At 49.2% G+C, this 71,296-nt stretch overlaps 2 protein-coding genes across 2 annotated transcripts; one reads left to right on the top strand and one right to left on the bottom strand.

The window, feature by feature from the left end:
* The first annotated feature begins 17,219 nt into the window (after nt 1-17,219).
* Nucleotides 17,220-31,275, top strand: fam131c (family with sequence similarity 131 member C). The gene is made up of 7 exons (XM_055659138.1): nt 17,220-17,953; nt 22,248-22,372; nt 25,544-25,582; nt 26,980-27,073; nt 29,290-29,472; nt 30,599-30,709; nt 30,830-31,275. The coding sequence occupies exons 1-7, from the start codon at nt 17,614-17,616 to the stop codon at nt 31,159-31,161; spliced, it is 1,224 nt and encodes a 407-aa protein (XP_055515113.1). The 5' UTR covers nt 17,220-17,613; the 3' UTR covers nt 31,162-31,275.
* A 5,281-nt stretch (nt 31,276-36,556) lies between these two features.
* clcnk (chloride channel K) lies at nt 36,557-70,805 on the bottom strand. Its single transcript, XM_055659137.1, has 19 exons — nt 70,417-70,805; nt 66,358-66,486; nt 63,511-63,639; nt 59,956-60,095; nt 57,089-57,166; nt 56,601-56,679; nt 54,701-54,826; nt 52,576-52,660; nt 52,251-52,352; nt 49,092-49,176; nt 48,096-48,269; nt 47,204-47,273; nt 45,794-45,904; nt 44,866-45,079; nt 43,671-43,804; nt 42,435-42,532; nt 41,123-41,209; nt 39,166-39,252; nt 36,557-36,945 (listed from the first exon to the last, which is right to left on the bottom strand). Exons 1-19 carry the CDS (start codon nt 70,520-70,522, stop codon nt 36,892-36,894), a joined length of 2,088 nt encoding a protein of 695 aa, XP_055515112.1. The 5' UTR covers nt 70,523-70,805; the 3' UTR covers nt 36,557-36,891.
* Between the last annotated feature and the right edge of the window lie 491 nt (nt 70,806-71,296).

The following is a 71,296-nucleotide window of genomic DNA, read 5'->3' as shown; positions in this document are numbered from 1 at the left end:
TCGAAGGTAGACAAAAATGCTGGAGAAACTCAGCAGGACAGGCAGCATCTATGGAGCTCAGGAATAGGTGACGTTTCGGGTCGAGACCCTTCTTCAGACTGATGTGGAAGTGGGGGGGGGGGGGAAGAAGAAAGGAAGAGGCGGAGACAGTGGGCTGTGGGGGAGCTGGGAAGGGGAGGGGAAGGAGGGAGAAAGCAGGGACTACCTGAAATTGGAGAATTCAATGTTCAAACCGCTGGGGTGTAAACTGCCCAAGCGAAATATGAGGTGCTGCTCCTCCAATTTGCGGTGGGACTCACTCTGGCCACGGAGGAGGCCCAGGACAGAAAGGTCGGATTCAGAATGGGAGGGGGGAGATTCTATGTTTCTTTAGGTGGAGCATTTCCCTTGCCGTCACCTTTTGTTTCTTGCTGAACAAAATACTTGTTAAACCTGTAATTAAATTGTGACTGATGTTGATGTCCCAGCCTCTATTCCAATACAAGTTAACAATTAAATACAGTAGCGACTTATGCAACTCACAGATTAAGTCGACGTGTTTGTAAAATTAACCATTTCGCCAAGGTGACTCCTCAGTGTCAGATATCAACAAGGATTGAATTACAAACGCAGAATAAAGTCAGATAAAAATCTGATGCTCAAATAGGGCGGACATGTTTGCGAGGACTTAATCTCCCAGAGAGAGTCTTTCCCGTTGGAGGAAGTTGTCCAAACAGCAACCGTCACCATGGAAAGGGGAAGAAGGTCTTTGTGTTCACGACTTTTCATCAGAAGTGGATGAAGGTCATGAGGGATAGGAGCAGAATTGGGCCATTCGGCCCATCAAGTCCACTCCGCCATTCAATCATGGCTGATCTACCTCTCCCCCCCAACCCCATAGTCCTGCCTTCCCCCCTGATGCCCGCGCTAATCAAGAATCTGACAATCTCCGCTTCAAAAATATGTTAATCACTGTATAACCATATAACCATATAACAATTACAGCACGGAAACAGGCCATCTCGGCCCTACAAGTCCGTGCCGAACAACTTTTTTTCCCCATAGTCCCACCTGCCTGCACTCATACCATAACCCTCCATTCCCTTCTCATCCATTGCCTATCCAATTTATTTTTAAATGATACCAATGAACCTGCCTCCACCACTTCCACTGGAAGCTCATTCCACACCGCTACCACTCTCTGAGTAAAGAAGTTCCCCCTCATATTACCCCTAAACTTCTGTCCCTTAATGTTGTGTTGTCACATGCGGGCGGAGCGCCAAGGCAAATTCCTTGTATGTGATAACTTGGCCAATAAACTTATTCATTCATTCATCCATTCATGACTTGGCCTCCGTGGCAACAAATTCCACGGAATCACCAAAGAAATTCCTCCTCCTCCCCTTCGAAGGGCCAAATGGCCAGCTCCTGCACCTGGTCTATTGTCTATTGTCTAAAGGAATGTCCTTTTATTCTGAGGCTGCGCCCTCTGGTCCTAGACTCTCCCACTAGTGGAAACATCCTCTCCACGTCCACTCTATCCAAGCCAAGTCGGGGTGAAGTTGGGGGAGCTGCACAGTTTTTGTGGACACTTGCGGACAGAATAAATCGTGGGGTAAAATGACCGCTGTGAGGGAGGGGAAGGATGCTAGGGGACCCGGCGTGGGGGGGTGGGGGGGAGAGACCACCATGAGGGGGTGAGAGGCAAGAGGGGGGAGAACAAAGGAGGAGCCAGCGCGGGATACTTTGGAACAGTGTCAGCGCCCTTTATGTAGCCACTGTTTGTATACCTTGGGCAGTCAAGCAAAGAATCTCACTCTGCCTGGTCACATATGGCAACAAAGTAATCCGTGCCAAGCGGTGGATGGGTGGACGGGGAACCAAATCATCAGTGTGTAGAAGGAGTGGCTGAATGACAAACATCTATCCGGAATGTTTTATCCTGAAAGGTCAGTATGAGAATGGGAAGTGGAGTTAATAGACAATAGACAATCGACAATAGGTGCAGGAGTAGGCCATTCGGTCCTTTGAGCCAGCACCACCATTCCCAATCAGTACCCCGTTCCTGCCTTCTCCCCATATCCCCCGACTCCGCTATCTTTAAGAGCCCTATCTAGCTCTCTCTTGAAAGCATCCAGAGAACCCGCCTCCACCGCCCTCTGTGAGGCAGAGAATTCCACAGACTCACAACTCTCTGTGAGAAAAAGTGTTTCTCCGAACGCTGTAACTCCAAACTAAACAAAAACGAAGTCCCCTGATGGATGTCCCACTCTGCTGAGATGCAAACTCTTTAGGCAAAACTCGGGGGGGGGGGGGGGGGGGGGGGTCAGTCTGTGGGTGTAAAACATCAGCTGGTGTTACTTCAAGAAACACACAAAGCTACTCTTAAAAGAGCCTCTGCCATTGTCCTCCACATGATCCACCTTGCACTCAACACTTCAAAAGCACCACCTGATAATTCATTAAGCTGCATCCTGATCATTAAAGGTTGCTATACAATTGCAAATTTGTGTTCTTTGTCGAAGGTATCACACTGAGCAAGGGAAGGGGGGGGTGTTGATTACTTACAGCTTTAGCATATTTTACTGTTCCCGAAGGTAGACACAGAATGCTGGAGTAACTCAGCGGGACAGACAGTATCTCCGGGGAGAAGGAATCCCTTCTCTCCGGAGATGCTGAGTTACTCCAGCACTTTGTGCCTCCCTTCAATTTAAACCAGCACTTGCAGTTCTTTCTTACACGTGCGTATCCCATCTATGTGGACAGCTTGCAAAGCAAAGCAGAACACTTTTTCTCACAGAGAGTGGTGTCTGTGGAATTCTCTGCCCCAGAGGCCGGTTCTCTGCATGCTTTCAAGAGAGAGCTAGATAGGGCTCTTAAAAACAGCGGGAGTCAGGGGATATGGGGAGAAGGCAGGAACGGGGTACTGATTGGGGATGATCACATTGAATGGCGGTGCTGGCTCGAAGGGCCGAATGGCCTCCTCCTGCACCTATTGTCTATTGTCTATTGTCCAGCAGCAGAAGTTCAGATCATATAACCATATAACCATATAACAATTACAGCACGGAAACAGACCATCTCGGCCCTACAAGTCCGTGCCGAACAACTTTTTTCCCTTAGTCCCACCTGCCTGCACTCATACCATAACCCTCCATTCCCTTCTCATCCATATGCTTATCCAATTTATTTGTAAATGATACCAACGAACCTGCCTCCACCACTTCCACTGGAAGCTCATTCCACACAGCCACCACTCTCCGAGTAAAGAAGTTCCCCCTCATATTACCCCTAAACTTCTGTCCCTTAATTCTGAAGTCATGTCCTCTTGTTTGAATCTTCCCTATTCTCAAAGGGAAAAGCTGATCCACATCAACTCTGTCTATCCCTCTCATCATTTCAAAGACCTCTATCAAGTCCCCCCCTTAACCTTCTGCGCTCCAGAGAATAAAGACCTAACTTATTCAACCTTTCTCTGTAACTTAGTTGTTGAAACCCAGGCAACATTCTAGTAAATCTCCTCTGTACTCTCTCTATCAGTCTGAGAAAGGGGACTGGACCTGAAAAACGTCACCCATTCCTTCTCTCCAGAGATGCTGCCTGTCCCGCTGAGTTACTCCAGCATTTTGTGACTATCCCTCGGTGTAAACTGGCATCTGCGGTTCCTTCCTGTCAAATGTACTGTCCTGCCTCCCTCTAGCTCTGCCCACCTACGTACTGCGCTGATGAATTGAATGAAACACCCCCTCAAGCAGGAAGGTAGGTGGCTCAAAGGTTCTCAAAAGGAATAACTAAGGAGGCCTTTGACAATGGGAATGTCCCCTGTTGCTTAACTTGTTCACACTCCATAACAAAGAGGCGCAGGCTGTTAGGCTGAACAAAAGGTGGGAAGGCAGGGGAACAAGGGACCGCACCAGGAAATCATCCGTGACCCTTCGTCAAACGTCCAGTTGCCGGAGCAGTGGGATCATATTCTGCTGAAGACAAAGACGCAAACAAGCTGGAGGAACTCAGCGGGACAGGCACCATCTCTGGAGAGAAGGAATGGGTGACGTTTCGGGTCGAGACCCAATTTTCAGACTGAAACGTCACCCATTCCTTCTCTCCATAGATGGTGGTAGACAGAAATTGCTGGAGGAACTCAGCGGGTGAGGCAGCATCTATGTGGAGCGAAGGAAATAGGCAACGTTTCGGGCCGAAACCCTTCCGGGTTTCGGCCCGAAACGTTACCTATTTCCTATAGTGGAGATTGTTCAACTCTTTGCATGGAGCGAAGGAAACTTACAAAATTCTTAAGGGGTTGGACAGGCTAGATGCAGGAAGATTGTTCCCGATGTTGGGAAAGTCCAGGACAAGGGGTCACCCATAAGGATAAGGGGGAAATCTTTTGGGACCGAGATGAGGAAAGCATTTTTCACACAGAGAGTGGTGAATCTCTGGAATTCTCTGCCACAGAAGGTAGTTGAGGCCACACAGTTCATTGGCTATATTTAAGAGGGAGTCTGCTGGAGAAACTCAGCGGGTGAGGCAGCATCTATGGAGCAGTCTGAAGAAGGGTTTTAGAAACATAGAAAATAGGTGCAGGAGTAGAGGCCATTCGGCCCTTCGAGCCTGCACCGCCATTCAATATGATCATGGCTGATCATCCAACTCAGTATCCTGTACCTGCCATCTCTCCATACCCTCTGATCCCTTTAGCCACAAGGGCCACATCTAACTCCCTCTTAAATATAGCCAATGAACTGTGGCCTCCACTACCATCAGTTGCAGAGAATGCCACAGATTCACCACTCTCTGTGTAAAAAATTATTTTCTCATCTCGGTCCTAAAAGACTTCCCTCTAAAGGGGAGGCCATTTAAGACCGAGGTGAGAAAAAACTTTTCCACCCAAAGAGTTGTGAATTTGTGGAATTCCCTGCCACAGAGGGCACTGGATGGATTTAAGAGAGAGTTAGATAGAGCTCTAGGGGCTGGTGGAGTCAAGGGATACGGGGAGAAGGCAGGCACGGGTTATTGATTTGGGACGATCAGCCATGATTACAATGAATGGCGGTGCTGGCTCGAAGGGCCGAATGGCCTCCTCCACTACCTATTGTCTATGTTTCTATTCACTGTGGCCCAGTACACGCAATAATATTGAACCTAAACCAGGTCCACATGAAGCAATGCTTGTGGCAACCAAATATTGGCACAGAAACTGCTCTTTTATCTTCTCAGTTCTTTCCTCCAAGCTGTGCAAGTTGACATGGCAGTGATAAATACTTATAACAAGCTAATTGTTAAATGTTTCATCTCCCTGCGCCGTGTTCCATTGGTCAACAGCGCTCACAACTCTGGGTGTGGATTCACTAGAATCTTCTCCCCAATTAAATTTGATACAATTTTATAAAGTCCCAATTATGCCGGAGGCTTCAGTTCGGGCACTCCCTAACATAAATGTATTCTTCAAATTGTTTTTCTCTTAATTATTAACCAACCCATAGTCTGCCTATATTCTATGGTTTGTTAGATTAAATATATCAGGTGAGGTGAGTTCTTGGGTATAACTGCACTTACCAAAGCTTCAGGGCTTTATATCCATGCTAATAGCCCTGTCCCACTGTACGAGTTCATTCCAAGAGCTCTCCCTGATTCGAGTTTGCCCTGATTCGAACTCAGTGATTTAGGGTAACGGCCACTCGTCGGTACTCGGGGCTCTCGTGGACATTTTTTATCGTGTTGAAAAATCTTCACGAGTCTTCCCGTGCTCACCTGCCGTTAGCGAGTCTTCCCGAGTGCCTGCCGTTAGCGTTACGAGCCGTTAAGAGACGTCCCCGAGCTCCGACGTACCCGCTACGTTCATTCTCCGTGCTTACCACGAGTTTGACTTTTTTTTTTAGCCCTAGCGGCTCGTAACGCTAACGGCAGGTACTCGGGAAGACTCGCTAACGGCAGGTAAAGCACGGGAAGACTAGTGAAGACTTTTCAACATGTTGAAAAATATCCACGAGAGCCCAGAGCACCGACGGGCGGCCATTACCGTAAATCTCCGAGTTCGAATCAGGGCAAACTCAGGAGAGCTCTTGGAATGAACTCGTACAGTGGGACGCAGTGGGACGTAGATCGGAGCGCATGAGCTCCACTGAGTGGCACGGTGGCGTAGCGGTAGAGTTGTTGCTTCACAGCGCTCACAGCGCCAGAGACCCGGGTTCGATCCTGACTACGGGTGCTGTCTGTGCGGAGTTTGCACGTTCTCCCCGTGACCACGTGGGTTTTCTCCGGGTGCTCCGGTTTCCTCCCACACTCCAAAGGCGCGCAGGTTTGCAGGTTAATTGGCTTCGGTAAAATTGTCCTTAGTGTTTCGGAGTTTGACTTAGTTAAACTCAGCTTAGCTTAGCTCAGCTCAGCTTAGTTTAGAGATACAGGCATGGAAACACCGAGCGAGGTGTACGGGGCGATCGCTGATCAGCGTGGACTCCCCGGGCTGAAGGCCCCGTTTCCACGTCTGCATCTCTAAAGCCAAAACTAAAATAAGGAAACAATAAAACTGAAAAACCAAAACATGTCTCTCCTGGTGCCCTCCTGCCATCAGAGGGCAGAGTGCTTGTTGGAGGTTGGCAGGAAATGAAGAGCTTCCAAAATTGCCCACGCATTTTGTAGAGTCATTAATATCTCTGATGGTTATGAAACACTAATAGTGGAAGACCGAGAACGAGATGACTGACGGAATAGATGTCTACGCACGAACAAGCTCGCAATGAGCCCCGAGGCATATTTTGGCATTTTAGGAAATTGATTCAAAGCCAATGAAGTGAAGACATTGAAGAAATTTGAGACTTTATTCCAATCAAAGTGTGTAGTTGACATAACATCGAACGGTCCACAATGCAGACAGACACCAAATGCTGGGGTAACTCAACGGGACAGGCGGCATCTCTGGAGAGAAGGAATGGGTGACGTTTCGGGTCCAGTTACCCGTCTTCAGACCGAGAGTCAGGGGCGAGAGGGAAGGGCAAGGTGTGAAAAGGACTGATCAAAGTGGACACCGATCGAGTCAAATGTAGAACGGTCGGCTGACGTTTCGGGTCGGGACCTTTCTTCAGACGAATGGGGGGGGGGGGGGGGGGTGGGGGGAGTGGGGGAGAAAACTGGTAGAGATGTGGGGCTGGGACAAAGTCTAACGAGCGATAGGTGGATACAGGTGAGGGGGGAGGGGGTTGGTTGGACATTTGCAAAGATGAGAAGATGAAAAGTGTGAGATAAGGAGATAATGAAGGGGCGAGAAAAGTGAAGCCAGAGGAAGGACTGTCGGTGACAGGGGAATGGGGAAAAATGGGTGCACATGCAGGTGGAGCGCAGGACAGAGAGAGGGGGGGGGTGGGAAGGTGGAGGGGAGATGGGGAGTGTCGTTTGTAGGTTCATTACCTAACATTGTAGAAGAGAATGTTCATACACGGGGTGGTTTGAACTTGAGTTTAGTTTATTGTCACGTGTACCGAGGTTTTGTTGCATGCTATCCAGTCAGCGGAGAGAGAATACATTGATTACAATCGAGCCGTCCACAGTGTACAGATACATGATAAAGACAATGCATGGACTAGTGTAAACGGGCCATCGATGGTTGGCATGGACTCAATATTCACTAGACAATAGGTGCAGGAATAGGCCATTCAGCCCTTCAAGCCAGCACTGCCATTCAATGTGATCATCCCCAATCAGTACCCCGTTCCTGCCTTCTCCCCATATCCCCGCTATATTTTTAAGAGTCCTATCTAGCTCTCTCTTGAAAGCATCCAGAGAACCTGCCTCCACCGCCCTCTGAGATTCAGATTCAGATTCAATTTTAATTGTCATTGTCAGTGTACAGAGGCAGAGAATTCCACAGACTCACCACTCTCTGTGAGAAAAAGTGTTTCCTCGTCTCCGTTCTAAATGGCGTACTCCTTATTCTTAAACTGTGTGTGTGTGGCCCCTCGTTCTGGACTCGGTGGGCTGAAGGGCCTGTTTCCATGCAGACTCTAACAACAACAAAAAAAGCTAAATATCAGGGATGCAGTCACTGAGGCCCTGGGTGGATCTGAACGCGTTGAAATATTAATAAACCTGAGGAAGGGAAGAGGCAGCAACTTTAAGGATCGCAGGAAGAAAATGAGAGTTTGGAGTTCCCCCTTGAGAATTGTCTGACAGTAATGTACAATGAATGTGTACATGTCCTGACTGGCGATCTCTTCCCCACGCGAGCTGGTCTGATGCAGTGGGTGACAGGCCGTGAATCATAGCAGTGGGGCCAAACTCAGCGGCAAACTAGTTAACAGAGCTGAACACATCCTCGCAGTTTGGTTGGGCCTTTGGGAACTGCAGCGCCTCGTCTGGGTTCCTGGTGAACCTGTTCTTCCTCAGTCTATGCACTGGGCCATTTGCCCCTAGACGAGGTTATGCCCAGACCAGCATGACCCAGAATGCTTCCATCTCCTCACAATGGCCACCAGGGACTCAGTCGTAGAGCGATACAGTGTGGAACAGGCCCTTTGGCCCATCTTGCCCACACCGACCAAAACATGTCCCAGCTACACTAGTCCCACGTTTGGTCCATATCAATCCAAATCTGTCCTATCCATGTACCTGTCTAACTGGTCCTACCTCAACTACCTCCTCTGGCAGCTCGTTCCATACACCCACCACCCTTTGTGTGAAAAAGTTACCCCTCAGATTCCTATTAAATCTTTCCCCCCCCCCCCCCCCCTCACCTTAAACTTATGTCCTCTGTTTCTCGATTTGCCTACTCTGGGCACGAGACTCTGTGCGTCTAACTGCTGCAGGACTTGTATTAGATCATTTACAATCTTTTTAAAATATCCTGGCTTGGCAAGATTTTTTTTAATGATTTCTTTTTTATTAGTTTGATTTTTTTTAATATGTTCTGAATATGCCCGAGTGCTTTTGATTGTTAAAGACTCACATTCATTCATGGAGCTTTGACAGGTTTGACAGCTGGGTGTAGCCAGAGGCAAAGCTTAGCAGACTGTCAAAGTCACCCTCAACATATCTATGGGCGAGGCGGATTTAGTTACATTTGATGAGGGGGTTAGTGTTGGTGATCATGGAGACTAATGTGTAGCATGGGTAGCACCTTGCTCAGATCCGGAATCAAGAAACAGGTTCATCACAGTTTATGTGTAGCCAGGACCCTTCTTCACACCCGAAACGTCACCTATCCACGCTCCCCATTCATTTAGGCAATAGACAATAGGTGCAGGAGTAGGCCAATCGGCCCTTCGAGCCAGCACCGCCATTCAACGTGATCATGGCTGATCATCCCCAATCAGTATCCCGTTCCTGCCTTCTCCCCATATCCCCTGACTCCGCTATCTTTAAGAGCCATCTTAAGATATCTCCGCTATCTTAAGGGCCATCCCCTGCCTCCGCTATCTTTAACAAAATCATGAGAGACCCCTTCCACCCCTGCAACGGACTGTTCCAGCTGCTACGGTCAGGCAAATGCCTCCGTTGCCATGCAGTGAGAACGGAGAGGTTGAGAAGGAGTTTCTTCCCAGAGGCAATTCGGACTGTAAACGCCTATCTCAGCAGGGACTAACTCTACAGAACGTTTTTCCTTCTATTATTTATTATGTAAAAGAATATGTGTGTTATGATTGTGTTTATAATTTGTTTGGTTGTTTTGTTGTTTGTCTTTTGCACAAAAGTCCGCGAGCATTGCCACTTTCATTTCACTGCACATCTCGTATGTGTATGTGACAAATAAACTTGACTTGACTTGACTTGAGCCCTATCTAGCTCTCTCTGGAAAGTATCCAGAGAACCTGCCTCCACCGACCTCTGAGGCAGAGAATTCCACAGACTCTCTGTGTGAAAAAGTGTTTCCTCAACTCCGTTCTAAATGGCTTACTCCTTATTCTTAAACTGTGTGTGGCCCCTGGTTCTGGACTCCCCCAACATCGGGAACATGTTTCCTGCCTCTAGGATGTGTTCTATATCTCTCAACATCACCGCCTCTATCTCCCGTTTCCCTTCCCCCCCCCCGACTCTCAGAACCGAAACGTCACCTAATCCTATTCTCCTCTAGCCCGCTGAGTTACTTACTCCAGCTTTAGATGTTGATCTTCATGTTCTCTACAGAGACAAAATGCTGGGGATAACTCAGCGGGTCAGGCTGCACATCCGGAGAGAATGGACAGGTGACGTTTCGGGGCAAAAGAGGGTCCCGACCCAATATGTCACCTGTCCATTCCCACCATAGATGCTGCCTGGCCCGCTGAGTTATTCCAGCACTTTGTATTGGTCCTTGTCTTTCCTGCATCCTCTCACCAGTCTCTGACCCCCCTCTAGGGGCCACTGCATTAATAACAGTCCACTCAAAGATAACCCCTCGCTGGTTTACCCCTAGATGCCCTTTCGCCCACCCCCTATTCTAAAACTGTGGCCCCTGGTTCTGGATTCCCCCAACATCGGGAACATGTTTCCTGCCTCTAGCGTGTCCAATCCCTTAATAACCTTCTATGTTTCAATGAGATTCCTTCTTATCCTTCTAAACTCCAGAGTGTACAAGCCCAGCTGCTCCGTCAACTTCAAGTTCAAGTTCAAGTGAGTTTATTGTCATGTGTCCCTGTATAGGACAATGAAATTCTTGCTTTGCTTCAGCACACAGAACATAGTAGGCATTGACTACAAAACAGATCAGTGTGTCCATATACCATGATATAAATATATACACACATGGATAAATAAACTGGTAAAGTGCAAATAACAGATAATGGGTTATTAATGTTCAGAGTTTTGTCCGAGCCAGGTTTAATAGCCTGATGGCTGTGGGGAAGTAGCTATTCCTGAACCTGGTCGTTGCAGTCTTCAGGCTCCTGTACCTTCTACCTGAAGGTAGCAGGGAGATGAGTGTGTGGCCAGGATGGTGTGTGGGTCTTTGATGATACTGCCAGCCTTTTTGAGGCAGCGACTGCGATAAATCCCCTCGATGGAAGGGAGGTCAGAGCCGATGATGGACTGGGCAGTGTTTACTACTTTTTGTAGTCTTTTCCGCTCCAGCATGCTCTCGACTGTGCACCTGTAGAAGTTAGAGAGCGTCCTCCTTGACAAACCGACTCTCCGTAATCTTCTCAGGAAGTAGAGGCGCTGATGAGCTTTTTTGATAATTGCTTTAGTGTTCTCGGACCGGGAAAGAACTTCAGAGATGTGCACGCCCAGGAATTTGAAGCTCTTGACCCTTTCAACCATCGACCCGTTGATATAAACGGGCCTGTGGGTCCCCCTCCTACTCCTTCCAAAGTCCACAATCAGTTCCTTGGTTTTGCTGGTGTTGAGGGCCAGGTTATTGCGCTGGCACCATATGGGCAGTTGCTCGATCTCTCTTCTATACCCTGACTCATCCCCATCAGTGATACGCCCCACAACAGTGGTGTCATCAGCGAACTTGATGATGGAGTTGGCACTGTGACTGGCTACGCAGCCATGAGTATAGAGTGAGTACAGCAGGGGGCTGAGCACGCAGCCTTGAGGTGCTCCCGTGCTGATTGTTGATTGCCCTCTCAACATATGCCTTGAAAAGACAGCCAGCATCAACAGAGACCCTGGCCACTCACCATTGCCATCGGGAAGAAGGTACAGGAGCCTGAAAACTGTATCGACCAAGTTCAGGAATAGCTGCTTCCCCACAGCCATCAGGCTATTAAACATGATAACAAATAAGCTCTGAACTACAACAGTCTATTATTAATATTATTATTGTTATTATTGCACTATATTTGTTTATTTATTGAGTATGTGTGCATGTGTATATAGACAATAGACAATAGGCGCAGGACTAAGCCATTCGGCCCTTCGAGCCAGCACCACCATTCAATGTGATAACACACTGAACTTTTTTTTTCTCCCGTTGTGTAATATGTTTACATACTCTGTTGTGCTGCAGCAAGTAAGAATTTCATTGTCCTATCTGGGACACATGACAATAAAACAAACTTGTCATTTTGATCCAGCGATTAGTTTTTGTGGTCAGGAGAGATCATTGCAATGTTCCACTCCTCCTGAGGATGGCAGCGTTGGGTAACAAATGATCATTCTGAGCTATACAAAAAAGCTGGAGAAACTCAGCGGGTGCAGCAGCATCTATGGAGCGAGGGAAATAGGCAACGTGTCGGGCTGAACCTCTTCTTCAGACCTTCAGACCCTTCTGAGCTACAGTGAAAAGCTTTAGTCCCGCGCTAACCAGTCAGCGGAAAGACAATACATGATTACAATCAGGCCATTCGCAGTGTACACGCACATAGAAACATAGAAAACAGGTGCAGGAGTAGAGGCCATGCGTTGCCCTTCGAGCCTGCACCACCATCTAGGGGTATTAGTACATGATCATGGTTGTATCATGCCAAGCAATCAGGAAGGCCAATGGAGTTTTCCTGCTAGGGGGATTCCTCTCCATACGGAGGTCCTGCAGCTGATACACCCTAGTAGACCACAAGGGCCACTGTGTACAGTTCTGGGGTCCCTCTTAAATAGGAGCCAATAGAACTGGTGGCCTGCAGCTACCTTCTGTGGCAGAGGGAATTCATATGAGATTCTGGAACTCTACTCTCTGTGTGAAAAAAGTCTCATTCCATATAAGTCGTGAGGGGTCCTGGAAAAGATTTCCCCCTTATCGGGGAAACTTGAACTGGACTTGCAGAATAGGGGGGGCCTTTTAAAACATCGGGAACAATCTTCCTGCATCTAGAATTCACTGTCCCAGGAACCCCTTGGAAGCAGAAACCCTAAATATGATAAGACTAAAATAGATGTTTTTTTTAGTGCAAGGTAAGGGGCTAAGAGGGCCAGCAAATACTGATGGTTCCTAGGGACCTGTCAGGACTGTGGACAAGTGTCGATCGAAGATTGGGGTCGGAAGACTGGATATTGGACTGGGTTTTATACCGGTTTTTTCTCTAGAATTTACGAGGTTCTTGGGATTGAGAGGGGGGATAGTTATAAAGAAACTGTACTGTGTCTTGTTCTACTAAGGGGTAAGTGTGACTGTTTAGGTTCTAGATGAGGAATGGCGGTTCCGGCTCGATGTTAGGGCTCTCGCAGTCCAGGACTAGGTTTCTATGTTTCAGACCCTTCTAAGCTACATGAAAAGCTTTAGGGTTAAATCAGCGGAAAGACAATACATGAGACAAGAGGCATTTTTTCACACAGAGACACAGGTGAAAATAGGTGCAGGAGTAGGCCATTCGGCCCTCTCTGCCACCAGAAGGATATGGTGATCATCCAACTCAGTATCCTGTTGCCTCCTCGCCATATTTAAGAGGGAGTTAGATATGGCCAATTGTGGCCTCAACTACCTTCTGTGGGGAGTATGGAGAGATTCACCACTACTGTGGGAAAAATGTTTTTTCATCTCGGTCCTAAATGATCATCCTTGAATGGTGGTGTTCAGGCTCGACATCGGGATCTTCTGGCATCTACTCCTGCACCTAACCCTTTGATATGTTTCTATGTTAGTCAAAAGCCAGCAAATCAAGGATAGTCACCAAAGAGGTAGCTAGTAGTTCAGCGCTGCTCTCTGGTTGTGGTGGGATGATTCAGTTGCCTGATAACAGCTGGGAAGAAACAGTCCCCGAATAACTTTGTTCAAGAAGGGAACTGTGCAGATGCTGGAAAATCGAACGTAGACAAAATTGCTGGAGAAACTCAGCGGGTGCAGCAGCATCTATGTGGAGCGAAGGAAATAGGCAACGTTTCGGGACGAAACCCGGAAGGGTTTCGGCCCGAAACGTGACCTATTTCCTATAGTGGAGATTGTTCAACTCTTTGCATGGAGCGAAGGAAATATGCAACGTTGCCTATCTCCTTCGCTCCATAGATGCTGCTGCACCCGCTGAGTTTCTCCAGCAATTTTGTCTACCCTGAATAACTTTGCTGGTTTAAGGGACCAGTCCCACTTCCACAACCTAATTCACGACCTTTTTTTACTCGTGGACATTTTTCATTGAGAGAGAATTCAGTCTATAAGATTATATGTGTGTCATCAGTAGGAAAAAAACCAAAAATGCTTGTTCTGCAGAAAAATAACCTTCTCATATAACCATACTAGACTAAGTGGGACCCGTTGGGTCTCATGTTCACACGTTTGGGCTGGTCCCCCAACGCAATATTCCACCTCTACCACCAATACCAATATTGGTAGCCAGTGGGGGGGGGGGCTTTCTGGAGCACTAGTAAGGGTGTTGTGGGCCGAAGAGACTAGTATTGACATTGTGGGCCAAAGAGACTAGTATAAACATTGCCAGAGGCCTAGTATGGACATTGTGGGCTGAATGGATTCTTGGGCTGGCAGCTCAGTCACTCAGAGCTGGTGGGCTCACACGGCTATTCCATGAAATTCCACTTCAAGCAGAGTGCGGCTATTCCATGAAATTCCACTTCAAGCAGAGTGCAGGCCACCAAATTCAAATTCATAGCATTTCAAGCAGAGTGCAGGCCACCAAATTCAATTTCATAGCATTTCAAGCAGAGTGCAGGCCACCAAATTCAATTTCATAGCATTTCAAGCAGAGTGCAGGCCACCAAATTCAATTTCATAGCATTTCAAGCAGAGTGCAGGCCACCAAATTCAATTTCATAGCATTTCAAGCAGAGTGCAGGTCACCAAATTGCCAAACAACTCATTGCATTGTCCTTAAGGGCTAACAAATATTGCAAGTACATTACAGACTCACAGTTCAGTTGGTTCACTGCTTAGAATCACAGTTGTGGACTCTCCCTCGCGGTCTTCCAGAGTGACTGACTCTCGTCCAGGCATCTGGGGTTTTATAGTCCTGCCCCCCCCTCCCCCCACACCCCCAGAAGGGGCGTTACCTTCATCATGGTGATTGACAGGCGAGAGGACCAATCGGCTGATCTCAAGATTTTTTTAAACACTCATAACTTTCTTATTTTTCATCGACCGTAAAAATCCTCGGGGCTGCCTCAGCAGAGGACTGTAAGATGGCCAAAAATCATAGCGATATACGGTAGGATTTTTCTAAAATCAATATACAGCGCAGACAGGAAGTGGTCAAGATGAGACTTTTAGTTATATAGATATGGCTAACCCTTCCTCTGTCAGAAGAACCTGTCAATCTTCTGATGCTGTCAATCTTAAGGATATGTCAAACTTAAGAAGCAAGAGGCTGTCCTAAGCTTTATAGATAACGTATTGCTGAATTGGTGGTTATTGGAGTATATAAATGTAATCAGATCACTGCCACTTTGTGTGGGGATGAGAACTCTGTATAGTCAGTAATCTGCATACTGTAAAGTGTTTCACCACACCCGCCTGGCGAAATAAAGAGTGTACTGCTTGATCACTGATTTCATTCGTGTTTCTGTCTGTTTAAAAATACTGAACTACAACAGAGTAGGCCACTCGGCCCTTCGCTCCAGCACCGCCATTCAATATGACCACGGCTGATCATCCAGAATCAGTATCCCGTTCCTGCTTTCTCCCCATATCCCTTGATTCCCTTAGCCATAACTCTCTCGAAAACATCCAGTAAATTGGCCTCGACTGCCTTCAGTGGCAGTGAATTCCACAGACTGAGAGAACTGAGTAGATCCGACACGTCACCCAATTCTTCTCTCCAGAGATGCTGCCTGTTACTCCAGCACTTTGTGTCTATCTTGGGTGTAAACCAGCACCTGCAGTTCCTTCCTGTACAGTGTCGTGGCATTGATGGGCAAATCACAGCTTGGCTCGTCCCATTTTTCGTCAATGATGAAAAGGGAATTATTTTTTCCTCTCTGCGAGGGGTCAGGGTGTTGTCCGAGACACATCTTGGTCCCTTCTCCCCATTGTCTCTCCTGGTGACAATTGCCTTTTATAAAAGGGTAAGACTTGAGAACTAAGCACGAGTCAAAAGCAAAGATCACATTAGAGAGCCATTGTCTTTCTTCCTCCAATTATGTTTGTGCTTGCTGGCTTCCGAGTTCATGCCTGGTTAGCTTAATGTGCATCAACGTAATGAGTTGATATAATGTCCATAATTAGCTGATGTGATAACCAGTAGAATGTATTTTGTGACAACAAACCATTGTGGAGTAAATAACACTTATAGTCACAGAGTGATACAGTGTGGAAACAGGCCCTTATACCCAACTTGCCCACGCCCACCAACATGCCCCATCTACACTAGTCCCACCTGCCTGCATAACAAGCAGGAGAATTGCTGCCTCACTGCGCCAGAGACCCGGGTTCGATCCCGACTACGGGTGCTGTCTGTACGGAGTTTGCACGTTCTCCCTGTGACCTGCATGAGTTTTGGTCTCCTAATCTGAGGAAAGACATTCTTACCATAGAGGGAGTACAGAGAAGGTTCACCAGACTGATTCCTGGGATGTCAGGACTTTCATATGAAGAAAGACTGGATAGACTCGGCTTGTACTCACTAGAATTTAGAAGATTGAGGGGGGATCTTATAGAAACTTACAAAATTCTTAAGGGGTTGGACAGGCTAGATGCAGGAAGATTGTTCCCGATGTTGGGGAAGTCCAGAACAAGGGGTCACAGTTTAAGGATAAGGGGGAAATCTTTTAGGACCGAGATGAGAAAAACATTTTTCACACAGAGAGTGGTGAATCTGTCGAATTCTCTGCCACAAAAGGTAGTTGAGGCCACACAGTTCATTGGCTATATTTAAGAGGGAGTTAGATGTGGCCCTTGTGGCTGAAGGGATCAGGGGGTATGGAGAGAAGGCAGGTACGGGATACTGAGTTGGATGATCAGCCAAAAACTCAGCGGGTGCAGCAGCATCTATGGAGCGAAGGAAATAGGCAACGTTTCGTCCCGAAACCCTTCGGGTTTCGACCCGAAACGTTGCCTATTTCCTTTGGGTTTCGGCCCTATTTGAAGCCAGTTGAGGCCACAGTTCATTGGCTATATTTAAGAGGGAGTTAGATGTGGCCCTTGTGGCTAAAGGGATCGGGGGTATGGAGAGAAGGCAGGGATGGCGGTATTGAATGGCGGTGCAGGCTCGAAGGGCCGAATGGCCTACTCCTGCACCTATTTTCTATGTTTCTATAAAGCCCTCGCTCAGAGGACGTCACGAAAGGCTTGGGAGTAGAGATGAGTTTTAAGTCTCGACTTAAAGGAGTCAATGGAGGGGGCAGTTCTGATGGGAAGAGGGGATGCTGTTCCACATCTGCAGCATCTGTTCCACATCTGCAGCATCTGTGGATGCTGTTCCACATCTGCAGCATCTGTGGTTGCTTGAAGATGCTGTTCCACATCTGCAGCATCTGCAGCTCTTTCCCACGTAGATCAGTTGGCATTTTGTCTTTTCAATCTGTGACTGTTGCACAAAGTCACCTGTTGGGCAAGGTGACAGATGTCTGGCACCGAGTGAGGGGTGTGAGCGGTGGGCGCTCAGTAGGAGGAACAGAACAAAGACTGTGTTTAAGAGGGAACTGTAGATGCTGGAGAATCGAAGGTTACACAAAAAAGCTGGAGAAACTCAGCGGGTGCAGCAGCATCTATGGAGCGAAGGAAATAGGCAACGCTTCGGGCCGAAACCCTTCTTCAGACTTCAGAACAAAGACTGTTGCTGGCGGCAGTGAATGTGTTAAGGGGGTGTGCTGAGCGGCGGAGAGTGAAGGGCCTGTCCCACTTGCATGCGTTTGGCGCGCCCAAACGGAAGCGGAGTTCGTGCCTGTGGCTGTGTGTGTGTGTGTGTGAATCTGTGCGTGTCTGTCTGTCTGTCTGGTCTCAGCGCGGCCACAAAGTGCATCCTCGGGACCCTGAGACTGCTGACGCCACCACGACCAGTTGCCTGCGCTGGTGCTGGTGCACAGACTGCGATCTCTGTGTCTCTCTCTGTCTCTCTGTCTCTCTCTCTCACACACACACACAGGAGAAAACAAAGATATGGTGCGCCCTTCCAACGAGAGCGGAAAATAGTCTTTGCTTTGTCCCCGAGCTACCTACCGATGATGGGCTGCTGCATCTCTAGAGGTGAGTGAGTGAGTGAGTGAGTGAGTTCGCTTCCCACAACCAGCCAGAGAGTCTTTGCCTCTCCCTGCACCCGGACCAAACCCTCTCTGCCTCTGCTGCTGCTGCTGCTGCTGTTACTGCTGCCAGTTCCATTCCAGACAAAGGCCAAGATGCCCAGCACTGCTACACTCAGTGTAGGGCGGTGGAACCTTCCAGAAATGCACGGCTGCAAATGATTTCTGCGACTGCCTTTGATACTTGTGTGTGTGTGTGTTGGCCGTGTGGCCGGGGGAATGTGATCGCCTCTCCGGGCCGGGCGCATTGCAGCGCCTTGCACTAGGCAGGCTGGCCACCCTGGTACACATATGGTGCCCGCTGGAGACAGTGCTTGTCCAAGCTACCCCACACGCGTAGAAACATAGAAAATAGGTGCAGGAGTAGGCCATTCGGCCCTTCGAGCCTGCCACAGAAGGTAGTTGAGGCCACAGTTCATTGGCTATATTTAAGAGGGAGTTAGTTAGATGTGGCCCTTGTGGCTAAAGGGATCAGGGGGTATGGAGAGATGGCAGGTTCTCATCTGGTTCCTCAAAGATTTCCCCCTTATCCTTAAACTGTGGCCCCTTGTTCTGGACTTCCCCAACATCGGGAACAATCTTCCTGTATCTAGCCTGTCCAACCCCTCAAGAATTTTGTAAGTTTCTATAAGATCCCCCCTTCAATCTTCTAAATTCTAGCGAGTACAAGCCAAAAGTGGTGCTAGGCTGCATTGAGTTCAGCTCTTGGTAAGAAAGAACTGCAGATGCTGGTCAAATCGAAGGTAGACACCAAATGCTGGAGTTTCTCAGGGGCTCAGGCAGCATCTCTGGGTGGAAGGAATGGGCGACGTTTCGGGTCGAGACCCTTCCTCAGACTGATGCCAGGGGAGTGAGAGGTATATAGACAAGGAAGTGTAAGGTGTGAAAACAGGACAAAGGGGGGTGGAGATCAAGGGAATTGTGGAATAGATCACATTGTTAGTTGGGAGAAGGGAACATCAAAGTAAACAGATACATTGTCGTCGGAGACAGTAAGACTGGTGGGAGAACTGGGAATGGGGATGGGATGGAGAGAGAGGGAAAGCAAGGGGCTACTTGAAGTTAGATAAGTCAATGTTCATATCATAGAAACACAGAAAATAGGTGCAGGAGTTGGCTGTTTGGCCTTTCGAGCTAGCAATGCCATTCAATATGATCATGGCTGATCATCCAAAATCAGTACCCCGTTCTGGCTTTTTCCCCAGACCCGATGCTGTCTTTGCGGAGTTTGTACGTTCTATCTGTGACCGTGTGGGTTTTCTCCAGGTGCTCAGGTCTTCTCCCAAACTCCAAAGACGTGCAGGTTTGTAGGTCAATTGGCTTGGTATAAATTGTATGTGTAGGATGGTGTTAGTGTGCGGGGAGCGCTGGTCGGCACGGACTCGGTGGGCCGAAGGGCCTGTTTCTGCGCTGTATATGTATCTCTAAACTAAACCAATCATCACGGAGGCTGTGCAGCAAGTCCCTTGTTTAGTTTTTAGTTTAATTTGGCTTATCGTTACAGCGCAGTAACAGGCCCTTAGGCCCACCGAGCCCACACAGACCACGCTCACACGATCGTACACACACTAGGGACAATTTTACATTTATCACAACCCAATTAACCTACAAACCTGCACGATTTTTGAGTTTGGGAGGAAACCGAAGATCTCGGAGAAAACCCACGCGGGTCACAGGGAGAACGTGCAAACTCTGTACAGACAGCACCCGTAGTCGGGATCGAACACGGGTCTCTGGTGCAGTCAGGCAGCGACTCTACTGCTTGTATTCGAGATGGAAAGAGAGCAGAAGTTATGTTTCAGCAACTTTGCCGTCAGTACCATGGACAGCACCAGCTCTATGTTGTAGCTGAGATGTGGCCATAATATACATGGACCTCTGACCACAAGGAGTTACACAAACAAGGGTTCGAATCCAGGGAGTTCAGAAGCGAAGGGGGGTATTTTAGTGTGGAGATACTGTGCGGCTACAGGCCCTTCGGCCCACTGAGTTCCTGCTGAACAGCGACCCCCCCCCACACTAACACTACCTGAACTTGCCTTCTCTGTGTTACGTACCGATTCTCGTGACGTGTGGGGTGAGGGTGACGTGTGGTTTCGAATCTCACGACTGCTGCATGTGAAATTAGTTGTGTTCCCAATGTTGGGAGGGGGAGGAGGGGACAGAATCAGGGTGTCACACACAGTTTAAGAATAAGGGGTCGGCCATTTAGGACTGAGATGAGGAAAAACTTTTTCACCCAGAGAGTTGTGAATCTGCGGAATTCTCTGCCACAGAAGGCAGTGGAGGCCAATTCACTGGATGTTTTCAAGAGAGTTAGATTTGGCTCTTAGGGCTAACGGAATCAAGGGATATGGGGAGAAGGCAGGAATGGGATACAGATTGGGGATGATCAGCCATGATCATATTGAATGTGGAATTCTCTGCCTCACAGAGGGCTGTGGAGGCAGGTTCTCTGGATGCTTTCAAGAGAGAGCTGGATAGGGCTCTTAAAAATAGCGGAGTCAGGGGATATGGGGAGAAGGCAGGAACAGGGTACTGATTGGGGATGATCTGCCATGATCACATTGAAGGGCGGTGCTGGCTCGAAGGGCCAAATGGCCTCTACTCCTGCACCTACTGTATATTATCTATTAATTTTTGAATGGCGGTGCTGGCTCGAAGGGCTGAATGGCCTACTCCTGCACCTACTGTCTATTATCTATTAATTTTTGAACGGCGGTGCTGGGTCGAAGGGGCGATGCTGGCTCGATGGGCTGAATGGCCTACTCCTGCAGCTATTTTCAATGTGTCTATGTTTGTTTATTAAACAAATATTGGATTAAGAAGCCAAGTTAAAATGATGACCTTGTCAAAAAATCCCATGTACATGACTTGTGTTCTTTGGGGAAGAAAATCTGGCTCCCTGACCCGATCTCTACGTGGCTCTGGTCCCATTATGGTTAATATTTAACTACCCTCTGCAGTGCTAGCAAACTGTCTGGACCAAAGCCAGATAGAATGGAGAATGATTGCTTAGTTTAATTTTGCCCAGTTTAGTTTAGTTTAGAGATACAGCATGGAAACAGGGCCCTTCGAATCTGCACATTAAGACCACCCTACACACACACACACACACACTAGGGACAATTTTACACTCAATTAACACTCAAGCAATTAACCAACAAACCTGCACGTCTTTGGTGTGTGGGAGGAAACCGGGGATCTCGGAGAAAACTCACGGGGAGAACGTGCAAACTCCGTACAGACAGCACCCGCAGTCAGGATCGAACCCGGGTCTCCGGCGCTGTGAGCCAGCAACTCCACCGGGAACAAACGGAGACTGGAGAATTACTGTCTGTCAGGCAAGCTTTAGAGGTACAAGTCCTCATTTCTGTAGGAAGAACTGCAGATGCTGGTTTACACCGAAGATAGACACAAAATGCTGGACAATGGGACGGGCAGCATCTCTGGAGAGAAGGAGTGGCGTGTCGGGTCAGTGAAAATCTCTGCCTCAGAGGGCGATGGAGGCCGGTTCTCTGGAAGCTTTCAAGAGAGAGCTAGAGAGGGCTCTTAAAGATAGTGGAGTCAGGGGATATGGGGAGAAGGCAGGAACGGGGCACTGATTGGGGACGATCAGCCATGATCACATTGAATGGCGGTGCTGGCTCAAAGGGCCGAATGGCCTCTACTCCTGCACCTGTTGTCTATTGTCGATTGAGTCCGTCCTGCATGGAAAGCCCCTTTCTCAAATATCCATTGGAAGTTCAGGTATACAACATCAGGTAGGCTGCCCTTGTTGACCCTCTAGTTTAAGAAATAGGTGACGTTTCGGGTCGAGAATTTCGTGGTAGAATTGTAGAAATTTTGTCTACCCCATTGGTGACCATCTGACTATCTTTTGCGAAGGAATAGGGTGACGTTTCGGGTCGAGACCCGAAGGGTCTCGACACGAAACGTCACCCTATTCCTTCGCTCCATATAGATGCTGCCTCACCCGCTGAGTTTCTCCAGCAATTTTGTCTACCTTGGTTAACTCCCTTGTTACCTCATCACAAAGTTGAGTTTAGTTTAGTTTAGTCTACAGCATGGAAACAGGCCCTTCGGCCCACCGAGTCCCCCCCATCTCCCCTGACTAGCGATCCCCGCACATTCACACCAGCCTACACCCACCAGGGACAACTTACATTTACACCGAGCCAATTAACCTGCACGTCTTCGGAGTGTGTGTGAAGATCTCTCTTATTATTTCGTCTCTCTAGAAATTCTGACGGCTGCCTACGTTAACCCCGCGAGTGCCGGCGATGTCTCTCAGAGCAGAAGCACCGGCGCGGGTCAGGACAAGAGGGAGCAGCCGGAGTCCGCAGAAGCACAGGACATCTGCAAGGTAACCATCTCCCTGCCCACTCCGCACTAGGGCACGTCAATAACACAGTCCACATATTTCTTGCTCCCCTCACCCCAGCCAAGGGAACATTCAAGAGCAGGTCCATATGTTCATAAGTGATAGGAGCAGAATTGGGCCATTCGGCCCATCAATAGGTACAGGAGTAGAGGCCATTCCACCTTTCGAGCCAGCACCGCCATTCAACGTGATCATGGCTGATCGTCCCCAATCAGTACCCCGTTCCTGCCTTCTCCCCCATATCCCCTGACTCTGCTATCTTTAAGAGCCCTATCTAGCTCTCTCTTGAAAGCATCCAGAGAACCTGCCTCCACCGCCCTCTGAGGCAAAACATTCCACACACATCAAGTCTACTCCGCCATTCAATCATGGCTGATCTATCTCTCCCTCTCAACCCCATTCCCCTCCCTGCCTTCTCCCCCTCCGCACTAATCAAGAATTTGTCAATCTCCGCCTTAAAGATATCCACTGGCTCGTGGCCTCCACAGCCGTCTGTGGCAAAGAATCCCACAGATTCACCACCCTCTGACTGAAGGAATCCCTCCTCCTCTCCTTCCTGTGTCCTCTGGTCCGAGACTCTCCTGTCTACACAGCTCCTCACCGATATACTTTACCCGAGGTGGCGCAGCGGTAGAGTTGCTGCCTCACAGGGTACGATCCCCACCTTGGCTGCTGTCTGTACGGAGTTTGCACGTTCTCCCCGTGACCTGCGTTGGGTTTCCTCCGGGCCTTCCAAAGGCGTGTGGGTTTTGTAGGGTCAGTCTGCTTCCTGTGATTTGTCTATCCTTGGTGCGTAGGGAGTGGAGGAGAAAGAGGGATAGCGCGGAGCTTCCGAACGAAAGTCGTCTCTGTCCACTTTCCACACGGGCTCAGCCAGGCGCACCTCGTATTTGCTTCCCCACCAACCTCCTTCCGCAGAGACCAACGGTGGACAAAAGTGCTGGAGAAACTCAGCGGGTGCAGCAGCATCTATGTGGAGCGAAGGAAATAGGCAACGTTTCGAAATGGACAAAAGATAAATGGTCCAATTTGGACAAAAATTTTCTACAAGAGCTACTACGAAATTCTTTCACCGATTCGGGACTAAGGGTCAACTTTTCGGGAACCTGAGCCCGACCGAAACGTTGCCTATTTCCTTAATATAGGACGGGGGGGGGGGGGGTAGGTTGCACGAAAGGTCACTGGGTCAGAGGGCTCGAAGCACGGAGCCGCTAAATCCATCTGGAGGACATCCATCTGGAGGAGCATTATTAATGCTAAAAACGCATACTTTCCTACCTGTTTAAAAACCGCCAAAATGTTGAATTTTTTGCGCTGAAAAAAATTGTGGGAGTCGGGGTAAGTGTGAGAGACACGTTCCCAACTTCGGAATTCCAAACGTGAAGCGAAATGATGGTATAGAGAAGCGAGAATTGAAGGGACAACAGCAGCGTAAAGTGCTTGGCGAACATTGGCCGTGCAGATATATCGGAATTGAAAATATTGGGAATGATCGCGTTTGCTCACTGCATTTCATCGAGTAAGGCATTATGTGTGTTTTTTCTTGATTCCTTTGGAATCTTAAAAATTCTCAGAGGTGATCAATCTGGCTGGAAATTTTTCCTCAGATGCGTTTTCATTCTGTATGTAAAAACCCACTTGGGAACCATGGGCGATTTAAAAAAAAAAAAAAATTACAGCCAGATTTATCACGTCTGAAACTTTTTAGATGCCGAAGGAATCGAGAAAAAACACCTTAGTTGATGAAATGCAGCGAGCAAAATTGTCGCCAGGCACACTGGCTGCTGTTGTTCCCTTCAGCTCTCGCTCCTATCTGCCGTCATTTCTCCTCACTTTTGGAATTGTGAAGTGGGCTACATGTCTCTCACGCTTATCCCGATTTCCATCATTATTTACAGCGCAAACATTGACAATATCAGCGGGTTTTAACGGGCCCGCGGCGCTGGAAACAACGGTAAGCGCCAACCTGCAGTTCATCGCGTGTAATCCATTTGGAGTAACGTAGCAACAGTACGGGTCGTGGGTCGTGACCCGACTGCCGTGAAACCTCCCTATCGTGGAGATTGTCCAACTCTTTGCATGGAGTGAAGGAAATAGGCAACTTTGGCTATTTCCTTCGCTCCATAGATGCTGCCACACCCGTAGTAGACAAAAATGCTGGAGAAACGCAGGGGGGGCAGCAGCATCTATGTGGAGCGAAGGAAATAGGCAACGTTTCGGGCCGAAACCCGGAAGGGTTTCGGCCCGAAACGTTGCCTATTTCCTATAGTGGAGATTGTTCAACTTTGCATGGAGCGAAGGAAATAGGCATCTTCAAATCCAGTGTTAAAACACATTTGTACTCCCTGGCTTTTGACCATGCCTGAGGCTTTGCTTCTGTTTGTGGTGTTTTTGATGTTTCTTTATTTTACATGTCTTTTCCTGCTATTTCTTTTGATTGTTATTTTTGGTGTGTATTAACTTTTTTGTCAATGATTAGTGATGTACAGCACTTTGTTGCAGCTATGTTTGTTTTTAAAGAGCTCTATAAATAAAATTATTATTATTATTATTATTTCCTTCGCTCCACATAGATGCTGCTGCACCCGCTGAGTTTCTCCAGCACTTTTGTCTACCTTCGATTTTCCAGCATCTGCAGTTCCTTCTTAAACACCCTCCCGAACTGACTGCGCTTCCAGCTACCTCCGCCCACACGGGATGTCCACCCGACCATCCCCGCGCCCCGCGTACAATATCTGGAACGTTGCGGCTTCACAGCCTCTGAAATTCCTTCCAGCGGCTCCGAGTGTCACATGGCAGAGGTGGGGTGGAAGTCTCAATGTGTTGAGGTCGTGACTTTATCGCACTCCCCCAAACATCGGTGAATTTAGTTCCGTTTAGTTTCATTGTGTTGTATTTCGTTGACTGGTGCACCCGGAGAAAACGGTCGCGGGGAGAACGTACAAACTCCGTACAGACAGCGCCTGTAGTCAGGATCGAACCCGGGTCTCTGGCGCTGTGAGGCAGCAACTCTACCGCTGTGCCGCCTGCTAAGTTACTCCAGCACGTTGAGCCTATCTTTGGTATAAACCAGCATCTGCAGTTCCTTTTTTAAAATTATTATAACCCCACTGTTGATTTAATGCTTTTTTCTATTGATGGATTATATTTCAGCAAGACAGGACAGATTTCTGCTGGGACCCCATTCTCCAGGTCAGTGCCTCTTCCTCCATCCTGTACGTGGTTTAAACGCACGCTCCTGGAAGTAAAACAAACTAACCAAGCCCCTCACTGATCCAAAATGAATCACAAGGTGCTGGAGTCAAGCTGGAACGGGCGCAGAGAAGGTTCATAAAGTTACAGGAGCAGAATTAGGCCATTCGGCCCATCGAGTCTACTCCGCCATTCAATCGTGGCTGACCCATCTTTCCCTCTTGACCCCATCCTCCTGCCTTCTCCCCGTAACCCTCAGACCCCTGTACTAATCAAGAATCTAATCTATCTCCGGCTTAAAAATATCCATTGACGTGGCCTCCACAGCCTTCTGCGGCAAAGAATTCCACAGATTCGCCGCTCTCTGGCTAAAGAAATTCCTCCTCATCTCCTTTCAAAGTGCAACGTCCTTTCCACTAATGGGAGAGTCTCGGACCAGAGGGCACAGCTACTCTCCCATCAGTGGAAACATCCTCTTCACATCCACTTTTGGATGGTTGAGCTGGCTAGGACTTTATTCCTTGGAGCATGAGAGGTAATCTTATAGAAATGTATAAACACATAGGGTAGATGCACAGAGTCCTTTACCCAGAGTAGGGGAATCAAGAACCCAAGGACATAAAGGTTTAAGGTGAAGGGGGTATATTTAAATTAACGTTTTCACACTAAGGGTGGTGGATGCATGGAACTAGCTGCCGGAGGAGGTAGTTGAGGCAGGGAATATTGTGACGTTTAAGATACAGTTAGACAGGTACATGGACAGGACAGGTTTCGAGGGCGAAATGGAACCAAGGGTGCCAGGAAATCTGAATCTGAACACTATGGTGCATAACACACCATTACAAATCTGTCGGAAGGAACTGCAGACTGAAGAAGGGTCTCGACCCGAAACGTCACCCGTTCCTTCTCTCCGGAGATGCTGCCTGGCCCGTCGAGTTACTCCAGCGTTTTCTGTCCCCCCCTTAAAAATCTGATTGAGTTTAGTTGAGAGATACTGCGCGGAAACAGGCTCGAAGCCCACCGAGTCCACACTGACCAGCGATCCCTGCACACTGACACTATCCTACACACACACACACACACACACACTGGGGACAATTTTACATTGATACCACGCCGCTGAAGCTACAAGGGTGCACGTCTTTGGGAGTGTGGGAGGAAACTGAAGATCTCGGAGAAAACCCACGGGGAGAACATACAAACTCCGCACAGACAGCGCCCGTAGTCAGGATCGAACCCGGGTCTCGGGTGCTGTGAGGCAGTAACTCTACCGCTGCGCCACCGTGCCACACACACACACACACACACTTACAATTTAAGTGTCATTACTTTACAATCTTGTTTCTGTGATTCACTGTTTTGAACAATGTTTGATTCTCCTTGTCTTTGGGATTTAGAATTGCTTTGGAAGTACCAATGGATTTTTCTCTGGCTCCAAGCAGACCCTGAATGGCTATGATGTTAATGCACTGGCACGATCATCGCTGGTTGGTAGGTCAATGTCGCCCGTGATGGTGTTTTATTGCCAGGCGTACAGCGCTCCAGTGAAATGCTTCGCTGGCAACCCGTTGCCACCATATGGCACACCTCAGCTGGGCAGCGGAGTCACAGCACGGAAACAGGCCCCTCAGCCCAACTTGCCCACACCGGCCAACATGCCCCACCTGCCCGCGTTTGGTCCATATCCCTCCAAACCCGTCCTATCCCTATACCTGTCTAACTGTTTCATAAACGTTGGGATAGTCCCTGCCTCAACTACCCCCTCTGGCAGCTCGTTCCATATTCCCACCACCCTCTGTGTGAAAACATTACCCCTCAGATTCCTGTTAAATCTTCTCCCCTTCACCTTAAACCTATGTCCTCTGGTCCTCGATTCCCCTACTCTGGGCAAGAGACTCAGTGCGTCTACCCGATCTATTCCTCTCATGATTTTTGCCACGACTCTGGCACCAACTAAGTTGCTAAAGATCGTCAAACTGTGCAATCTGCTGCCGCAGGAACCCCCCCCACCCCCCCCCCAATCCCCACCCCCTCCCCCAATCCCCCACCCCCTCCCACACCCCCTCCCACCCACCCACCCCTCCCCTCACCCAGAGGTCCTCACAGCCTAGAGACAATGACAATTAAAATTGAATCTGAATCTGAATCTGAAAACAAATCCAGTTTGTCCAAACTCTCCATTGGACAAGTCTGAAGAAGGGTCTCGACCCAAAACGTCACCCGTCCCTTCTCCCCAGAGATGCTCCCCGTCCCGCTGAGTTACTCCAGCATTTTGTGTCTGTCTTCAGTTTAAACCAGCATCTTCCTACGCATTTCCTCTGTTGTCGAAATATGTAATTAGCAGTTGATCTCTGGGACTTGGCACGGACTGTAATACATCCTGCCTTCTCTCTGGTGTATGTATGTGGAAGGATGGCAGATCCACTGGGTATTTGCTGGAAGCAGGGCCAGTGCTAGTGACCCGCCCTGTACACTAGTCACCTTGCATCGATGGGCAGCTACTGTTCTACAGAAATAGATCACTGCTTTGTACAGACGCACCCAGACCCAAACCCCCCTCAGTCACACTGCTCCTTGCCCTCCTTAGTTTAGTGATGCAGCGTTGAAACTGGCCCTTCAGCCCGACCTGCCCACGCCGACCAACATGTCCCACCTGCCTGCGTTTGGCCCGTATCCCCCTCAGTTTCTGTTTAGTCTCTTGTTACGTATACCGAGGAACAGTGAAAGGTGTTTAGTTTGGTGCCGACCAGCCAGCGGAGAGACAACACATGATTACAATCGCTCCATTTACGGTGTACAGACACAGGACAAGGGAATAACGTTTGGTGCAAGGCAAAGGGGCTGTCCCACTGTGGCGACTTAATTGGCCAGTTTGCCCTCGACTCATACTCGCAGCATGGTCGACGTGAGGTCCTAGGAGGTCTTTGTAACTCTCCCTCATGCTCGAGAGTGGTCCCCGTGAGGCCTCGGTGTTTATTTCAACATGCTGAAAAATGCCCGCGAGAAAAAAATAGGTCGCATTGGAAAAAAATCAATATTTATTTTTACCCGTAGATTTAGTCGAAGTAGGTCGTAGTGGGATGGCACGTTAGTCGTTGGTAATCGAGGGTAGAGTCGTAGATAGTCTTCAACATAGTCGAAGGGAGGTCGACTTCACTCTCCACTATTCGGTGTCCAATTTTCACGAAGCTGGTCTTCAACATAGTTGACGGAGGTTGAAGGAGGTCTTCAACATGACACTTTTTCAAACTCTTCTAAACTCTTCAATTAGGTTGCCGCAGTGGGACAGCCCCTTAAAGCCAGTATAGTCCGGTCAAGGATAATCCAAGGGACATTAAAGATTGTATTGATCGTATAGATAGTATTGATCACACACTGTATTGATCCTGTAGTCGATAGTATTGATCACACAGATAGTATTGATCATATAGATAGTATTGATCACACAGATAGTATTGATCACACACTGTATAGATCCTGTAGTCGATAGTATTGATCACACAGATAGTATTGATCATATAGATAGTATTGATCACACAGATAGTATTGATCACACACTGTATAGATCCTGTAGTCGATAGTATTGATCACACAGATAGTATTGATCATATAGATAGTATTGATCACACAGATAGTATTGATCACACAGATAGTATTGATCATATAGATCGGTTTGACTGACGTGTGTTGTTGTACCTGTATTGCAGGCTTGGTTCAGACAGCCAAGGACCACATCACCAAGCCGACAGCCATGGCACGTGGGCGAGTTGCCCACATCATTGAGTGGAATGGCTGGGGCACCCATCGTCGCAGTTGTGACGCCCCCCGCATGGACGAGGACCAGTACTCCACGTTGACCGATGAGCTGAAGGAGGCTCGCTTTGCTGCAGGTAGGACACGGGGTCACTGGGCTGTGGTCCATAGATTGATACAGCGTGGAAACAGACCCAACGTGCCCACACCAACCTACATGTCCCACCTGCCTACATTTGCCCAATTTCCCTCCAAACCTGTCCTAGCCATGTACCTGTCTAACTGTTCCTTAAACGCAGGGACAGTCCCAGCCTCAACTACCTCCTCCGGCAGCTCGTTCCGTGCACCCGCCACCCTATGTGTGAAAAGTTTACCCCTCAGATTCCTATTAAATCTGTTAAAACTTCAGGAGCTCCAAGTTGTGGGAGTTTCAATCACCCCGACCGCTGTGGTGGATGTTGATGTTAACTTTTATGTAGTTGTGTGTCTTGTAGACAATAGACAATAGGTGCAGAGTAGGCCATTCGGCCCTTCGAGCCAGCACCGCCATTCAATGTGATCATGGCTGATCATCCACAATCAGTACCCCGTTCCTGCCTTCTCCCCATATCTCCGGACTCCTCTATCTTTCAGAGCCCTATCTAATATGCCCCCCGTCCCACTTAGGAAACCTGAACGGAAACCTCTGGAGACTTTGCGCCCCACCCAAGGTTTCCGTGCGGTTCCCGGAGGTTTTTGTCAGTCTCCCTACCTGCTTCCACTACCTGCAACCTCCGGCAACCACCTGCAACCTCCGGGAACCGCACGGAAACCTTGGGTGGGGCGCAAAGTCTCCAGAGGTTCCCGTTCAAGTTTCCTAAGTGGGACATGGGGCATTACTCTCTCTTGAAAGCATCCAGAGAATTGGCCTCCACCGCCCTCTGAGGCAGCGAATTCCACAGATTCACAACTCTCTGGGTGAAAGGCTTTTCCTCATCTCAGTTCTAAAGGGCCAACCCCTTATTCTTAAACTGTGGCCCCTGGTTCTGGACCCCCCCCCCCCCCCCCCCCCCCCCCCCCCCCCCCCTCTCACCGGACCTGCAATGTTACTGGTGACAATAAAGGGACATCGACCCATTGAACCATTGAACCCGTGTCGTCTGGTCCCTGAGATGGAGTCTGGAGGGTCAGGTTGTACAACACTTGGTCTGGTGTGGGTGGTTCCTGGAGCTCCATGTTACTGCGCTGGTCACCATGATATTCCTTCGTCTCTCTCCTCCGCAGGCGTTGCCGAGCAGTTCGCCATCACCGAGGCGACCCTGAGCGCTTGGTCTTCGCTGGACACGGACGGCGTGCTTGGGGACAGCAGTCCCAGCATCGCGGTGAACTACCTCAGTAAGTCACCCTCCTGCACCTATTGTCTATTGTCTATTGAATGGCGGTGCTGGCTCGACGGGCCGAATGGCCTACTTCCCTGAATGTCTATTACTTTAACACAAGTCTTCCCTTCCGTAGATACGGAGGACAGTTACTATGATGATCGCTCCCTCAGCGGGTCCCAGGGCCTTTACTCGTTGAATGTGGAGGGGCCTTGTGTTGCCGTCAGCCCTCACTCATCGTCGATGGGCAGCCCGGCTGGTGAAGAGTTGCCCGTGGACAAGGACCCTGCCCACCCCCTCACTGGGACCTTGGGCCTCGAGCCCCCGAAATGCCTGTACCTGCCAGAGGCCAGCGGTGGTGGGCTGGACATACACAGGACACTGCAGCAGAGCACAGGCAGTCACCTACAGCATTCCCACTCCAGCAACACCAGCTCGCTCATTGAAGACGACGTCTTTTATAACTAGACTACAAGAGCCGAAAATCCACAACCACTCACACACACGCACACTCTCAACCTCCGCACTCACTCTGGCTGCTGGTTTATTCCATCTCAACATTTATATATGTGTCTATGTGTGTACGTGTGTACGTGTGTGTCTATATGTGTGTGTGTGTGTATGTGTGTGTCTGTGTCTATATGTGTGTGTGTGTGTGTGTGTGTCTGTGCGTGTTTGTTTGTGTGTGTAGCACATGTGTCTGTGTGTGTGTATGTATGTGTCTATTTGTCTGTGTGTGTGTGTGTGTGTATGTATGTGTCTATTTGTCTGTGTGTATGTGTGTGTGTGTCTGTGTGTGTGAATGTGTGTGTGTGTGTGTGTGTATATGTGTGTGTGTGTCTGTACGTGTTTGTTTGTGTGTGTAGCACGTGTGTCTGTGTGTGTGTATGTATGTGTCTATTTGTCTGTGTGTGTGTGTGTGAATGTGTGTGTGAATGTGTGTCTCTGTTTTCGTCTGTCTGTGTCGTGTGTGTGTGTGATATTCATTGGGGTAAACGCTGATGCCAAAACAGGAAACACACCGATCCTGACCGCAGATGCTGTCTGGGTGGAGTTTGCACGTTCTCCCTATGACAGCACGGGGTTTCTAAAGTCACAGTCATTCAGGGCGGACACAGGCCCTTCAGCCCAACTTGACCCTTTCTCAATTAGTAACTAGAGGTTACGGGGAGATGGGGAGATATGGGTTAGCCACGGTTGGATGGTGGAGTAGACTCGATGGGCTGAATGGCCTAATTCTGCTGCTATGTCGTATGGCCTTGTCTATGCCAACCAAGATGCCCCTTGTAAGGTGGTGCCATTTGCCTGCATTGGGCCCATATCCCTCTAAACCTCCTACATGTCCAAGTCTGTAGGAGTTATATCAACAGTAGACACTAAATGCTGGAATAACTCAGTGGGTCAGGCAGTGTCTCTGGGGAACAGGAATAACTGACGTTTCGGGACGGGACCCTGATGATGTCTGAAGATGGATTTGACCCAACACGTCACCTATTCCTTTTCTCCACAGGTACCTGTCCAAATGTCTATTAAATTCTGTTATAGTGCAGGTATAATTCCCCCCCCACCTACCAAAATCGTGCAGGTTTGTGGGTCCATTGGCCTATTTAAATTGTCCCGTGGTGTGGATGAGAGAGTGGGATAACACAGAACTAGTGTAGACAAAAATGCTGGAGAAACTCAGCGGGTGAGGCAGCGTCTATGGAGCGAAGGAAATAGGCGACGTTTCGGGTCGAGACCCTTCTTCAGACTGATGTGGGGGGGGGGGGGGGAGAAGAAAGGAAGAGGCGGAGGCTGTGGGGGAGCTGGGAAGGTGAGGGGAAGGAGGGAGAAAGCAGGGACTACCTGAAATTGGAGAAGTCAATGTTCATACCGCTGGGGTGTAAACTACCCAGGCGAAATATGAGGTGCTGCTCCTCCAATTTACGGTGGGACTCACTCTGGCCATGGAGGAGAGGAGGCCCAGGACAGAGAGGTCGGATTGGGAATGGGAGGGGGGAGGGTTGAAGTGCTGAGCCACCGGGAGATCACGTTGGTGAGTGTGGACCGAGCGGAGGTGTTGGGCGAAGTGATCGCCAAGCCTACGCTTGGTCTCCCCGATGTAGAGCAGCTGACACCTAGAGCAGCGGATGCAATAGATGAGGTTGGAGGAGGTGCAGGTGAACCTCTGCCTCACCTGGAAAGACTGCTTGGATCCTTGGATGGAGTCAAGTGTGAACGGGAGATCGCTGGACTCGGTGAGCTGAAGGGCCTGTTTCCATGCTGTATCATTTAATCAATCCACTAATTGCTGCAGAGTTTCGGCGAGTTGCTCTGCAGTGACCCCATGTCCGGGGTGTGGGGAAGAGGCAAGGTGCCCCTCATAGTCAGATCACAGGACGCCTTGAAATCTGATGGCCTTCTTCTGTCCTCTAAACCCTGTGAAAAATTGGAAATACCTTTAAGGGAGAAAACATAATGTTTCACACTCACGCATGTGGAACTTTCAGTTTGACAAGAAGACATCGCTGCCTCTCAGCGCCGGAGACCCGGGTTCCATCCTGACCACGGGCGCTTTCTATACGGAGTTTGCACGTTCTCCCCGTGACCAGCGTGGGATTTCTCACCGCGGTCTCCTCCCGCGCTCCAAAGACGTGCAGGTTTGTAGGTCAATTGGCATCGGTAAAAATTGTGAATTGTCCCCTGGTGCGTGCAGGATAGTGTTAGTGTGCGGGGATCGCTGGTCGGCACGGACTCGGTGGGCCGAAGGGCCTGTTTCTGCGCTGTATCTCCAAACTAAACTAAACTAAATATGAGGAAAACTGGCAACAGAAGATATCAAGGAAAGAAATGGTGCTGAAGTTGAAAGGTTATTGGTGTGTAGGAAGGAACTGCAGATGCTGGTTTAAACACAAAATGCTGGAGTAACTCAGTGGCTCAGGCAGCATCTCTGGAGACAAGGATCGGGCGACGTTTTTGGGTCGAGACCCTTCTTGCTGGCTTTGTTCTGGTATAGAACTGTATTTCTGAGTGTGGGAGGAAACGGGAGATCTCGGAGAAAACCCACGGGGAGAACGTGCAAACTCCGTACAGACAGCGCCCATAGTCGGGATCGAACCCGGGTCTCCGGCGCGGCAAGGCAGCAACTCTACCGCTGAGCCACAGTGGTCGCCCATGTTTGGTGACAAGGATAGATTTTAACCCGATCTCTTGTCACCAGTCTTGCTCTCGAGACTGAAACCTTAGGCCGAGCGGTGAATATTCCGCTGGTGAATATTGAGGCTTGTGATGATATCATCTCTTTCAATTCTGTTCTTGCCACGTCACTGAAACACACTCTGCCCCTCAGGTATTAGTCATCTCAATAACTCTTGAGTGATTTGCTAGTCCTCAGTCACGCAATGTATTCGACATTGTTCAAGGACTCAGCAAGGATAAATGTCTCTCAGACTGCCATTATAATGTCTTGTTTTTCTTGTGAGAATATATGTCAACTTAAGTGGAAACAAAAAAGGATTAAAACATTGAAATGTGTGACTCGGGTCAACGGTTTTACTTGAGACTTTAGAGATTTTCACTGCGTCTCGGTACCCGCGATCATAAATAAAACTCAATTCAGAGGCCATTCAGCCCACTGAGTTTGTGCTATCACCCCATATACCAACACTGTCCCACACACTGGGGACAGTTTCCAGCTTTGCCGAAGCCAATTAGCCTGCAAACCCGCACGTCTTTGGAGTGTGGGAGGAAACGGAGCACCTGGAGAAAACCCACGCAGGTCACGGGGAGAACCTGCAAACTCCGCGCAGACAGCACCCGGAGTCAGGATCGAACCCGTGTCTCTGGTGCTGTGAGGCGGCAGCTCTATTGCTGTGCCGCCATTTGTGTTCTGCTCCCAACTCTCCAAGATGCAACTACTTTGGTGAATGGTTGATTGGATCGGATTAGACGAGGCCCCTTTAAAAGTAATTAAACTGGTTAAAGGGCCAGTCCCACTTACACGATGTTTTTTCGGCGACTTGCCGGCACCCGTCTCAGTCGCGGCAGGTGGCCGAAAATGTTCAACATGTTGAAAATCCAGCGGCGACCAGGACAAGGTACGACTCTTTGGGCGACTGCTCACGGCCAAACAGGCGGCATCCTGCGATGTCGTGAGACATGGTGGGTGCAGCGAATCTCTAGCGAACTTGCTGAGGGAGAGTCACTGCTCTGTAGACCGCAATACATTCGGCCCATCTAGTCTGTTCCACCATTCGATCATGGCTGATCTATTTATCCCTCTCAACCCAATCCTCCTGCCTTCTCCCCATCCCTGTGACTCCCTTACTAATCAAGAACCTGTCAATATCCATTAAAAAATACCCATTGACTTGGCCTCCACAGCCGTCTGGCAATGAATTCAATAGACAATAGACAATGGGTGCAGGAGTAGAGGCCATTCAGCCCTTCGAGCCAGCACCGCCATTCAATGTGATCATGGCTGATCATCCCCAATCACTACCCCGTTCCTGCCTTCTCCCCATATCCCCTGACTCCGCTATCTTTAAGAGCCCTATCTAGCTCTCTCTTGAAAGCATCCAGAGAACCAGCCTCCACCGCCCTCTGAGGCTGAGAATTCCACAGACTCACCACTCTCTGTGAGAAAAAGTTTCCTCGTCTCGGTTCTAAATGGCTTACTCCTTATTCTTAAACTGTGGCCCCTGGTTCTGGACTCCTCCCGACATCGGGAACATGTTTCCTGCCTCCAGCGTGTCCAAACCATTCCACAGAATTCCACAGATTCACCACACTCTGGCTAAAGAAATTCTTCCTCATCTCCATTCTAAAGGTGCGTCCTTTAATTCTGAGGCCACGGCCTCTGGTCCTAGACTCTCCCACTAGGTGGAGCATCCTCTCCACATCCATTCCATCCAGGCCTTTCACTATTCAGTTGGTTTCCATCTGATCCCCCCTCATCCTACTAGATTCCAGCGAGTTGAGGCCCAGAGCCTTCAAACGCTCTTCGTAAGTTAACCTGTGCTGGCTCAGCGGTCGAATTGCTGCCTGACAGCAACTTAAGGGCCTGTCCCACTTGCATGCGATTGCAGGCGTTTGGCGCGACCAAACGTAGTCGCTTGAGGCGTACGAGCACCGTATGGCCGGTCCCACTTAGAGGCGCGGAGTTGTGCGGGGCTGGTCCCGAGATCGCGCGGGGCTCCGAAAATCTGACAGCGTCCGAAATCTTCGCGCGCCAACGGCCTGTCGGCACGCAGGCGCATTGCGGTCGTACGCTAGGCGTCTTGACGGCGTACGCCTAGCGCGTGGCGTTGCGTGATGACGTCACCGCCCGACGCCGTGCAACGCCCAAATTCAGTCGGCCCGCCTCCTGCCCAGCTGATTGGTAAGTATAACGCAAATTACGTCACGAGCGTACTTAGCGTGAACTTAGCACGTACTCCGCTTCCGGTTGGTCGCGCCAAACGCATGCAAGTGGGACACAGACCCAGGTACCATCCCGACTACGGGCGTTGTCTGTACGTTCTCCCCGTGGGTTTTCTCCGGGAGCTCCGGTTTCCTCCCGCGCTCCCAAAGCCGCGCAGGTTTGTCGTTTAATTGGCTCCGGTGAAGATTGCAAACTGTCTTCCTCCTGTGTGGGACAGTGCTAGCATGCGGGGATCGCCGGTCGGCGCGGACTCGGTGGGCCGAAGGGGCCTGTTTCCACGCCGTATCTCTGCACTAAACCGAAACAATTCGTCGTAGCAAAGAAGTTCAGCTTATGATGATACATGGAGGAAATAGGCAACGTTTCGGGCCGAAACCCTCGGGTTTCGGCCCGAAACGTTGCCTATTTCCTTCATGCTGCCTCACCCGCTGAGATTCTCCAGCATTTTTGTCTTATCTTCAGTTTAGTTTAGTTTAGTTCAATTTATTGCCACGTGAACTGAGGTACAGTAAAAAGCTTTTTTGTTGCATGCTATCCAGATAATACAAGATTACAATCCAGCCATTTACAGTGTACATATATACATGATAAGGGAATAACGTTGAGTGCAAGGTAAAGCCAGCAGAGTCTGATCAAAGATAGTCCGAGGGTCACCAATGTGATACATTTTGGAATGTAAGGAGGTGAATTGGAATGCATGAAGGGGAACCACCATGTGGTGGCGTGGGCTGTTGTCTGGGCCAGGGTTGCAGGGCTGGTGCGTGTAAAATGGCCACCTCTCTCCTCCTCAGTGGCTGTCAGTCCGTGTCTGGCACCCGCCCGTTTGCCAGCCCTTCGATCACTTTCTTTAGCTGCGAGGGAGAAACACAGAGGGTTTAAAGTTCTCGTAGCCCAGGCCAGGATTCAGATTCAGATTCAGATTCAATTTTAATTGTCATTGTCAGTGTACAGTACAGAGACAACGAAATGCATTTAGCATCTCCCTGGAAGAGCGACATAGCAAACGATTTGAATAAAAATATATAATAATAAGGGGGGGGGGGGGGGGGGGGGGGGGGGGGGGGGGGGGGGGGGGGGGGGTGATTGGCAGTCCCGAGGTACGTCCGATAGAGTGACAGCCGTGGGAAAGAAGCTGTTCCTCGACCTGCTGGTTCGGCAACGGAGAGACCTGTAGCGCCTCCCGGATGGTAGGAGGGTAAACAGTCCATGGTTGGGGTGAGAGCAGTCCTTGGCGATGCTGAGCGCCCTCCGCAGACAGCGCTTGCTTTGGACAGACTCAATGCAGGGGAGCGTGGAACCAGTGATGCGTTGGGCAATTTTCACCACCCTCTGCAATGCCTTCCGGTCAGAGACAGAGCAGTTGCCATACCATACTGTGATGCAGTTGGTAAGGATGCTCTCGATGGTGCAGCGGTAGAAGTTCACCAGGATCTGAGGAGACAGATGGACCTTCTTCAGTCTCCGAGCCTCATCACTGGTTCAGGCAGCACGGCACCCACCCATCTGAACACACACACACACACACACACACATGGCGTTGAGAGGGAGAGATGGGGCAGTCACCATTGAATGGCGGAGTGGACTTGATGGGCCGAGTGGCCTATTTCGGCTCCTATCACTCGCGAACTTGTGGACAATCACGGGCGATCGTCGCAATGGGTGCGTGCATGTACCACCACAGTGGAGGTGCTGCTGCATGTCCCCAAGACGTACAAATGTAGATAAATCACCCAAGCCTGGTCAGATACATCCAAGGACACTGGTAGAGGGTAGACAAGAACTTGTCGGAGCCCTGGCTGAGATACACGAACATCATTAGATACGGGAGAGGTGCCAGCAGACTGGAGGGCGGCTAATGTTGTGATTCTATTTAAGTTCATAAGTGATAGGAGCAGCGATAGGCCATTCGGCCCATCAAGTCTATTCTGCCATTCAATCATGGTTGATCCATCTTTCCCTCTCAACCCCATTTCTCCTGCCTTCTCCCCACAACCCCTGACACCCGTACTTATGGCCTTGTCCCAGGGTATGAGTTCATTCCAAGAGCTCTCCCGACTTTAAAAAAAAAAATCAAACTCGTGGTAAGGACGGAGAATGTACGTAGCGGGTACGTCGGAGCTCGGGGACGTCTCTTAGCGGCTCGTAACGCTAACGGCAGGTACTCGGGGAACGCGGTAAGCTCGGGAAGACTCTTGAAGATTTTTCAACATTCTCTGTTGCTGCTCCGGCACTCTGGAACACCCTGCCGTTGCACATCAGACAGGCCCCCTCACTGTCCATCTTCAAATCCAGTGTTAAAACACATTTGTACTCCCTGGCTTTTGACCATGCCTGAGGCTTTGCTTCTGTTTGTGGTGTTTTTGATGTTTCTTTATTTTACATGTCTTTTCCTACTATTTCTTTTGATTGTTATTTTTGGTGTGTATTAACTTTTTTGTCAATGATTAGTGATGTACAGCACTTTGCTGCAGCTATGTTTGTTTTTAAAGTGCTCTATAAATAAAATTATTATTATTATTATTATACGGGCGGCTATTACCGTAACTCTCCGAGTTCGCATCAAAGGAAACTCAGGAGAAGTCTTCAATTAATTCGTACAGTGGGACAGCCCAATAATAGTAATCAAGAATCTATCTATCTCTGCATTAAAAATATCCACTGACTTGTGGCCTCCACAGCCGTCTGTGGCAAAGAATTCCACAGATTCACCGCCCTCTGACTAAAGAAATTCCTCCTCATCTCCTTTCTAACGGAACGTCCTTTAATTCTGAGGCTGCAGCCTCTAGTCCTAGACTCTCCCACTAGTGGAAGCATCCTCTCCACATCCACTCTATCCAGGCCTTTCACTATTGGGTACGTTGCAATGAGGTCCACCCCTCTCATCCTTCTAAACTCCAGCGAGTACAGGCCCAGTGCCGACAAACGTTCATCGTATATATATGTTAACCCACTCATTCCTGGGATCATTCTCGTGAACCTCGGTGGCGGACCCACACGACTTTTTCTTGCTCGAGGTTACGGGGGCATGTTCACTCTGAAAGCCGGGGTGAGGTTTTCCAGCCAAGTCTTACCTCAGCTCTGGTGACGAAACCGACCACCCTGCCCGCAGAGATGACAAACGTGTGCTGGAGGACCAGCAGCTCGAACAGCTTATGCGCCTATGGAGAAATAGACAATAGACAATAGACAACAGGTGCAGGAGTAGGCCATTTGGCCCCTTCGAGCCAGCACCGCCATTCAATGTGATCATGGCTGATCATCCCCAATCAGTACCCCGTTCCTGCCTTCTCCCCATATCCCCTGACTCCGCTATCTTTAAGAGCCCTATCTAGCTCTCTCTTGAAAGCATCCAGAGAACCGGCCTCCACCGCCCTCTGTGAGGCAGAGAATTCCACAGACTCACCACTCTCTGAGAGAAAAAGTTTCCTCGTCTCCGTTCTAAATGGCGTACCCCTTATTTTTAAACTGTGTGGCCCCTGGTTCTGGACTCCCCCAACATCGGGAACATGTGCCCTGCCTCCAGCGTGTCCAAACCCTTCCACAGAATTGCCACACTCTGGCTAAAGAAATTCTTCCTCATCTCCATTCTAAAGGTGCGTCCTTTAATTCTGAGGCCGCGGCCTCTGGTCCTAGACTCTCCCACTAGGTGGAGCACCCACTCCACATCCATTCCATCCAGGCCTTTCACTATTCAGTTGGTTTCCATGCGATTCCCCCTCATCCTACTAGATTCCAGCGAGTTGAGGCCCGGAGTCTTCAAACGCTCTTCTTAAGTTAACCTGGTGGCTCAGCGGTCGAATTGCTGCCTGACAGCAACTTAAGGGCCTGTCCCACTTGCACGTGATTGCAGGCGTTTGACTGCGACCAAACGTAGACCCTCCCCATATCCCCTGACTCCACTATCTTTAAGAGCCCTATCTAGCTCTCTCTTGAAAGTATCCAGAGAACCGGCCTCCACCGCCCTCTGAGGCGTGTGTTGTCTCTCCGTTGCCTGGATAACACGGGACTAAAGCTTTTCACTGTCTCTAAGTGCACGTGGCAATAAACTAAACTAAACTAAACTAAACTGAAGATAGACAAAAATGCTAGAGAAACTCAGCGGGTGGGACAACATGAAGGAAATAGGCAACGTTTCGGGCCGAAACCCGAGGGTTTCGGCCCGAAACGTTACCTATTTCCTCCGCTCCATAGATGCTGCTGCACCCGCTGAGTTTCTCCAGCATTTTTGTCTACCTTCGATTTTCCAGCATCTGCAGTTCCTTCTTAAACTAAACTGAACGTGACTGGAAGGTACACAAAATTGCTGGAGAAACTCAGCGAGTGCAGCAGCATTTATGGAGCGAAGGAAATAGGCGACGTTTCGGGCCGAAACCCTTCTTCAGACTGATGGAGGGGGGGGTGGGGGGAAGAAGGAAGGGAAAAGGAGGAGGAGGAGCCCGAAGGGCGGGAGGGATGGGAGGAGACAGCTTGAGGGTTAAGGAAGGGGAGGAGACAGCAAGGACTAGCAAAATTGGGAGAATTCAACGTTCATGCCATCCGGACGCAAGCAACCCAGGCGGAATATGAGGTGCTGTTCCTCCAATTTCCGCTGTTGCTCACTCTGGCAATGGAGGGGACCCAGGACAGAGAGGTCGGATTGGGAATGGGAGGGGGAGTTGAAGTGCTGAGCCACCGGGAGGTCAGGTTGGTTATTGCGGACTGAGCGGAGGTGTTCGGCGAAACGATCGCCCAACCTACGCTTAGTCTCCCCGATGTAAATCAGCTGACACCTAGAGCAGAGGATGCAGTAGATGAGGTTGGAGGAGATGCAGGTGAACCTTTGTCGGCCCGAAACGTTGCCTATTTCCTTCGCTCCACATAGATGCTGCTGCACCCGCTGAGTTTCTCCAGCATTTTTGTCTACCTTCGATTTTCCAGCATCTGCAGTTCCTTCTTAAACTAAACTGAATGTGACTGGAGTCTGAACACATGCGTATCCTGACATGGCGCTCCATATCCAGCTCCCTCCTGGTGCTTTGATCCACCTACCTGGTGCAGGGATGAGCTGGGAGAGAGTTGGAAGGTTACTGGATCAATGTGCCATCTCCCCTCCAGCCTCATCATGCCCTCGTCTTTCTGCAAACAAACATAATCATACTTTATTAGCCAAGTAGCCACGTAAACGTTATTCCCTTATCATCTATCTGTAAGCTTTTCACTGTACCTCGGTACACGTGACAATAAACTAAACTGCAACTGAAAATTAAAGCCTAACCTTTAGAATTCTTTAGTAAGATCGAAGGACGAGTCGTACTAAGGTTCTTCTATTATATGGTACATTATGAAGCAATAATCATAGAAACATAGAAAATAGGTGCAGGAGTAGAGGCCATTCGGCCCTTCGAGCCTGCACCGCCATTCAATATGATCTGATCATCCAACTCAGTATCCTGTACCTGCCATCTCTCCATACCCCCTGATCCCTTTAGCCACAAGGGCCACATCTAACTCCCTCTTAAATATAGCCAATGAACTGTGGCCTCAACTAGGTGTCCTTGAGACTCTTGAAAGGCGCCCATAAATAAAATGTATTATTATTATTATGGCTGATCATCCAACTCAGTTTCCTGTACCTGCCTTCTCTCCATACCCCCTGATCTTTAAGAGGGAGTTAGATGTGGCCCTTGTGGCTAAAGGGATCAGGGGGTATGGAGAGAAGGCAGGTACAGGATACTGAGTTGGATGATCAGCCATGATCATATTGAATGGCGGTGCAGGCTCGAAGGGCCGAATGGCCTCTACTCCTGCACCTATTTTCTATGTTTCTATCCCTCTAGCCACGAGGGCCACATCTAACGCCCTCTTAAATATAGCCAATGAACTGGCCTCAACTATCTTCTGTGGCAGAGGGCTCCAGAGATTCACCACCCATGCTTTTCTCATCTCGGTCCCAAAGGATTTCCCTTTATCCTTAAACTGTGACCCCCTTGTCCTGAAGGTACACAAAATTGCTGGAGAAACTCAGCGGGTGCAGCAGCATCTATGGAGCGAAGGAAATAGGCGACGTTTCGGGCCGAAACCCTTCTTCAGATTTCAGGTTTCGGCCCGAAACGTCGCCTATTTCCTTCGCTCCATAGATGCTGCTGCACCCGCTGAGTTTCTCCAGCAATTTTGTGTACCTTCGATCTTCCAGCATCTGCAGTTCCTTCTTGAACACCCCCTTGTCCTGGACTCCCCCAACATCGGGAACAATTTTCCTGCATCTAGCCTGTCCAACCCCTTAAGAATAAGATGTGAAAGGTGCTGAGGGAGGCCATTCAGCCCATCAGCCCTGTGCCCGGTCGGTACATTGCCTACTTACCGCCTGCAATTTCTCATTGTCTCTTATCTGATCTGCTTCATTCTGAAGAAAATTGATAAGTTCACTCCTTTGAACGGACCCCACAAGCACCATGGACTCTGGTAACAGAAAGCAAACCTCCGCTTAGACTTAAGACAGACACAAAGTACTGGAGTATCTCAGCGGGTCAGGCGACATCTCCAGACAACGTTGATAGGTGACGTTTTGGATCGGGTTGCCTTCTCTCTGCTAAAGACAACGCTACAGACTTAATATCTTCTGGGGTATCCAAGTTTTAAAAAATCCCAAAAATGCCCCCAAAAAATCCCACATTCGAAAACATATTAAATTATTTTTTTAATTCCTTTGGGATAGGACAGATCTAGATGCAGGAAAAATGTTCCCCATGTTGGGGGAAGTCCAGAACCAGGGGTCACACAGTTTACGAATAAGGGGTCGGCCATTTGGGACTGAGATGAGGAAAAAACCTTTTCACCCAGAGAGTTGTGAATCTGTGGAATTCTCTGCCACAGAAGGCAGTGGAGGCCAATTCACTGGATGCCTTCAAGAGAGAGTTAGATTTAGCTCTTGGGGCTAACGGAATCAAGGGATATGGGGTAGAAAGCAGGAACGAGGTATTGATTCTGGATGGTCAGTCATGATCATATTGAATGGCAGTGCAGGCTCGAAGGGCCGAATGGCCACCTCCTGCACCTATTTTCTATGTTTCAAACGTGGTCAAATTATAGAAAGCTTCAAAAATTGCGGCACGGTGGCGCAGCAGGTAGAGCTGCTGCCTCACAGCCCCAGGGACACGGGGGTTCGATCCTGACCACGGGTGCTGTCTGTGTGGAGTCTTCCTGTGACCGAGTGGGTTTCCTCCATTTTCCTCCCACACCCCAAAGACACACAAGTCCGTAGGCTAATTGGCCTCAGTAAATTATTCCTAGTTTAGTTTTGTTTAGAGATACAGCGTGAACAGTGGCCCTTCGGCCCATCGTGTCCGTGCCGACCGGCGATCCCCGTACTATCCTACACACACGTTTTTTTTTACCAAATCCAATTAGCCGACATACCCGTGCCAGTTTGGGCCGCGGGAGGAAACCGGAGCAGCCGGAGAAAACCCACCTGGTCACGGGGAGAACGTGCAAACTCCGTACAGACAGCACCCGTAGTCAGGATGGAACCCGGGTCCCTGGCGCCGTGAGGCAGCGACTCTACGTGAGAAGGGGTTGCGTAAATCGTAAACTTTGTTACCTGTACTCTCGACAACAGGGTAAACTGAGTCAGACGTTGAGGTGAGGACTTGCAGGAGTCGTGTGGAGCTGAGACCCTGGGCCAAGCACTGGAGGTCAGTGTTCATGAACTGTCCCACAGTCACACTGTACGAACTGCAAAATGTCACAGTGTCACCAGAGGCCGCAACAAACTGATTCAACCTAAACAAAGTCGAGATCTTCCCTTCCCCCTCCCCCCCCCCCCCAGCACCCGGGTCAACTCATCATTCACCCAGCCGCGGCGCGGCTCTAGTCAGCAGCGGCCTCTGCAGCCCGTTCGCGTTTTTATTTTTTTTTGTCTATGTTTATATGTAGTTTTTGTTATTTTATGTTGGGGGGTGTGTGTGGGGGGGGTGTGTGTGGGGGGGTGGGAGGGAGGGGGGTAAGTGTTTTAAATCTCTCCCTGCACTGGAGACGCCCCGAACCTGGTTTCTTGTCGGGTCTCAGTTATCGTTGGAGCTGCAATTAGGAGCGGCCTCCAACAGAAGAAGCCGGGGAACTCTGGTGCCAACTCACCTCACCGTCGCGGAGCTGGCCGAGTCCGGAGCGGGTGGAGCGCTGCTGCTGCTGCTGCTGCTGCCTCGGAGGCTGCAACTGCGGGTCTGGCGGACGGCGGCGCCGGGAGCCCGCGGGTCCCTGGAGGGAGACCGCTTTTCAGGGCTCTCGCAACGGCGACTTCTCCCGCCCGAGTTGCGGGGTCGAAGAGCTCCTGGAGCGGGGCCTAACATCACTGCCCCGCGCGGCTTGGAATGGCCGCGGGACTCTGCGAGCGCACGCCGGGGGCTCCAACACCAAGACCTAATGTGCGACCTCGCACCACCCGGCGTGGCTTTAATGGCCGGGGGACAATCGCCATCGCCAGCCGGGGCTTTGACTTTGGTCTCTGACATCGGGGGGGGGGAGAGTGCAGTGGAGAGATAAGTTTTATTTGGCCTTCCATCACAACTATGTGATGGATGTTTATGTAAAATGTAAATTATGTTGTGTCTGGGGTCTATTTGTGTGTAATGTATGGCTGCAGAAACGGCATTTCGTTTGGACCTCAAGGGGTCCAAATGACAATTAAATTGACTATTGAGTCGGTCAAGAATTGCCGTGGGGGAATTTGTCCCTCGATTTGACCGTTTGGTCCCGTATTTGGGAGCAGGGAAAGTCGTCCACCCCGAGTTACGAACCCAGTGGCGGTGCTCCTGATCCTCGGCAGGTACGGCAGCTTTTTAACAATGATGGTTCCGTCGTAGAAGGACGGCTGGAACTTCTGCGCGATGGCGTTGGCGACCAGCACGGCCAGTAGGACGGGCAGGAAGTGGGCGATTTGTCCGGTGAGTTCGAATACCAGCAGGGCGGTGGAGAGCGTGTGGGTCACGGCTCCAGAGAACGCCGCTGCTCCTGCAAGGCACAAGGGTTGATCGTGCGTTCCTTGTGCGAGCATCGTACTAAACCTACAGCAGCTCTGGGGGCTGTAACTTAGTAGCAGAGAAAATAGGTGCAGGAGTAAAGCAAAGATCCTACAGCGGAGCAAGATAGCCCACTCGATGAAAAAGACATCATACGCTGATGGGCAGATTCATGGGTCATTTTCGGCCCCATTCCCGTAACCGGCTTCCGTCTCCACACCAAAGATTCCGTAGCGGACGGAGCAAAGATACTAGTGCAGAGACGGAAGCCGGTTACGGAAACATCCTCGTAAAAATAAAAGTTATTTGGGAAAAATCTTCTCCTCATTTTCAGAATTTTAATTTATTAACACAAACTGTTCCCCCACAACGTTGATTCCACTGCGAGTCGGGTCGGGTCCGGTTATTAAAATGGATGACAAAAGGCCCACGTTCCGCTCCGTTGGGTACTACACGTCAGCCCATTGCATTTAGCAGGAGTCGTCTATCTTGCTCCGCCATAGGATCTCTGGAGTAAAGGGCCTGCCCCAATTAGGTGACTATTTAGGAGACTGCGAATGGATATGGGGAGAAAGCAGGAACGGGATACTGATTTTAGACGATCTGCCATGATCATATTGAAGGGCCGAATGGCCTACTCCTGCACCCATTTTTATATGTTTTCTATGTTTCTAATATTTGAGCATATTCTCCAGAGTAAACTTACCAGCGAGGGCATATCCTCCAGGGATGATCGGATTCAAGACTCCTTCTGACTTGATGCCATTGGGAAATATAAAAGCCATGAGTTCACCAACTATACGGCCGATAACTGCCCCTATAGATTGCAGAGGATACGAGATTCATCAACCAGCATTCTCTTCCACCAAAATAAATGGCAGATTCTCCTCGCAACCCACGTTCTCTCTCTCCGCTGACAATGTGCGTCCCTTGTATAACGGCACTCTAGAGTCTGGATGGAAGCTGCATTTCTCTCCATCGAACCTGGGTCCCTGACGCTGAGAGACAGCAGCTCCACCTGCTGCACAACTCTACCGCCATGGAGAGAGCATTTCAGTTCAGTTTAGTTTACTGTCACGTGTACCGAGGTACAGCGGACAGCTTTGTTGATGCGTGCTAACCAGTCAGCAGAAAGACAATACATGATTACAATCGATCCATTTACAGTGTACAGATACATGATAAGGGATTAACGTTTAGTGCAAGGTAAAGCTAGCAAAGTCCGATCGATGATAGTCCGAGGGTCGCCAATTTGAGGTAGATAGTAGTTCAGGACCGCTCTCTGGTTGTGGTAGGATGGTTCAGTTGCCTGACAACAGTCGGGAAGAAACTGTCCCTGAATCTGGAGGGGTGTGTGTGCGTTTGTTTTCACACTTCTGTACCTCTTGCCCGATGGGAGAAGGAGAAGAGGGATTGACCGGGGGTGAGACTGGTCCTTGATGATGCTGCTGGCCTTGCCGAGGCAGCGTGAGGTGTAGATGGAGTCAGTGGAAGGGAGGTTGGTTTGTGCGATGGTCTGGGCTGCGTCCACAATTCGCTGCAATTTCTTGCGGACTTGGATGAAGTAGTTCCCAAACCGTGCTGTGTGATGCATCGCGATAAAACGCTTCCTGTGGAGCTAAGCCTAAAGTACCTCTGCTGAAAGCCCAGAGCGCAGGATTGATCAATGTGATTCCAGGCTTTCGACAAACATTAGCTAGCTTCATCATGGACTGACCATGGACTGAAGCTGTTTGATTGTACGAGAGATACGATCGTTTAGATCGGCAGATAGATACGCGGGGAATGGAGGAATTAGGAGGTGGAGGAGATTAACGGCATCATGTACGGCACGGACATTGTGGGCTGAAGGGCCTGTTTCCGCGCTGTATCTCTAAACTAAACACAAAGGTTTGCTAACATCAATCACCAAATTTCGACTGTCATCCATATCCACGATACTCTCGACACCCCCCCCCCTCCCCACCCACACACGGCGACCAGCCTTCACGGAACGCCTGCAGAGTCCCCGCACACACGGGCATAGGACCCGGAAGAGGGGCTGGCGGTCTGGCAGGAACCTCGACTGCCCGCTGCCTGGAAGTGATACGGTGCCGTTGGTTTTCCCTGCACTCACCGTATATCAGTACAGGCATGAAGTACCCGGCTGGCATTGGTACGGTGGTAGCAAGGATCAACATCCAGAACTATGAGAGAGGGGAGAGAAGACAAGAGTCAGCCCGGACCCCGACCTCCGCATCCGACTACCCGACGCATGTCCCTGCCTGTGTGCGTCGCAGAGTGATACAGCGTGGAAACAGGCCCTTCAGCCCAACCTGCCCACACCGGCCCACAATGTCCCAGCTACATTAGTCCCACCTGCCTGCGTTTGGTCCATATCCCTCCAAACCTGTCCCATCCATGGACCCCGTCTAACTGTTTCTTAAACGTTTGGACAGTCCATGCCGGAGACCCGGGTTCGATCCTGACTACGGGTGCTGTCTGTATGGAGTTTGCATGTTCTCCCCGCGACCTGTGTAGATTTTCTCGGAGATCTTTGATTTCCTCCCACACTCCAAAGACATACATAGAAACATAGAAATTAGGTGCAGGAGTAGGCCATTCGGCCCTTCGAGCCTGCACCGCCATTCAATATGATCATGGCTGATCATACAACTCAGTATCCCGTACCTGCCTTCTCTCCATACCCCTGATCCCCTTAGCCCCAAGGGCCACATCTAACTCCCCCCTAAATATAGCCAATGAAGTGGCCTCCACTACCCTCTGTTGCAGAGAGTTCCAAGAGATTCACCACTCTCTGCGTGAAAAAAGTTCTTCTCATCTCGGTTTTAAAGGATTTCCCCTTTATCCTTAAACAGGTTCATATACAGGTTCATAGGTTAATTGGCTTGGTAGATGTAAAAAAGGGGGGGATGGGGGTTGGGGGGAAGGGGGGGGGGGGGGGGGGGGGGGGTGGGGGGAGGGGAGGAGGGGGAGGAGGGGGGAGGAGGAGCGGGAACGTGGCTTACCTTCATGAACAAGAAGAACATGAGTGTGCCATAAAAGGTGAAGGTGGGGTGGCACCAATCCACCCAGAGATTGTCAGGGTCCACCCGTGAGTGCAGGTCCAGGCTGCCGTTGAGGGAGAGCGCCCCCCATGGCCGATGGTCAAAGAGTGAAGACAGCAGCTCCTTCATGGTCAGCTGTGGGACACAGAGCAGGACGTCACCCTCTCGGCACAACCGCAGCTCCGCATTCTCCTCTTACATCAGGACATAAGGAATAGGAGTAGAATCAGGCCATTTGGCCCATCAAGTCCACTCCGCCATTCAATCATGGCTGATCCATCCCTCTCAACCCCATTCTCCTGCCTTCTCCCCATAACCTCTGACCCAGGTACTAATCAAGAATCTATCTACCATTGACTTGGCCTCCACAGCCGTCTGTGGCAAAGAATTCCACAGATTCACCACCCTCTGATTAAAGAAATCTCTCCTCATCTCCTTTCTAAAAGAATGTCTTTTAATTCTGAGGCCGTGCCCTCTAGTCCTAGACTCTCTCACTAGTGGAAACATCCTCTCCACATCCACTCTATCCAGGCCTTTCACTATTCTGTACGTTTCAATGAGTTCCCCCATCATTCTTCTAAACTCCAGCGAGTACAGGTTCAGTACCGGCCCAGTGCTGACAAACACTCCATAGACGTGCAGGTTTGTAGGTTAATCGGCTTGGTAACTGTAAATATTGTCCCTTGTGGGTGTGAGGATAGTGTTAGTGTGGGTAGCATGGACCCGGCGGGCCCAAGGTCCTGTTTCCGCGCTGTATCTCTAAACTAAGCACAGACAAGTTGGACCGAAGGGCCTCTGTAGAGTTCTCTCTAAAACGTGCGTCTGGATCTGGGTCCCAAGGAACATTAGTCCCACCATCCAATGAGGCCCTGTATCTCCCTCATTATCCACATTGCCCAAAAGTGACGTTGGATCCCATTACAGGTTGAGAAGGTCTTCATGTTGATGAACACTTACCCTGGAAGCCATGAACTGCCCCAAGCCAGCAGGGAAGGTAATAGATGCCAAGAGTAATGTCACTACTCCAGAGTAGACGGCTTTCCTAATGGTAGAGTATTAGCATTAGTATTAGCGTCAGCATTAGTAGTAATATTAGCTTTATCATTAGTATTAATAATAGCATCAGTGTTAGTATTAGCTTTGTCATTAGTATTAATATTAGTATTAGCATTAGTATTAGCATCAACATTAGTATTAGCTTTATCATTAGTATTAATATTACTATTAGCATTAGTATTAGCATTAGCATTATTATTAGTATTAGCTTTATCATTAGTATTATTATCAGCATTAGTATTAGTATTAGCATTAGTATTAGTATTAGCTTTATCATTAGTATTAATATTACTATTAGCATTAGTAATAGCATTAGCATTATTATTAGTATTAGCTTTATCATTAGTATTATTATCAGCATTAGTATTAGTATTATCATTAGTATTAGTATTAGCTTTATCATTAGTATTAATATTACTATTAGCATTAGTATTAGCATTAGTATTAGTATTAGCTTTATCATTAGTATTAATATTCATGTTAGCATTAGTATTAGCATCAGCATTAGTATTATAAGTTCATTGGTTCATAAGTTATAGGAGCAGAATTAGGCCATTCAGCCCATCAAGTCCACTCCACCATTCAATCATGGCTGATCTATCTCTCCCTCCGAACCCCATTCTCCTGCCTTCTCCCCATAACCCCTGACACCCGTACTAATCAAGAATCTATCAATCTCCTCCTCAAATATATCCATAGACTTGGCCTCTACAGCCCTCTGTGGCAACGAATTCCACACATTCACCACCCTCTGACTAATGAAATTCCTTTTCTCATCTCCTTGCTGAAGGGACGACACATATTCAAAGTCTCCAGTGCCCTTTGAGGTCCACAGTTTGACAGACAGGAAATAAAAATGGCCTCGTGGGTATGTGGAGATGCAGGGAATGGAGGGATGTGGATCTCGTGCAAGCAGAGGAGATTAGTCCATCTTAGCACTATGGTCGGCACAGACATTGTGGGCCGAATGGCCTGTTGCTGTACTGTTCTAGATTGCAATGGTGAAGACCCAATCTGGCAGTCTACTGTTAAGCTTTATCCTATGAAGACTGTACGAAGAATTCTTCCATGATGAATGTTTTTCTTCCACAACTAGAGAGCAGTGAGAGACTTCTATCCACCTCATTGGTGACCATCTGAATATCTTTGCGAAGGTATTCCTTAGCATCAACATTAGTATTAGCTTTATCATTAGTATTAATATTACTATTAGCATTAGTATTAGCATTAGCATTATTATTAGTATTAGCTTTATCATTAGTATTATTATCAGCATTAGTATTAGCATTAGCATTAGTATTAGCTTTATCATTAGTATTAATATTCATGTTAGCATTAGTATTAGCATCAGCATTAGTATTAGTATTAGCTTTATCATTAGTATTACAGTCTACCCTTTACCAAAGGGTCTCGACCCGAAACGTCACTCATTCCTTCTCTCCATAGATGCTGCCTCACCCGCTGAGTTTCATCTCAGAAGCATTTTTGTCTACTTTCGATTTTTCCAGCATCTGCAGTTCTTTCTTCAACATCTTTGATCAGACTTTACCTTGCACTAAACATTATTCCCTTATCGTGTAATCTGTATGCTACAAATGGCCAGATTGTAATCATGTATTATATAGAAACATAGAAAATAGGTGCAAGGAGTAGGCCATTCGGCCCTTCGAGCCGGCACCGCCATTCAATGCGATCATGGCTGATCATCCAAAATCAGTACCCCGTTCCTGCTTTTTCTCCCCATATCCCTTGATTCTGCTAGCCCTAAGAGCTACATCTAACTCCCTCTTGAAAACATCCAGTGAATTGGCCTCCACTGCCTTGTGTGGCAGAGAATTCCACAGATTCGCAACTCTCTGGGTGAAAACGTTTTTCCTCGTCTCAGTCCTAAATGGCCAACCCCTTATTCTTAATCAATCTATCAAAGGCTTTATTGTCATTTAAAAATACACCAACAAATGCAAATCTGAACGAAATTTTGTTGCATCTGGCTCACCGTGCAACGTAAAATAACAAAAGGATCATATAGATAAAAAGATAAAATAGATAACAGTGGCGGCACATTATATGGAATTCAAGAGTCTGATGGCTCGGGGGGGGAAAGAAGCTGTTGCAGAACCTGGCCGTTCTGCTCCTTATACTGCGATACCTTTGGGAGGCTGTGGGAGAGCTGGGAAGGGGAGGGGAAAGAAGGAGAAATCAGGGACTACCTGAAATTGGAGAAGTCGTAGAAACATAGAAAACATAGAAATTAGGTGCAGGAGTAGAGGCCATTCGGCCCTTCGAGCCTGCACCGCCATTCAATATGGTCATGGCTGATCATCCAACTCAGTATCCCGTACCTGCCTTCTCTCCATACCCTCTGATCCCCTTGGCCACAAGGGCCACATCTAACTCCCTCTTAAATATAGCCAATGAACTGTGGCCTCAACTACCCTCTGTGGCAGAGAGTTCCAGAGATTCACCACTCTCTGTGTGAAAAAAGTTCTCCTCATCTCGGTCCTAAAGGATTTCCCCCTTATCCTTAAGCTGTGACCCCTTGTCCTGGACTTCCCCAACATCGGGAACAATCTTCCTGCATCTAGCCTGTCCAACCCCTTAAGAATTTTGTAAGTTTCTATAAGATCCCCTCTCAATCTCCTAAATTCTAGAGAGTATAAACCAAGTCTATCCAGTCTTTCTTCATAAGACAGTCCTGACATCCCAAGAATCAGTCTGGTGAACCTTCTCTGCACTCCCTCTATGGCAATAATAGTCAATGTTCATACCGCTGGGGTGTAAACTACCCAAGCAAAATATGAGGTGCTACTGCTGCTCCAATTTACGGTGGGCCTCACTCTGGCCACGGAGGAGGCCCAGGACAGAAAGGTCGGATTCGGAATGGGAGGGGGGAGTTCCCCGATCGAACATTTTTTCCTGCATCAAGCCTGTCCGATCCCTCGAGAGTTTCATATGTACTGTCTTTCCGCTGACTGGACAGCAGGCGACCAAAGCTTTCCATCGTACTCCTGACGCTGAACGGGACTGGACTGAGCGGAGAATATTATCTACCCGTCTTACTCTGTGGCCGTGAACCTCTGGACGAAAGGGTTTCTCCGGACGTATCCCACCAGCCGCCGCTGACAGAAGAGGTAAACGCAGCTCAGGATCCCACAGATGGCTCTGTCCACACAAGGAAGAGAAGAGAATGAGGTTACTCCGTGAACTGAACAGTGATCCGCTGCTCCTGGTGTCAGCTGCTCTACATCGGTTAGACCAAGCGCAGGCTTGGCGATCGTTTAAACCTATGTCCTCTGGTCCTCGATTCCCCTACTCTGGGCAAGAGGCTCCGCACATCTCATTACCCACTTCATTGCAATATTAAATAGGCACAAAGATATCTCACCCGAGGATGATGAAGATGAAAGTTTCTGGTAAATCGAACGGGAAGTCAACTTTGAACTTTGTCTTGAAAAGAGCAATGATGGTTTCTGCAGAGACATAAAAATATATTAACGTTAGAACACGGTGGCACAGCGGTAGAGTTACTGCCTCGGGTGCTGTCTGTGTGGACTTTGTACGTCCTCCCTGAAACCACATGGGTCCTTTCATTCTGAGACCATGGCCTCAGCCGGCCGAAGGGCCTGTTTCCATGCTGTATCTTATTAAGAATAAGGGGTAAGCCATTTAGATAGATATGCCATTTATTGTCACTATACATGTACAGTGAAACTGAAAGCTGCTCGTACTCAGTGCATACATACAATTTAGCACAAAAAAACAAGAAACAGAAAAACAAAAACAGAAGGGAGGGGGGGGGGGGGGGGGGGGGGGGGGGGGTGATAGGTGCAAATTTCTGCAGCGCTACATACATATATACATATATACAGATGGAAGTCCGGGTGTTGGGTAGTGAAGTCAGTGCATGTGTGAATTTGAATTAATAGTAGTTATAATTCTCGGAAAGCAACTATTTCTGAGTCTATTTGTCCTGGATTTGATGCACCTATAGCGCCTTCCAGAGGGCAGAACGGAGATGAGGAAAAACTTTGTCGCCCAGAGAGTTGTGAGTCTGTGGAATTCACTGCCTCGGAGGGCGGTGGAGGCCAATTCTCTGGATGCATTCAAGAGAGAGCTAGATAGGGCTCTTAAAGATAGCGGAGTCAGGGGATATGGGGAGAAGGCAGGAATGGGGCACTGATTGTGGATGATCAGCCATGATCACAGTGAATGGCGGTGCTGGCTCGAAGGGCCGAATGGCCTCTACTCCTGCACCTTTTGTTTATTGTCTTCAAACTAAACAATAGCCAGAGAATTTGTCGGCACCGGGCCTGTGCTCGCTGGGGTTCAAATAGATGAGGGGGGAACCTCATTGAAATATACCGAATAGTGAAAGGCCCGGATAGAGTGGGTGTGGAGAGGATGTTTCCACTAGTGGGAGAGTCTAGGACCAGAGGTCACAGCCTCAGAATTAATGGACATTCCTTTAGGAAGGAGATGAGGAGGAATTTCATTAGCCAGAGGTGGTGAATCTGTGGAATTCTTTGCCACAGAAGGCTGTGGAGGCCAAGTCAGTGGATATTTTTAAGGCAGAGATAGATAGATTCTTGATTAGTGCGGGTGTCAGGGGTTATGGGGAGAAGGCAGGAGAATGGGGTTAGGAGGGAGAGATGGATCGACCAGGATTGAACGGCGGAGTCGACTCGATGGGTCGAATGGCCTAAATTCTGCTCCTATCACTTATGACCTCACCGTTTAAGAAGGAACTGCAGATGCTGGAAAATCGAAGGTCGACAAAAGTGCTGGAGAAACTCAGCGGGTGCAGCAGCATCTATGTGGAGCGAAGGAAATAGGCAACGTTGCCTATTTCCTTCGCTCCATGCAAAGGGTTGAACAATCTCCACTATAGGAAATAGGCAACGTGTAAAATAAAGAAACATCAAAAACACCACAAACAGAAGCAAAGCCTCAGGCATGGTCAAAAGCCAGGGAGTACAAATGTGTTTTAACACTGGATTTGAAGATGCCTATTTCCTTCGCTCCATGCAAAGTTGAACAATCTCCACTATAGGAAATAGGCAACGTTTTGGGACGAAACCCTTCCGGGTTTCGTCCCGAAACGTTGCCTATTTCCTTCGCTCCACATAGATGCTGCTGCACCCGCTGAGTTTCTCCAGCATTTTTGTCTACTTATGACCTTATGATTACAATACAATACAATACAATACCTTTATTAGTCATTTGAACCTCACATGAGGTTCAAACGAAATGTAGTTTCTGCAGCCATACAATAAAAGAACCAAAACACACACCAACACTATTCACATAAACATCCATCACAGTGGCTCTCCTCCTCACTGTGATGGAAGGCAAAGTTCTTGTCTCTCCCCTGCACTCCATTTCCCTCCCGAAGTCGAGGTCAAAGCCCCCGGCGGGCGCTAGTCCGCGGCAAATTAAGGCCGCGCCGGGCGTTGTTGACTACGCCTGCTGCAGTGGGGGTGGCTGCGGGCTGCGGAGGCTGGCGTTTATACCTTGCTCGTTGTTGAACACGGAGAGGAGGCGGAACATGAAGGCTCCGCAGGTAGCGGCGAAGAATCCCCTCCAGTAGTTACGCACCGCAAAGTGGGACGATGTCACCTCCACGCTGAACAGCACACCTGGGGGAAACACAGGTAGACGGCACACTGAAACAATAGACAATAGACAATAGACAATAGACAATGGGTGCAGGAGTAGAGGCCATTCGGCCCTACGAGCCAGCACCGCCATTCAATGTGACCATGGCTGATCATCCCCAATCAGTACCCCGTTCCTGCCTTCTCCCCACCACTCCCCGACCTCCGCTATCGTTAAGAACCCTATCTAGCTCTCTCTTGAAAGCATCCAGAGAACCTGCCTCCACTGTCCTCTGAGGCAGAGAATTCCACAGACTCACCACTCTCTGTGAGAAAAAGTGTTTCCTCGTAATCATAAGGTCATAAGTAGACCAAAATGCTGGAGAAACTCAGCAGGTGCAGCAGCATCTATGTGGAGCGAAGGAAATAGGCAACGTTTCGGGCCGAAACCCTTCCGGGTTTCGGCCCGAAACGTTGCCTATTTCCTATATTGGAGATTGTTCAACTCTTTGCATCTCCGTTCTAAATGGCTTACCCCTTATTCTTAAACTGTGTGGCCCCTGGTTCTGGACTCCCCCAACATCGGGAACATGTTTCCCGCCTCTAGCGTGTCCAAACCCTTAACAATCTTACAGGTAGACCCCACACAGGAACACAGGTAGACGTCACACACAGAAACACAGGTGGACCCCACACTGCAGGTACTAACGGACTGTTCGGTCCGATATCACCCATTGATACTCTATAGCATTGGGATTCAGGGCAGCACAGTGGCGCAGCGGTAGAGTTGCTGCCTCACAGCCCCAGGTTCGATCCCGACTATTGCGGGATTAACTCCCAGATGGGAATGGGGCGATGGGTGGGGAAGCGCTGCCTTGCGGGAACGTAGTGGGATCGCGCTGTGCATTGCGGAATTAACTGGCGGTAGAGTTGCCCCCCAATGACCTCACAGCACCAGAGACCCGGGTTCGATCCCGACTACGGGCGCTGTCTATACGGAGTTTGTACGTTCTCCCCGTGACCTGCGTGGGTTTTCCCCGAGATCTTCGGTTTCCTCCCACACTCCAAAGACGTGCGGTTTTGTAGGTTAATTGGCTTCAGTAAAATTGTCCCTAGTGTGTGTAGGATGGTGCTACTGTTCGGGGAGATCGCTGGGCAGCGCAAACACGGTGGGCCGTATGGCCTGTTTCCACGCTGTATCTCCACGTAAAAGTAAACTAAAAGTCATGTGTCGGAAGGAACTGCAGATGCTGGTTTAAACCGAAGAAAGACACTAATGCTGGAGTAACTCAGCGGGGCAGGCAGCGTCTCCGGAGAGAAGGAATGGGTGACGTTTTGGGTCGAGACATAGAAACATAAAAACATAGAAATTAGGTGCAGGAGTAGGCCATTCGGCCCTTCGAGCCTGCACCGCCATTCAATATGATCATGGCTGATCATCCAACTCAGTATCCCGTACCTGCCTTCTCTCCATACCCCCTGATCCCCTTTAGCCACAAGGGCCACATCTAACTCCCTCTTAAATATAGCCAATGAACTGGCCTCAACTACCCTCTGTGGCAGAGAATTCCAGAGATTCACCACTCTCTGTGTGAAAAAAGTTCTTCTCATCTTGGTTTTAAAGGATTTCCCCCTTATCCTTAAGCTGTGACCCCTTGTCCTGTTCCCCAACATCGGGAACAATCTTCCTGCATCTTGTTCAGATTCTATAAGTAGACCTCCTTCGTGCTGTAGCCGTTATCGCTGCTGTAATACTGTCCACGTTACGTCCACTGTGAGTGGGAATCGCGTCTGGCTACCGGCCCCGGCTACTCACCGCTGATGGGGGCGCCGAAACAACTGGCGACGCCCACCGCCGCCGCCGCCACCAGCATCTCGTAGCGTTTGCTCTTGTTCTGCAGGGAAGGAAAATATATCGTGGACGCAGCCCAGACCATCGCACAAAACCAACCTCCCTTCCATTGACTCCATCTATACCTCACGCTGCCCCGGCAAGGCCAGCAGCATCGTCAAGGACCAGTCGCACCCTGGTTTTGTGTTCACCTGGTGCACAAAGTTGAGGGCCTGTCCCACTTGGGAGTAATTTGCGTGTCACGCGGGAAGATTTTGTGAATCCCAAAATCCTGGGGCGCCGCGCGTCACTGCCTGCATCACCGTGCACGTCACAACGCATAAACGATGTTGCGTGAATGACGCCCTAGTGGGACTTCCCCACTTTGCCCGCTCACTAAATCAGAGAACCAGTGAGGGTTATTGACTTTGATTTAATGATCCACAAGTGTAACATCAACACGTAATCCCTACCTCATAATCCCTGGTGACTGTAGTTCGAATCCCTCCCAGGTAGGTGGCAATCATGCTGGAGATGTGGACAAATGGCCCCTGTAGATGAGAAACGTCACATTCGGTCTAAACCACTCATCAGGTTGAGGGAACAAAAACGCTGGTTCCCCCTCCACGCCCGCTACGCTGACCAGTGGACCCGCCCAGTCTTTCCAGCATTCGTCCTAATTTCCTATTGTAATTTTTCAGGTTTTTTAAAATGAAATATCCAGTGTGTGATTCAGGAATCATCGATTGTCTCAGTTCTCAAGTTGCAAGTCACCGTGGTCCAGCCTTTAACCTTTCATATCACAAGCAGATGCACGAGGAGCTGCAGAGTTACTCTAGTTCAGAGATGCAGATCCAGTGGGAACATCCTCTCCACATCCAGGCCATTCACTATTCTGTACGTTTCAATGAGGTGTCCCCTCATCCTTCTAAACTCCAGCGAGTACAGGCCCAGTGCCGTCAAACGCTCATCATATGTTAACCCACTCATTCCTGGGATTGTTCGTTTAAACCTCCTCTCCAGAGCCAGCACATCCTTCCTCGGATATAGGGCCCACATTTGCTCACGGTATGAAGGGAATGGACTGGTGACGTTTTAGTTTAGAGATACAGCGCGGAAACTTGCCCTTTTGGCCCACCGGGTCCGCGCCGACCAGCGATCCCCGCACACTAACACTATCCTACACCCACTAGGGACAGTTTTTACATTTACCAAGCCAATTAATCGACAAACCTACACGTCTTTGGAGTGTGGGAGGAAACCGAAGAGCTCGGAGAAAACCCGCGCAGGTCACGGGGAGAACGTGCAAACTCCGTACAGACAGCGCCCGTAGTCGGGATCGAACCCGGGTCTCCGGCGCTGCTTTCGCTGTAAGGCAGCAACTCTACCGCTGCGCCACCGTGACTGCCCTGGGTCGGGACCCTTCTTCAGACAAGGGTCACCTGTTCATTCCCTTCACAGATACTGCCCGACACAAACGACAAGCGAAGTTTCTCTTTTTCCAGCTGATTTCTCCTCCTCTTGGATCTTCATTGCTCTAGCGACCCCTCTCTTCTCAGTTATTCCGAAGAGTGAAAGGCTTTGATAACTTACTGAATAGTGAAGGGCTTGGATAGTGTGGACGTGGAGAGGCTGTTCCCACTAGAGGGGGAGTCTAGGACTAGAGGCCATAGCCTCAGAATTAAAGGACATACCTTTAGGAAGGAGTTGAAGAGGAATTACTTTAGCCAAAGGCTGGTGAATCTGTGGAATTCTTTGCCACAGACGGCTGTGGAGGCCAAGTCAATGGATACTTTTTAAGTCAAGAGATAGATGGATTCTTGATTAGTGCGGGTGTCAGGGGTTATGGGGAGAAGGCTGGAGAATGGGGTTAGGAGGGAGAGATAGATCAGCCATGATTGAATGGTGGAGTCGACTCGATGGGCCGAATGGCCTAATTCTGCTCCTATCACTTATGACCTTACGGTTGAAGAAGGAACTGCAGATGCTGGAAAATCGAAGGTCGACAAAAGTGCTGGAGAAACTCAGCGGGTGCAACGCATCTATATTTCCTTCGCTCATGCAAAGAGCCTATTGAACAATCTCCAGATATAGGAAATAGGCAATTTTTGTGGCCGAATTTTTTATTTTATTAATTTTTTTTTTTTTTTTTTCGGCCTTTTTTTTTGCCCATTTCCTTTTATCCGCATAGATGCTGCTGCACAAAGTGCCTGAATTTCTCCAGCATTTTTTGTGTACAACTTCTTTTTTTTGTGTACCTTTAAAAATGTTCCCTAGATAGTAAAGGATAGAAGATGTGTGTGTGTGAGTGTGAAGTGTGTGTGTGTGTGAGATCATTATTATGTGTGTGTGTGTGTGTGTGGGGGGGGGGGGTCCAACCACATGCGCACTTGTTTGTGTGGCAGTTCTTTGCCATTTGTGGTGTAATTTGAACTGTGTGTTTACTCTGGTCTGTGTGTGTGTGTGTGTGTGTGTGTGTGTGTGTGTGTGTGTGTGTGTGTGTGTGTGTGTGTGTGTGTGTGTGTGTGTGTGCGTGCGTGTGTGTGTGTGTGTGTTGGCGTTAGTGTGCGGGGATCGCTGGTCGGCACGGACTCGGCGGGCCAAAGGGCCTTTTTCCCCCCCCGGCGCTGTATCTCTAAATTAAACCGTCACTTGCCTGTGAATCCCTTCTGCTCATTCCGTGGTCTCAGGAAGCTGCCGTGGAGGATTGAGGACTTCTCGAACTCGTCCCCGAATGGCCCAATTCTGCTCCTATCACTGATGACCTTATTCCTCCCCTCTCTCAATGATCCTCTCTTCACTTTGCCACTTTGCTCCTGGCTTCACCTCTCTTCCTCTGGTCTTCATCGTTCCCACTGCCCTTCCTCCCTCCCGCAGGGAGCGGGTAGTGAGGGTCAACAACTTACCTCTCTGAGCTGCTCCACCCATACGCTCCTGCCCGGTCCCTCAGGTCAGCTGGTCAGCTGCTCCTGGAGGTACCAAGGTCTAGTCGGAGGCTCAGAGGGGATAGAGCCTTCTCTGTTGCTGCTCCGGCACTCTGGAACACCCTGCCGTTGCACATCAGACAGGCCCCCTCACTGTCCATCTTCAAATCCAGTGTTAAAACGCATTTGTACTCCCTGGCTTTTGACCATGCCTGAGGCTTTGCTTCTGTTTGTGGTGTTTTTGATGTTTCTTTATTTTACGTGTCTTTTCCTACTATTTCTTTTGATTGTTATTTTTGGTGTGTATTAACTTTTTTGTCAATGATTAGTGATGTACAGCACTTTGTTGCAGCTATGTTTGTTTTTAAAGTGCTCTATAAATAACATTATTATTATTTATTATTAACAATACTCACCACTTTCCCCAAGAAGATGGTGCTGCCGGCTGCCAGGGAGCAGGTCAAGCCCACCACCTTTGCTGCCAAGGTCTTCATGGTGAGGTACTCCTCCAGAAGCACTCCGGTCAGGATCGTCTTCAGCTCAGGAATGCCCGAACCTAAATGAGAAATTGACGTCCGTCTGTACTGAGAGTCATCAAGTGATACAGGGTGGTAACTGTGGCTCTTCGGCCCATCTTGGGGAGTCTGGTCCTACACCCACTACTCCCTGCACTGTCTAGTACTGCGTTATATCATGCAGTGTTCAAGAAGGAACTGCAGATGCTGGAAAATCAAAGGTAGACAAAAGTGCTGGAGGAACTCAGCGGGTGCGGCAGCATCTATGTGGAGCGAAGGAAATAGGCAACGTTTCGGGACGAAACCCGGAAGGGTTTCGGCCCGAAACGTTACCTATTTCCTATAGTGGAGATTGTTCAACTCTTTGCATGGAGCGAAGGAAATAGGCAACGTTTCGGACCAAAACCTGTCTGTGGCAAAGAATTCCACAGATTCACCACCCTCTGACTAAAGGGTCTGAAGAAGGGTCTCGACCCGAAACGTTGCCTCTTTCCTTCGCTCCATAGATGCTGCCCGTCCCGCTGAGTTTCTCCAGCAATTTTGTCTACCTTACATCATGCGGTGCTGGCTCAAATGGCCGAATGGCCTCTACTCCTGCACCTATTGTCTATTGTCCTCTCATTTGCACGAAGGAACTGCAGATTCAGATTCAGATTCAGGGGTGGTGATTGGCAGTCACCGAGGTACGTTGTTTAGTAGAGTGACAGCCGCCGGAAAGAAGCTGTTCCTCGACCTGCTGGTTCGGCAACGGAGAGACCTGTAGCGCCTCCCGGATGGTAGGAGGGTAAACAGTCCATGGTTGGGGTGAGAGCAGTCCTTGGCGATGCTGAGCGCCCTCCGCAGACAGCGCTTGCTTTGGACAGACTCAATGGAGGGGAGCGTGGAACCGGTGATGCGTTGGGCAATTTTCACCACTCTCTGCAATGCCTTCCGGTCGGAGACAGAGCAATTGCCATACCATACTGTGATGCAGTTGGTAAGGATGCTCTCGAAGGTCCATCTGTCTCCTCAGGAAGAAGAGACCTTAGCCTTCTTGATCAGATGAGGTATTGTGGGTCCAAGAGAGGTCTCGGAAAGGACTCCCAGGAATGGCCTACGTTCCTCCGTCCCGTTAATGTGGATGGGGGTGTGCGTGCCGCCTCGGGACTGCCTGAAGTCGACTATGAGCTCCTTGTAAGTCTACAATGAGCTCCTTCCTGAAGTCTACACTGAGCTCCATATGCTGGCTTACACCGAAGAGAGACACAAAACGCTGGAGTAACTCAGCGGGAAGGGCAGCATGTCTGGTGAGAAGGAACGAGTGACGTTTCGGGTGTCTGAAGAAGGGTCTCGACCCGAAACGTCACTCGATCCTTCTCTCTAGAGATGCTGCCCGTCCTGCTGAGTTACTCCAGCATCTTGTGTCCGTCTGTGTTACATCAGTTGGACACAAGAGGGAGTTAGGTTCAAAGGAACGGGGATATCTGAGGCGATTATTCCATCCCTCAAGCAATCAGTCAGACGGTGACTGGTCTGTCTCCGAACCACATCCCAGGTATCTCTGCCCAACAGATAACTCAGGTTTAAACGGAACGACAGACTGGCCATCAATTATCAACCTAGCGATCAGCCATGATCACATTGAATGGCGGTGCTGGCTCGAAGGGCCGAATGGCCTCTACTCCTGCTCCCTATTGTCTATTGAATATTGAGAAAACACACGTTTCAGTCTGAAGAAGGGTCTCGACCTGAAACGTCGCCAATTCCTTCTCACCAGAGATGCCGCCTGTCCCACTGAGTTACTCTAACATTTTGTGTCTCTCTTTGGTATGAATATTGTTTTCTCTATCTTCAAGTAACCCTTGCTTCCCCCCCTCTCTCTCTCTGTCCCTCCCTCACCCTTGTTCTCCGACTAGTGTCACTGTCCTCCTGATCAATTTTACTGTGTGTGCCCCTCATTGTCATCTTCCCCTCAGCCAACAATGAACTGCTCTACATTTCCTTGACCATTGTCTGCTTTGATCTGACGTTTTCACACCGCACCCCTCCATATCTCAAGAGAGAGCTAGATCGGGCTCTTAAAGATAGCGGAGTCAGGTGATATGGGGAGAAGGCAGGAATGGGGTACTGATTGGGGATGATCAGACATGATCACATTGAATGGCGTTGCTAGCTCGAAGGGTCGAATGGCCTCTACTCCTGCACCTATATCTATTGTCTCCCTCTCCCCTGACTCTCAGTCAGAAGAAGGGTCTCGTCCCGAAACGTCACCCATTCCATCTCCCCAGAGATGCTGCCTGTCCCATTGAGTTGCTCCAGCATTTTGTGTTGGTTCATTAGTTGTCCCCCTAGTACAGGTATTTAGAAACATAGACAATAGGTGCAGTAGTAGAGGCCATTCGGCCCTTCGATGCAGCACCGCCATTCAATATGATCATGGCTGATCATCCAAAATCAGTACCCCATTCCTGCTTTCACTCCATGAACCCATGATTCCGTTAGCCCAAAGAGCTAAATCTGACTCTCTCTTGAAGACATCCAGTGAATTGGCCTCCGCTGCCTTCTGTGGCAGGGAATTCCACAGACTCACCACTCACCACTGTGAGAAAAAGTGTTTCCTCATCTCCGTTCTAAATGGCTTACTCCTTATTCTTCTTATGCCCTCTGTGGCAGAGAAATCGACAAATTCACAACTCTCTAGGTGAAGAAGTTTTTCCTCATCTCAGTCCTGAATGGCCTACCCCCTAATCTTTTAAACGGTGACCCCCTAGTTCTGGACTCCCCCAAATTGGGGAACATTTTTCCTGCATCTAGCCCATGCGATTCCTTGTTGTGCTTCTATAAGATTTCAGACCAGCACCAGTCGTCAGTATCTCCTGGTGAACCGCCAGTTTCTGAGCCGATAATTCCATGATGTTCAATGGTCACTATTTAATCTCTCGTGAGGCACCTCATCGAATGCCTTCTGGAGACTCATCAAACTAAATATGCCCCTGAGTAATAGTTTAGACATCTTTCCAAAAGATATAAGAACAGCCTGACCTTCCACGCTGTAGCTGATCAAGTGGACATGCTCTCAATGTTCAGGCAACCCACCCTGGGGTAGACAGCAGCGATTGTCCAATGGTATATGTTCATGAGGTCGTAAGTGATAGGAGTAGAGTTAGGCCATTCGGCCCATCAAGTCTTCTCCCCCATTCAATCATGGCTGATCTATCTTTCCCTCTCAACCCCATTCTCTCTGACACCCACACTAATCAAGAATCTACATATCACTGCCTTAACAATATCCACTGACTTGGCCTCCACAGCCGTTTGTGGCAATGAATTCAGCAGATTCACCACCCTCTGGCTAAAGAAATTCCTCCTCATCTCCTTCCTAAGGGGACGCTGCGGGTGTCAGGGGTTATGGGGAGAAGGCAGGAGAATGGGGTTAATGGGCTGAATGGCCTCATTCCTCATGACCTTCGGACTTACCTCCTGACTGTGGAGACACACACTGGGAGAAGCCGGTGGAGAAGGTTGTCAAGGCGACTGCGTACATGATCCAGGCCATGTACTGTAGCGGGCCACTGCCGTCCAACTTCTCGTAGAGCCATCGATGAGCTGCGGAGAAACAAGGCCCTCGACCCGTCAACTCAGGAACCAATCGCGAACTTCTAGGGGCTCAAGGACCGAGTCATACTGCCCATCGCAGCGGGTAGAGCTGCTGCCTCACAGCGCCACAGCCCTGTGGTTCGATCCGAACATTGTCCCAGCTACACTAGTCCCACCTGCCTGCGTTTGGTCCATATCCCTCCAAACCTATCCCATCCATGTACCTGTCTAACTGTTTCTTAAACATTGGGATAGTTCCTTCCTCAACGACCTCGTTCCATACATCCACCACCCTCTGTGTGAAAACGTTACCTGTACGTCATTGGGCTGTGGGAGGAAACCGGAGCGCCCGGAAAAACCCCACACTGTCACAGGGAGAAAGTACAAACTCCGTACAGACAGCACCCGTAGTCAGGATCGAACCTGGGTCTCTGGTAAATCGCACTAGCTGAGATTGGGCCTGTTGGTGGGCATGGTTCAGTATTGGGCCAAAGGGCCTGTTTCCATGCTGTACGACCTCATAACTCGAAGCTATTCTTGACCCTGGTGGCCACGGTTTCAGACACTGATATCGTCTTCACGATGGTGGGGGTGAGATCAGAGCGTGGCCAGGGTTAAGATCTCAAGTTCAAATTGCATATTTGCTTAGTTCTGTTCCGTTAACCATAGAAACATAGAAACATAGAAATTAGGTGCAGGAGTAGAGGCCATTCGGCCCTTCGAGCCTGCACCGCCATTCAATATGATCATGGCTGATCATCCAACTCAGTATCCCGTACCTGCCTTCTCTCCATACCCTCTGAGCCCCACAAGGGCCATATCTAACTCCCTCTTAAATATAGCCAATGAACTGGCCTCAACTGGCCTCAAATAGGGCCAAAACCCAAAGGAAATAGGCAACGTTTCGGGTCGAAACCCAAAGGGTTTCGGGACGAAACGTTGCCTATTTCCTACGCTCCATAGATGCTGCTGCACCCGCTGAGTTTTTGGCTGATCATCCAACTCAGTATCCCATACCTGCCTTCTCTCCATACCCTCTGATCCCCTTAGCCACAAGGGCCACATCTAACTCCTTCTTAAATATAGCCAATGAACTGTGGCCTCGACTACCCTCTGTGGCAGAGAGTTCCAGAGATTCACCACTCTCTGTGTGAAAAAAGTTCTTCTCATCTCGGTTTTAAAGGATTTCCCCCTTATCCTTAAGCTGTGACCCCTTGTCCTGGACTTCCCCAACATCGGGAGCAATCTTCCTGCATCTGGCCTGTCCAACCCCTTAAGAATTTTGTAAGTTTCTATAAGATCCCCTCTCAATCTCCAAAATTCTAGAGAGTATAAACCAAGTCTATCCAGTCTTCCTTCATAAGACAGTCCTGACATCCCAGGAATCAGTCTGGTGACCAAGCTGTTTCCTGTGTCTGCTGTGGATGTTGATGGGGCTGCTTTCAAAATCAATAGCTGAGAGAAATAACTACTGGCTCAGCTCACTGCTTCTCATTAATCCCACACTCTTAAGTGGACGCATAAAAGTCGACTGCATACACTGCCTGGGTAGAATGCACAGGTTTCTGCCACACTTAGTGGTTGGAAGAAATGCTGGTGAACTATTAATGTTCAAGAGTTCAAAGACAGGACAAGGTCAGAGAATAATGAAAGAAAATGAAACCCAAGTCTTGATTATTTACTCAACATGCGCTCATTGAGGTCAGCTCAATATATATTGTTTCAATTTAGTGTAGAGATACAGGCCCTTCAGCCCACCGAGTCCGTGCCGACCAGCGATCCCCGCACATCAACACTCTCCTACACATATTAGGGACATCTATACCAAGCCAATTCACCTACAAACCTGCACGCCTTTGGAGTATGGGGGGAAGAGACTGAGAGATCTTGGAGAAAACCCAGGTGGGTCTCGAGGAGAACGTACAAACTCCGTGGTCAGGATTGAACCCGGGTCTCTGGCGCTGTAAGGCAGTAACTCTACCGCTGCGCCACCGTGCCGCCTGAGTTAGGCACAAACATACATCCTGGGATGATAGATTTGTCCTATGAAAACTCATGGGGTCCATACTTGCTTGAGTTTAGAAGAGGGAGTGCTGATATAAGTTCGTGCACAGAGGCAGGAAGTTTAAGAAGGAACTGCAGATGCTGGAAAATCGAAGGTAGACAAGATTGTGCTGGAGAAACTCAGCGGGTGCAGCAGCATCTATGTGGAGCGAAGGAAATAGGCAACGTTTCCTTTGCTCCAATCAAATAGTTGAACAATCTCCACTATAGGAAATAGGCAACGTTTCGGGACGAAACCCTTCTGGGTTTCGTCCCGAAACGTTGCCTATTTCCTTCGCTCCACATAGATGCTGCTGCACCCGCTGAGTTTCTCCAGCATTTTTTGTCTACCATCGTTTTTTCCAGCATCTGCAGTTCCTTCTTAAACATGGGGGTAACTTTTTCACAAAGGGTGGTGGGTGTATGGAACAAGCTGCCAGGGGAGGTAGTTAAGGCTGGGACTATCCCAACGTTTAGACAGGTGCATGGATAGGACAGGTTTAGAGGGATACGGGCCAAACGCGGGCCAAACGGTGGGGACTAGTGTTAGATGGGGCACGTTGGCCGGTGTGGGTCAAAGTTGGGCCAAGGGGCCTGTTTCCACACTGTATGACTTTCTATGACTCTATCCCGAAAATGATCTTTAAGAAAAGGACCAATGGGGTAAGAATTCCGTCTGCTTACCTCTGAAAAGTTTGACCACGGTGAAGTCCATTGCAAAGCTGATGAGCGCCATCAGCACGCCGAGAATGAAGAGAAAGTACCAGTCGTCCCCCACCCGGGACAGCTGGCGTTTGACAAAGCACCAACATGCTGCAACACACAAGGTAACGCACGGAGGCGATTCAGTGCAACGGAGGCGGATAGGATTGTCATTACAGAGTTACTACAGATATGCTGAGAGAATGGAGCGGCTGTGGGCTTGTACACTCTGGAGTTTAGAAGGATGAGAGGGGATCTCATTGAAACATATAAGATTGTTAAGGGCTTGGACACGCTAGAGGCAGGAAACATGTTCCCGTTGTTGGGGGGGAGTCCAGACCCAGGGGCCACAGTTTAAGACTAAGGAGTAAGCCATTTAGAACGGAGACGAGGAAACTTTTTCTCACAGAGAGTGGTGAGTCTGTGGAATTCTCGGCCTCAGAGGGCGGCGGAGGCCGGTTCTCTGGATGCTTTCAAGAGAGAGCTAGATAGGGCTCTTAACGATAGCGGAGTCAGGGGATATGGGGAGAAGGCAGGAACGGGGTACTGATTGGGGATGATCAGCCATGATCACATTAAATGGCGGTGCTGGCTCGAAGGGCCGAATGGCCTACTCCCGCACCTATTGTCTATTGTCTATTGTGTCCGTCCTACATAGCAAGCCCATTTAAGTGGCCCTTTCTCAAATATCCATTGGAAGTTCAGGTATACCACATCGGGTAGGCTGCCCTTGTTGACCCTCTGGTTTAAGAGAGAATGGCAGAGGAAGGTAGACAAAAATGCTGGAGAAACTCAGCGGGTGAGGCAGCATCTATGGAGCGAAGGAATGGGTGACGTTTCGGGTCGAGAATTTAGTGGTAGAATTTTATTCTACCACAAGTAGAGAGCAGTGCAGAAATTCTGCCTGGCACACTGGTGATCATCTGACTATCCTTCGCTCCATAGATGCTGCCTCACCCGCTGAGTTTCTCCAGCATTTTTGTCCACCTTTGTTGACTCCCTTGTTACCTCATCAATCATTTAGGCTTGTATTCACTGGAGTTTAGAAGGATGTGGGGGGATTCTTATAGAAACATATAAAATTCTAAAAGGACTGGACAAGCTCGATGCAGGAAAAATGTTCCCAATGTTGGGCGAGTCCAGAACCAGGGGCCACACACACAGTCTTAGAATAAAGGGGAGGCCATTTAAGACTGAGGTGAGAAAAAACGTTTTCACCCAGAGAGTTGTGAATTTGTGGAATTCCCTGCCACAGAGGGCAGTGGAGGCCAAGTCTCTGGATGGATTTAAGAGAGAGTTAGATAGAGCTCTAGGGGCTAGTGGAGTCAAGGGATATGGGAAGAAGGCAGGCACGGGTTACTGATTGGGGACGATCAGCCATGATCACAATGAATGGCGGTGCTGGCTCAAAGGGCCGAATGGCCTACTCCTGCACCTATTTTCTATGTTTCTATGTTTCATCAGATTTGCCTTTAACAAAACCCACGCTGCCTTTCCTTCATCAATCCACACTTGTCCAAGTGGTTGCTAATTCCGTCCTTGTTTTTGTGTTTCTGGAACGTTCCCCAGCGCCAAGGTCAAATGGGCTGACCTGTGGCCATTAAGCTTCTCCCTCGCGCCTTCAACGCACTTAGTTCCACTGCAGCTCGTACAGTTGTACAGGCAGAGACATTTACAACCAAGGCCAAATCTTACAATAGACAATAGGTGCAGGAGTAGGCCATTCGGCCCTTCGAGCCAGCACCACCATTCAATGTGATCATGGCTGATCATCCCCAATCAGTACCCCGTTCCCGCCCTTCTCCCCATATCCCCTGACTCCGCTATCTTTAAGAGCCCTATCTAGCTCTCTCTTGAAAGCATCCAGAGAACCTGCCTCCTCGCCTCCAGAGAATCGCAACTCTCTTTTCACACAGAGTGGTGAATCTCTGGAATTCTCTCCACAGAAGGTAGTTGACTCAGTTCCACTCTATTTAAGAGGGAGTTAGATGTGGCCCTTGTGGCTAAGGGGATCAGGGGGTATGGAGAGAAGGCAGGTACGGGACACTGAGTTGGATGATCAGCCATGATCATATTGAATGGCGGTGCAGGCTCGAAGGGCCGAATGGCCTACTCCTGCACCTAATTTCTATGTTTCTATGTTTCTCCCCCCGTCTCCGTTCTACATCGCTTAACTTAAATGTGTTCCTGGCTGGACTCCCCTAGAACATGTGTCCAAGCCCTTAACAAGCCTTATCTTATATGTTTCAATGAGAATTCCTCTCATCCTTCTAAACTCCAGAGTGTACAAGCCCAGCTGGAATTGGAAGCTGTGGGCAAAAGGCAGAGACGCACATTGTTCATTGGCAGAGCCGGGGTCTTGTGCTGTAGTGATCATGGGCATGTCATCTCAGGAATGTAACGAGTCACACTTCTGTAACGTGGATTCTAATATTAGACTTGGAAAGCTGCTGCCTCAGTTCCTTTGTTTAGTTTGGTTTAGTTTCGAGATACAGCACGGAAACAGGCCCTTCGGCCCACCGAGTCCGCACCGCCCAGCACACTAATACTATCCTACACACACACACTGGGGACAATTCTACATTCCTACCGAAGCCAATTAACCTACAAACCTGCACGTCTTTGGAGTGTGGGAGGAAACCGAAGATCTCGGAGAAAACTCACGCAGGTCAGGGGGAGAACGTGCAAACTCCGCACAGACAGCACCCGTGGTCAGGATTGAACCCGGGTCCCTGGCGCTGAGAGGCAGCAACTCTAACGCTGCATCGCTGCGGAGTTGTTAGGGACAGGAACGGCTACTCAGCCGTGGCTGGTGCCTCTTCCAAGCAGTACTGTGAGACACATTTCAGCTCACAATAACAAGTCTTTGCTGGTCTCTGGAGGTCCATCCTGGCCCCCAGCACCTTGATGCAAGCGTGAAGAAAGCCCATCAACGCCTCCAATAGACAATAGACAATAGGTGCAGGAGTAGAGGCCATTCTGCCCTTCGAGCCAGCACCGCCATTCAATGTGATCATGGCTGATCATCCCCAATCAGTACCCTGTTCCTGCCTTTTCCCCGTATCCCCTGACTCCACTATCTTTAAGAGCCCTTTCTAGCTCTCTCTTGAAAGTATCCAGAGAACCTGCCTCCACTTCCCTCTGAGGCAGAGAATTCCACAGACTCACCACTCTCTGTGAGAAAAAGTGTTTCCTCATCTCTGTTCTAAATGGCTTACTCCTTATTCTTAAACTGTGTGTGGCCCCTGGTTCTGGACTCCCTCCAACATCGGGAACATGTTTCCTGCCTCCAGCGTGTCCAAACCCTTAACAATCTTACATGTTTCAATGAGATCCCCTCTCATCCTACTAAACTCCAGAGTGTACAAGCCCAGCTGCTCCATTCTCTCAGTATATGACAGTCCCGCCATCCCGGGAATCTTCTCCACCGAAGGGTCTCGACACGAAACGTCGCCTATTCCTTCACTCCATAGATGCTGCCTCACCCGCTGAGTTCCTCCAGCATTTTTGTCAACCTTCGACTTTTCCAGCATCTGCAGTTCCTTCTTAAACAGCATCATCAGAGACAATGAATTCCACCACCCTCTGACTAAAGAAATTCCTCCTCATCTCCTTCCAAAAAGAACGTCCTTTAATTCTTAGTCTGCGCCCTCTGGTCCTAGACTCTCCCACTGATGGAATCATCCTCTCCACATCCACTCTATCCAGGCCTTTCACTGTTTGGGAAGTTTCAATGAGGCGTAGACTTGAGATTGTTGTTTCAGAAATAAGAGCAACAATTAGCTTTGGTATTAATTAACCAAGTGTATTATTCACAAACGCATAAAAACATGAGGGGCCTGTTTTTTCTATTTAACAAAGTCAGATTCAACATTTAAAATGCATGCAAGCTATTTGGTGTGAAAGGCAAACTTACTTTCAGAGTTGGAACCTCCACAGATGCTGCTGCCTGACCCGCTGAGTTACTCCAGCATTTTGTGTCTACCTTTGATTTAAACCCCAGCATCTGCAGTTCCTTCCTCCACGTCTCATCTCACTTACCTGTTGCGCAGTCCCTTGCTTTGGGTCTCTGAGGCTTTTGCTGCAAAGGAGACCGTTCTTCCCCTCCTGGGCTAGTAGCCCTCTCCCTGTCCCACACGTCAGCCATTGTATGTCGGAGGCACTTAAATATGTCGGAGTCATTCGCGCTGACCGACCCTCTGGTGCTCCCGAAACAGCCTCGTCCCCAATACACACATTCACACACACACACACAGACACACACAGACACACACAGACGCACACAGACACACACAGACACACACAGACGCACACAGACGCACACAGACACACACAGACACACACAGACGCACACACACGTACACAAATACACAGTCAATTCTTCCCTAACACACCACTGCCTGGCACACCTAGGCAGTTATACCACAAACCCAGTCTACGCAGTGAAAACACCTGCCCCCCCCCCCACCTCCCCGCCACCTCCCCCAGCCCAAAACCACACCCCTCACATAGAACGCATAACATTTACAGTTACAACCTGCCCTTGGAAGCTCCTATTCCAGCCAAAAGGCTTTTTATAAAGAAGAAAACTGAATTAAAAGATTGTAATACTCCATGCAAATAAACCTCCATCCAGTAATCACACGCGCTTCCGATAGTTTTGCGTGGATCAGCTTAGAGATACAGCACGGAAACAGGCCCCTCGTCGCAAGTAGACAAAAATGCTGGAGAAACTCAGCGGGTCAGGCAGCATCTATGGAGTGAAGGAATGGGCGACGGTGGCCATGCATAGGGAGAGGTTGGACAAACGTGGATTGCGTTCTCTGGAGCGTTGGAGGCAGAAGGGAGACCCGAGAGAAATAAATAAAATGATGAAAGTCAGAGACAGGGTCGAGTCAGAACCATTTAGATAGACACATGG

Source organism: Leucoraja erinacea, chromosome 30 (genome assembly GCF_028641065.1).
Source record: "Leucoraja erinacea ecotype New England chromosome 30, Leri_hhj_1, whole genome shotgun sequence".
NCBI classification, from domain to species: Eukaryota; Metazoa; Chordata; class Chondrichthyes; order Rajiformes; family Rajidae; genus Leucoraja; species Leucoraja erinaceus.
The sequence above is the reverse complement of the archived record's forward strand: the minus strand, read 5'-3'. Positions and strand labels throughout refer to the sequence as shown.

Excerpts from the sequence above, each read along its gene's own strand:
- fam131c (XM_055659138.1), top strand. The coding sequence starts at position 17,614 with ATGCGTTTGGCGCGCCCAAACGGAAGCGGAGTTCGTGCCTGTGGCTGT. Across the intron at positions 22,373-25,543 it reads AAGCACAGGACATCTGCAAG|CAAGACAGGACAGATTTCTG; the intron begins GTAACCATCTCC and ends ATTATATTTCAG. Across the intron at positions 25,583-26,979 it reads GCTGGGACCCCATTCTCCAG|AATTGCTTTGGAAGTACCAA; the intron begins GTCAGTGCCTCT and ends TTTGGGATTTAG.
- clcnk (XM_055659137.1), bottom strand. The coding sequence starts at position 70,522 with ATGGCTGACGTGTGGGACAGGGAGAGGGCTACTAGCCCAGGAGGGGAA. Across the intron at positions 57,167-59,955 it reads CCATCTTCTTGGGGAAAGTG|GGGCCATTTGTCCACATCTC; the intron begins GTGAGTATTGTT and ends TCTCATCTACAG. Across the intron at positions 54,827-56,600 it reads TTTCGGCGCCCCCATCAGCG|GTGTGCTGTTCAGCGTGGAG; the intron begins GTGAGTAGCCGG and ends TGTTTCCCCCAG.